We start from the raw sequence: 71917 nt of genomic DNA, 5'->3' as shown, positions 1-71917 counted from the left end.
ATACTGATGTCAGAGGCCTCTTCTACAGCAACAATAACTTACAAGCCTTATGATAGCATCTTCTTATATAAGGTTATAATTTTCAGGGCATTTAACAGACAGCCACAGCTCATGAGAGCATACAGTGGATAAAAATATATACTGCTTATGGCTCGGTAAGATAATTGATGCCTTTTGTGTTCCGAAACAGTGAGTTATGGTTATTGACCACAGTTATGATTATGAATATGAGATTGGATCGAAATGTAATCTGATCCCCTCATCGTCTGCTGCTAAGGGTGTTTACTGGTGGTAAATATTTGACTGTGATTTTGTGGTTTGTGTGTTTACTTTTGTAAACAGTGGGCCGAAGGTCCGCCTGTGTTTTCTTGTATGTTGTGATGGAGTGTGATGGTAAAGGTGAGAGCTCACTCCCAGAAATGACACCTCTCCACTCGACAGGGCGAGCACAGTCATCTGTAGCCTCAGTCACCATGACAACAAATATCTTCCTCCTTGAATAAGCTTTTTGTGTGTATGTGTGCGTGTGTGCGTGTGTGCGTGTGTGTGTGTGTGTGTGTGTGTGTGTGTGTGTGTGTGTGTGTGTTCAAATTATTTGTTTGTAGGAGTCAGTTTCTTATCTTTCAACAAACTGTGATTCAGAGGGGAAGAAAACCAACCAGGATTTTGGTTCAGTGCACAGCCTGGCTATAATGCTCTATAGCTGACAGGAAGATTTGGTTTTAACAGGAAGCGAATTAGAGAGGAGCACTATGGTAATAAGTGTGGCTATACTGTGACCGTTTCCATTTGTGTGCGATCTCTTATTGGCCACACATAATGTATTAGAGGTGGTTGATAATCTTTGGCACAGACAGTGCTGGTCAGTTGTGATACTGACTTTGTATTCGCGGATGGATGGGTATGACAGGAAGGCTTCAGATGGCTGCTCAGGATGTATAGGTCAGTGGTTTGCATACAGGCAGTTCCGCACATGTAGCAGTTTGCTCAGGGGGGCAGTGCGCTCTATATCTTAGCCCAGCTCTCTGACCAGTGTTGCTGACCTGGTTTTGTCTGCCTGCTTTTGACATTGTTCAGAAACATCTGAATTCAGAGCAATTTGTGCATCTGATGGTGCCATTGGTGAAGTCCAGTTGATTGACATCATGCATGTGTGGGTGTGTATGTATGTGTGTGCATGTGTATGGGTGTGCATGTGAGTGTGTGTGTGTGCTTGTGTATGCATGAGTGTGTGCATGTGTGTGCGTATGGGTGTGTGAAAGTGTGTGAGTGTGTGTGTATGCGTAAGTGCAGCTCTAAGTTAGCAGTCTGCTGCAGCGGTTGGCTGTGGAGTGGTGATAGGTGCTGCTCTCACTGGCCTGTCCTGCTAAAGTCTTATCTCATCCCCGCGCTTCAGGCACCGTTTCACCCGCGACCCTTTACTCTCACACACACACACACACACTTCACCACGCAGAGCGCCAGATTCCAGCCTTCCAACCACAGACGCAAGGGTTCCAACCACAGACGCAAGGGTTCCAACCACAGATGCAAGGGTTCGCAGAACTGTACAACATTCGAGGAAGATGTAAAACATTGCAGCTTATGGCAGTGATATCCCAGAGCGTTTGGCAGACCCTCGCATGGCAACAAAGCCAAGTTTTGCCCAGAGTTGGGTGGTCAAGTTCCTCATAGAAAGCTGCTTGAGCTGAATACTGCATAAAAATGAACTTCATTATGTTGGCTTATTGTTAATAGTCAGTAAAAAGGTCAATTGATTTGATTATGTTCATGAGTGTAAACCAGCTTTTTTCACTTCGTTGTGAGTTCATGTGATATTTAAATTTTCTCTCCCTTTGATAGTTTGTAAAAGTTGTATCGTCCAGCATTTTGAAGACAGCAATGAGTGTCCTAAATGCGGGATCCAAGTCCATGAAACAAATCCCCTGGAAATGTTAAGGTAAGAAAACTGTTGAATCATACACATATTACACATTTATCACAAAGAACGCACTGCCCAAAGAAACATTTGTGTGCTGTAACTTAAAGAGGTAAGTAAAACACCACGACATTTTGAAGTCATTGTACAGTAAACAGTAAACTAGCAGAACTTATTATATGAACACAGATGATTGTTCTACGAGTTTACTAATTCATTGTTAATTCATTAAAAATGTTTAATGCAGCCATGTATCTTTTGAAATTTATTAAATGCTATTGAATGCATATTGTTTGAGTGTGGTAATACGTGTGGTTGGTTGAATTTGTTGGCACAATTACTTCAAGTTGCATATCTCACATTTGTACAATGGAAACTCTAGTAACTGGCTGCAAATTTGACACAAGTTACCTGAGAACATTTAACATTGTACAATAAAAGGAATCGTTCCCCAGATCGGTGCTCTAACCCAATGTGTGTTCCACTGGCTGTAATCAAATTCATCATTAAACTGTGACTGACCCCAACAAATTAGCAATATATGATGATTGTGAAAACATGTGCATTGATTAAGATCCTTTTTAGGGAGTCCCAGGTGAAATTGATTAACCTTTTCCTGTATAGCGGGAAACATCATATTGAGCAGAGGCAGAGTCTCTGGAAGATAAATTTGACATTGGCAATACTGGTGCGGGAACGTTTTGTGTATATCTAAGATATCAGCTGGGTCTATTTCCTGACCCCGGCCACCCACTACCCAACAAATGCCCCCACACCCCGGCCTTGTGCACAGGTGCAGCCTCTCTGGCCAGCCCCGCCCCTGGCTATTGCAAAAACACGATAGCCGCCCCACCCAGCTTCTCCGTGTGCTTCCGCCTGGACATCAGTGATGGCGGCACAAATGCTCCTCCACTAGAGGAGCTTTATGGCTCATGTGTTTTCATTGCCTGGTTCACTCACTTTGGTTGTTTTTTTTCCTGTAATTTCTCTCTTGCTCTCATTTATAAAGGTTGGACAACACTTTAGAAGAAATCATATTCAAGCTTGTGCCTGGTCTCCGAGAAAGTAAGTGTGCTGGTTGAGCTCTTGCTAAAATGGTGTTTGAAATGTCCTTAACTCTTTTGGAAGTTGAAGACAGCAATTCACTGTGTCACTGATGGGGCTGAGTAGGCAGAGTACTGGACCATTTCCTCTATTCATAAAGTCCTTGACTCTCTCTTTCTCTCTCTCTCTCTCTCTCTCTCTCTCTCTCTCTCCCCCTTTCTTACTTTATTTCTCTCTCTCATTCTTTGCATCTCTGCTTCTCTGCTCAGAGGAACAGCAACAGGAGATTGAATTCTGGAAAAGGAACAAGTCAAAAGAAAATGGTGAGGGTAAGCATTTTTCTTCAAATGTCCAGCTGAAATGACAAAAGAATCACGACAAAAGAATTCAGATGGCCCCATCAGCATTGTTCAAAATACAGTGATGGTTTTCTCTTCCTTTCTCTTGAAAAGAAAACACAATATCACAAGACCTAATTGAAAGCATCTAGGTGGAGCCTTATGTGATTCACAGACTGAACGCCTGTTGCCTATAGCGTATGTGCAAAGGTTAAAGCATGAGGCCTGGGCCTGAGAGCCTGTTGTCGAGACGCACAGCTGCGCAGGTGCCAGTGGGGGTGTTAAATTTCGATTTTAAAGGTGACAGCAGACAGCTGGCGCTTGGCAGACCTCTCCGAGAAGCTCTGATTATATCTCTCTTCGTGTCAACACACCAAGGTGTGTGTGGAGGGAAGCAATCACTCAGACACAAATACCTAAGAGGATTATACTCTCAGGCGTCCCATTGAGAACATTCTTAAGCAAAAAATACAGGTCTGTATTTCAGAGGTTCCCTCAAAGAGGTTTACGGGGAGTAGATGTCTTCATTACACTGTTCCATGTCCACCCTGACTGGAAATCTACAGGCTAGAGCTCTTACAGGCTAAAGCCTTTACAGACTACAGTCTTTACAGACTACAATCTTTACAGGCTACAGCCTTTACAGGCTGAAGCTTTTACAGGTTAGAGCCTTTACAGGTGTGTCACGGTGTTGATCAAGCCTGGAGGCAGTATCAGTTTGTAGAGATGGGGAAAAAACAACCTCTGCAGTGCTTCATGCAGTTTGTGACCAGACGGGAACATCAGGTCAATGTCGGCTCGTGCGACATGGATCTCGCTGTTCTGAAACGTGCTGCCTCTTGGGTTTGAAATTCAAATATTGTCGACACAGAGAAGCGGTTTGGCTTTATTGAATGCCTCGCAGAAAGGGCGCTTTGTGTCGCTGCCGTCCTTTTAGCACTGAAAATCATCCAATCGCGTGTCAGCCGTGCAAATTTTACTGAGGGGCTTCAGTCTCCACGACAACTCGCAAGAGTGTGCAGCTGTAAGCAATTCTTAATGATCGCATAATTACTTTCCTCTTCATTTCCCCCAAGTGCATCTTCTTGAATATCTTCGCTCTTATGTGTAAGGAAGAATGGGGCAGGAGGCGGCCGCTCTTTTGAAACGCCGCGTCTGTTCCGTTCAGCTGCGTGATTGTTGGGCTTGTTTGCACTTTTGATCTGTTTGGTTGTTGGGGAATATTCACTCGGTGGCTGTAAAAACAAGGCTCCTCATGCCTTCTGCATGTTCTAGCTGTCTTCCCCGTGTATTCCCGCTTACACCTGCGGAGCGCGACAGGATTTCTGTTTCCGTCTGTCTGGTTCTGTGATCGTCTCCACGTATGCCTTCCTGCCTCGCCGGTGTTAGTCCAGAAGCAATGATTAGCGTCCTTGCTTTTCAGAAGATGGCCCCCTGTGTAAGAAGGCAAAGGTGTCTGAAGAGAACAGCGATGTAGGGGATGGCGACTACCACAGGGGCGACCCGCAGATAGCCATCTGCTTAGACTGCCTACGCAGCAATGGCCAGATGGGAGAGAACATTGTTAAGGTTAGCCATGTTGGGTCTCTGAATCCCCTTCATCATGGCCCTCTCTCTCTCTCTCTCTCTCTCTCTCTCTCTCTCTCTCTCTCTCTCTCTCTCTCTCCCTCTCTCTCTCTCTCTCTCTGATCAACACTTCCCTTCCACCCAGGAGCAGGACATGATCTTGAATTAGATTCTTTGCATACAGTCCCTACTGATTAAGACAAAAGACCAGGTAGATCGTCTGTGTTCTCAAGAACAAAAGAGACGTTGATCATTCCCCTTCACCTCCCGTGCTCCCTCACTACTCTGTTCATTCACCCCTCTCTCTCTCTCTCTCTCTCTCTCCCCTTTCTCTCTCTCCCTCTAATTCCCCCTAATTGAGTACTGAGGGTCTGACATGATGCGCTGATGAAGAAGCTCCTCTTGCCTCTGCCTCCCACTTTGAGTCCCGCTCATGTTCACTGACACTTTGGGTCATATATGATCAGATTGTGACTCTAATGCAGCCCCTGCTCAGCACATCAGTTTCTCCCTAATGACAAGGATGCAGTTTTTAAGCCTGTTATCTAATGTTCTTTTTGTTCAGGCTGACAGTGAAGTGTGAGTGTGGTAGTGTAGTTCATCTTGACTGGTTCACCTTGAAGCAGTGTTTGGAGAACATAGCACAGCTGTCGTAATGTGCTGTATATCCTCTGCAGGGCTTAATGAAGAAATTTATCCGCTGCTCAACTCGAGTCACTGTCGGAACAATCAAGAAGTTCTTAAGTCTCAAGCTAAAGCTTCCAAGCTCTTATGAGGTAATGCCTGTACTTTGTGCATTTGCGCGTGTGTGTGTGTGTGTGTGTGTGTGTGTGTGTGTGTGTGTGTGTGTGTGTGTGTATTAATGAGCACAAAGCTCAAAAATGTCTCAAAAGCATGTCAAGCCATAGTGAGTACACAGTAGATGCAATTAGTTGCATGTTGTTTCTGTGAACTATTATTATAATATTTTTTTTTCTGTGTGTGTCCGCATTGTCATGCAGTAGTAACTTAACCCTCCATGTGTCTCTCTGCAGCTAGATGTTCTATGCAATGGTGAGATCATGGGAAAAGATCACACCATGGAGTTCATCTACATGACAAGATGGAGGCTTCGTGGCGAAAATGTAAGACGTGCCAGTGTCTCGTGTTCTCTGCTCGTGAGCTCGTTCTGCAGCCTCTCACCTGCAGATAGAATGGGAGCGCCCTGTTCTGGTTCAGCCACGGGTTGCTGCTAGGCCAAGAACACCCAATCAAAAGGCAGCCGCTTGTTTGGCAATCTAAGGAAGAAACTTGACACTCATGGCTGTCACATGATGTTGTCATGCATATATTTTAAGCTTGTCACATTACACAAACCTTATGAAACATTAATGTAAAAAACGACAACTCTCAGAAGCCTGATTATACAGACATTCGGTGTAAGTAACTGGGCAGTGTGTAAGTAATTGGACAGTTACACAGTATTGGTGAGATATGAGACAGTGTCTGTGAAACTAAATTGTAGGCTGTTTTCATTAATGTGAGGCTATTTCCATGTTGATCATTCATTTCTTGACCAGCTGTGTTCACCTACATGACTCATTTGTGCTCAGGAGAGTTAACAGGAAGCCTTAGATGTTGACATTTGGTTCTGCAGAGTAAAGCTTTTGATTGTGAGGACCAAAGAATACCTATCACGATGCTGACGAATCAGAACAGATCAATTAGAAACAAAATACCGTTTCAAAAAAACACAGTTAAAAAGCAATTATGCCCTGGTAAACTTGCCAATATAGAACAACCTGGTTGACTATGGAAAACCATAGTGATGGACGACCAAAGAACATTTTCAATTAGGAAGAAAAAAACTTAGATTTGTCAACAACTACGTGGTCATTTTGTAGTCATTTTCTTCATAATGGTTTTCATCCACAGAAAGGACCATACAGGTACATTGTATGGCCAAAAAGATGTGCACACCCCTCTGAATTATTAAATACAAGTGTCTCAGGACATCCATTGCTAACAGGTATATGTAAGTCAAGTACATAGCTATTCTTTGGCAGTAGAATGGGTCATATTAAAGAGCTCTGTGACTTTAAATTTGGCACCGTCAAATGATGTCACCTTTGCCACAAGTCAGTTCGTGAAATGTCTGCCCTACTATTTTTGCCCCAGTTTAAATGCTCAGTCACAAAGCAGTAGGCCACACAGAGTGGGGTTACCAAGTGCTATGCACATACCACCAAAAAATTGGGAATCAGTCACTGCAGACTTCCAAACGTACGATGGAAGCAATGTCAACACAAGAATTATGAGATGTCAGATTAACTGAAATTGGTCATCATGGCCAAAAAACAGCTAGAAAGCCAATAAGATGACAATGTACAGTGCGCAGTGTCCGCTGTAGGGTGTTACGAACTTCACCACTGGAGCGGTGTGATGCACTTCACCACTGGAGCGGTGGAAACGTGCTCTCTGAAGTGCTGAAACCTGCTGTAAACCTGCTGTCTCCCAGTCTGATGGATGAATCTAGGTTTGGCAGATAACAGGAGAAACATACCGGCCTTTTTCATCAGTTCTTTGGGGCTGTTTTTTATGATTTGGGCTAGACCCCCAAGTTCCAGTGGGTGGTAATGTTAACACTTCAGGTTTCTACAGACTACAGAATACTACAGATATTTAGTTATATGCCTCCAGTCATGAGGCTCCAGTTTAGGGAAGGCCCTTAGTCGGTGGCCCTGTGCACAAAACACAGTTGCCTGTGCACAAAACAAGATGACCTTGGAATACAGTAATGCTCATGGTCCAGCCAACTAATAGAGGTGTAATGGTCAGGTGCCCACATACCTTTGGTCATACAGAGTATATACTTGAACTTAAGATAACAATTTTTGGGGTGTCGGTCATGTGAACTAGACCTTAACTTGTAACCATGGAGATGCCTGTACTCTAAATCTGGACCAGTGATGCGCTCTTAGATGAGGTAGTGCGTGCTCAGGCAGCTGCAGGGTCAGAGGTTAGGTCACAAGAATCTGAAGTGAAGCACACAGGAATGGGGTGAAGGCTCACGGCTGCTGTCCCTGTGCGAGGGTCTCTCATCTGGGCTCGCACTCCCTCCTGCTCAGCCCTCTGGGGAGTCGTTCTTTAGTGGTACTCCATGCTGACACCGTTAGGACCACAATCCTCTGTCCTCGTTCGTCATGTCAATTTGTTTGAAGCACTTTCCTGTCAGTCCCTGGTCAGGGTCTATTTCAGTCCTTTAAATGTAACACACGTTTTTTGTGTGTGTGTGTGTGTGGGGGGGGGGGGGGGGGGGGGGTGTTTGTTTGACTTCATATAAAGGTATTTTATAGGAGGAAGTGCTTAATTAATATTTAGTTATGTGCAAATCAGCAGAGTACAGTGTTCATGTTTAGGGCGGTATTGTAGGTAGCTTTAATGAGTCCAGGTTTTTTAAATGAGTCAATCATATATGTTTAAAATAACAGTTTACTTTACATACCTTAGCCACTGAGGCAGCGTATATACTGAGTCTAAGGAACGAGAGCACCTGTTGAAGCTCTGTGCTAGAATCACTGCAATATCGATCAGCATGTTGGAAAAAAGTGCACATTATTATTTGCCAAGCAATGTAGAGAGCCCATTTATCTCCCAGTAAAATAGGAAAAAGGCTGAGGGCATGCCTTATCACCAGCCCACGATCGTCACGTGATTCAGGAATCAATATTGGAGCGGTGCGATTGTTTCACATAATAAGCACTGAGGCAAACAAAAGAGTAGTGTCATGGAGGTGTCGCTTTCTTGGTACGTGGAGCGGGGAGAAGGCGTGCCAGCTACCTGAGGTTCTGCAGGAATTCCCACTGGGCGGCAGAGACGCGGAAGTGGGTCAGTGAGGGCCTACGCCTCATTTCCTCTTTCTCTGGCAATGCACAGAAACCTTCTTCTGCTCTCTCTCTCTAAAAATAGTCCCCTGCCAGGGTTATACGAATGAACTGTTTGTGTGTGTGTGTGTGTGTGTGTGTGTGTGCACACATGTGTAAGTGTATGTGTCTGTGTGCATGTGGACATTTGTGTGTATGTGTGTGTTTGTTTGTGTGTGTGTGTGTGAGGGAGTGACTCAACCACACTTAACTGCTATCCAGATTATCTCATTCTCTCTGCCACTGAGCCCACTATATGTCACCAGTGTTTACATGAGTAACCTTATTATTCAGTCTGGGCAAAGTTCTAGAAGATGCTTATTTAAGCTTTATGATCAGATATTTTAATTCTCAGGTGTAACATGCTGCTTCTCTTTCATTTCCCACGTGCATCTGGTGGTTGAAATTGAAAGTCTCTGTCACGGGTGTAGAACATGGAGGAAAACCCGAGGAAGCAAAGATGAGTCCCCAACTGAAGGGTTTAATGAAAGGAACTAAGCCAAAGCCTAAAAAAACAAAACACAAAAGTGCACTAACCAGAACCAAAGAAAGCTGACACAACAGTGTTATTAATGACCGACAGTCAGTCAAAGAAACAAAAAAGGGTTCTAAAGGGTAGAACATAGTAACGTTACAACCTCTGGGTGGTGTGGCAAATGAGGCCACACCACGTGAAGGACATGTGGCAAGAAACCAAAACCCAAAAAAAGCCTCATTGGGGAAGGTGGGGGTGTTGGTGGAGTTGACACACTGTCACAGTACAGTGGTGCAGCCTCAAGTCCATAGTCCATTACTCAGTTGTAACTAAAAACCATCTTGCAATTGTATTAATTCCTGCCTGACAGTGCCTTCTGCCTTCCTTTCACTAGGCCTACCCAATGGTACTTGAATATCGTCCCCGGATCGACTTTGGCTAAATGGACTACTGCACTCAGCCGATTACAGGTGGATCAAAGAACAGACATGCTTCGCAGGAGCAGCCCAAACACGCCTATCTTCTCCCCTAATCTCTCTTCATTTGAGGTCATGTGTCCTTAATTCCGTCCTCTTCTTGAACTGTCTTGGCCCTTAGTGGCACACAGCCGCAGCTACAGTCACAGCCACAGCTACAGCCATAGCAGGGACCCTGAGTGTTTGGATGCTCAGCGACTCCTGCCTCAGTCTGCTAGCAGGATGCGTGTTCGCTGCTGATCTCTGGTTCCATTTCATGGTCCACCAGCAGGACTGATGGTACGAGGCGTGGTCGGGTCGGCATGGTCCACCAGCAGGTGTGGTCAGGTCATGGGCCCGGGGACATTCACAGGCTATGTGAGAGCTTCTCCAAGTGCATTCAACTTCAGCTGTCCCTATAGTAGTGCCTTTTCCCACACATTCTGTGTCCGTGACGGTAATGTTTTTTGTACAGAAATGTAACATTTGAGCCTTGTTCATAGCTAGTAAGAAAATACAGTGTCTTATGAGCCCTTAACATTTTGTTTCTAATTCACATAAGCTAATTCTGTCAATATCATGCTTTTACCACATTGTCTAGTCAGCTGCTACTCCGGGTGACCCAAAGCCTCCAGTGTCTACTGGGTCTATTGGTCTAACAATACCTTTGGCCCAAAAGTTAGTGGTGAAGCTTCTGGTAAAGTAGAAGTAGTTTGGTTAAACATGTAATTTCTACTTAAGTTTTCATTGCCTTTAATATTTTTTTTAAGATACATTTTTACACATATGAACTTTAATATATATGTAATGCTTTCTCAAGCCCAGCAATGAATTCACTTCTGGAAAGGTGTGAAATTCCAAATAATTACACTCAACTATCAAATGATTTTGATTTTGACAAAATGATTTTGGGTTTCCCTTTCTATACAGTAAAATGCGAATATGCAAACTGACCAAAGCAATGAGGAATTATACAAATGTAGTATAAAACATCTCTTGAAATTGTAGAGGAGCAAAAGATTAGATATAATTTTGCTAAACTACTCGAGTTAAGTGTGCCAGTGGACATCTTGTAGTCCCTTTCTTTCTTCCAAAACCTGGAGGTGTAGCTCACATTAGGAGCAAATGTAGATTTTTGCTGCATTCCAACATGGACATAGTTGTTTAAATGAAGGAGAGAAAAAAAGAATGTATTTCTTCAGTGACAAAGATTGTGTTATACACAATATCTAATTTTCTTCCACATCTGAAGTCTTGCGTGTTGACTCCATGTATGCCCTCTAAACATACACGCGTTGGTCCCTCACAGTGAGTCACTGGGCTGACTTTTGAGGTCTCATATTCTTGGGCTAATTTCTCTTTAAGCTACATGTTTCCTGTATTTGTGTATTTGTTACACTGTAGGCCAGATTGTGATGGAGGTTCTGTACTCATAAATATTCTCATATTTTTTTTATTGAAAGTGATTAGCTAGGTGTCACTTGCTTCAAAGAGGAGATTCTAAGGTGATCTTAGTGAACATGTCTTTTTATGCATCATAGCTTTAAAATGAGACCTGCTTGCCTGTCTCACATCAAGTAATGTAAAAAATTTAAAAGTGCCCAAGCTGACAGAAATAATCAAAGAACATGTTCAAAAAGATTTATTCCTTTAGACCAGGTTGTTGCAATCTGAATCATCTGTGCAAAGAGATCACTACAGATTTCCCAACTATTAGACTTGTCATATTACACCAAAGACACAAAACATAAGCCCTTCACAAGCAAAATACTCACTAATACATCAGTGTAACAGGTGCCTTACAGATGCACCATTCACAGACGCTTGTAAAGCCACAGAACATCTAAACGTGGAGGCAATTGGTTCTGGACTGCAGACCATTCAGCAGAGTATACGTTCTGACAGTTTAACTTGAGGTCTGAAGTTTTGTTCAAGTTTCTTTTTGAAAGGTTTGTGAGAGCCTTAGGAAAATTTTACACCTGACAAATTCTGATTGATTCTCACATCTGAAGATCAAAATGGAAATGAAGCCCAGTACTCAAAGTTTTTGTTGTTGTTGTTTTAAGAGGAGCAGGTGGGTAGGATGGGTTGTGTGAATATGAATATTATACATTGACTCAAAAACGCTCAGAATATAGTAGTGGTTTAAAGTGGTAGCTCAGTCAGTGTTTAGACTGCATACTCCTTAAATTGTCATTGTGCTGCAATGAACTGTATGTATTTTTGTAAGAGGAAGCACTTAAAAAGTTGTATGTTTAACCAACAAGATGCTGCTTAGAATAATCTATTCTATTTTTCAATGTAAATTGCCTGATATCATTCCTATAGAGACTAGACATGTACATACTGTATGCAAGTTATTCTATGTGTAATCCATTGATAAATACATACAAGTCACAAGAATTGTTTATGTGGTGTGATTTGGATTCCAAGCTTTTTGAATAAAAAAATTAATTAAACCGTGCCGTTAGCTCTGTGTGAAACTGCAGCTGTTTTCCTGCTTTTACCAATCAGTGCAAGCCAGCAGCAAGAGCTGCAAACATAGTGCCTCTATCGCTTTCTTTAGCTTCGGGACCCTCACATAATGCCTGGGCATTTGGGAGGGGGAGATGTGAACAGGGGTCAGAAATCACAGCCCTGACCTTGGCCTGCGTTAGCCCCCAGCTGCATAATCCATGACTCTTCTATGACAATTGCATCTAAATCTGCAGCAGTGCAGAGTGCACAGAGCTGTGGGCCCATAGCTCGGCCTCATAGTTTCTCTGTGATTTCATCTGTGGTTCATCTGCCAAGGATAGAGTTTCTCCTCTGCAGAATTTACATTTCAAGTCTTCTGCTCTCTGCTTTTAGTGAGTAGGGTAAAGCTGCCAAAAAGTCATCTATTAGAAAGGCAGTTCACACACACACACACACACACAGATGCTTTTTTGGAAGTAAGTCGAAGGTGGGAATAAAGGTATATTGCTGTCTGTCTGCCTCTGTTGATGGGAAGGTCATGCAGATCACAGGTCACACAAAGGAAGGGCCTAACGAAATGAGGTTCTCACCGCTTGTGGTCAGCTTTGCCTTTTCTGCGTTAATCCTGCGAAAGCAGCATTGCTTTTGTAAACGAACCATGAAGTCAGACGTCCACCGCTGTCAGGACGGCAAAGACAATGGACATGCTTCTGACTTTCAGCCCGGCACCTCTGCCAAAGACAGTCACTTTTTCCAAAGGCGCTCACCGCTCTGTCTAGCTGCTGCAAAGTGCTGGGGAGAAAAGACGCCGTGCCAAATTTATTTTCCATCTGGATGAAAGGAGACTGGAGCCTTTCTTCATCGGTCATCTCTCTCTCTTTTCGTTTGTCTATCATCTTTTCTCTCTGCCATTGAAAGAACAGTAGCTTCAGGGCTGTGTTTGGGTGGAAGGAGCCTTACAGGCCCAGGAGGATAGGAGGGTAGGCCTGTGTGGCTGTGCAGATTGCTGACCTTGTTTGCGCAGCTGTTTTCTGTTCTACGGCTTCACAGACACTGCGGATGTTAAGCAAATCACTTCAACTGAAACTCTCTAAGCACTTGACTCCACTGCATGAACATAATTGCAGAGGGCCACACCTCAAACGCTGCACAATGGCAAAACATGTTGCACAAAATCGCGCATCTCTCAGGACGTCCTCTGAGTGGTCAGTTAGCGATCTTGCAAGGGTTCATTAATAACATGTCCTTGTGTGCATTTATGTTGTGTGTTTTGTTCCAGGAGGTTTGACATTTGCCGGATGGGGTGTTCAGCTCCCATAGGAGAGATGCGGTGGCTGTGTTTCTTTCCCAGTGATTTGGCGGCATCAGTTTAGCTTAAAGTGTGTTACTGTATGATGGCAGGAGAGATTTTTAAATGCTGAGCTAGACTGGCCAAACTATTGGCTGCTGAAGAGCAGTGTGCACACAGAGTGCTGCTTTCTGACCCTCAGCTGTGATCCTCGAACACAAAACACTCTCCACACACACAGTCATTTGGAAACGCTGGGATCAGAAATGAGGATGGTCATATTTCAGTATTGCCGACAAAGTCAGTATCTCACAGGATATGTTTTTCATTGAGAAATGAAAGATTTATGGAGACGTCATTTGCCTGATGTTTGACTTTGTCTGCACAACACTGCAGGTTCTCAGCTCTCTTTAATGATGTCTTGATGCTGCACTGTGCAGGCCTCTCATATGATGAGCAAAGCAGATACTGCACCATTTAGACTGGTCTCACAGACATGTCAGTGTGTACAAAATACATTGCACCTTCTGGCTTCTGACTGAACACGAATATGTAGACTCGGGGAAGGGAAATGTCTGATAGGGTGCTAGTGTTCTGTGCATACAATGAACTTCCCTGTACAGAGTGGTAGCTGTAACTCAACATGCATGCATTGTTTTAATCAATGGCAGAAGGCTCAAACCTTGGTGATGAGCTGAGGTTACAACCCCACACCCCCCCCCCCCCCCCCTTCTCCTCCTGCTTCCACAAACACTCAGATGATACCTAGTGTTAGAATTGATTTCCCTAAAGGCCTAAGGGTATAATTCTGAGAGACCATGCAAAGTTGGTGCAATATTATATATCAAGCATACAAAAAGGTGACCTGATGTTAAGTAGCTTATGTAAATGCATTGAGCAATATGATCTTTTGTGTCACCTGAAATCAAAAGCAAACATTTGTTTCTGGTACAGACTCTACTTCAAGACAGAAGTTGGTTGAACACAAGGATCTGTGTTCTGTACACTTATACTGAAGTTGTCTGCACTCTAACCTGACTCCACAAAACAAATCTTGCCACTGCAGAGAATTCATATTGTCTTCCTGTGTATTATGATGCATTTCTGAAAGGTACGGGTATTGGCAGTTGTCCAGGATCACACCCACATTCACTGCTATGCTTTTTGGAATGCAAATTACCTTCTGATGATCATTCTGAGACCCCAAAGATTCCACAGACCCACTACTACCACCATAGTTTAGCTGTGAGTCAGGCATGCTGTACCAAATGCATTGAAATGATAATGAAAATACCTAGAGAGCCCTGAGACATTAATGAATGGTGTCTGGTTAAAAGACTCTTCCTGGAGTTTCACGGGTCTTGTCTTGGTTCAGTATAGGTTTGTGTGAGATTTTAAGACAAAGGTCTATGACTTAATCAAGGGATGTAAATGTAACTGCATCTTCTGAAAACACATCCATTAATTGTGAAAATCTAATATTGAAAGTTAATACGCTGGCAAAGTTGAGACTGCTTAATGATTTTAAAATATTCAATGTCCTGAACTTAGGACAACTGCTGGACAGCAATATTCAGATGACGGAAAGAAACATTACTAAAGGAGGATGGTTCTACAGTGCATTCAGCTGTTCAGGCTGTGCGGGCTGGCCAAGGCAATGAAAAGTTCTGTAACAGGGTCCTCAACACACACACACACACACACACACACACACACACACACACACACACACACGCTGGCCAAGACTAAACTGACTGGAGAGCAGTCTGTCAAAGGACTCTTTATGCTGCACAAAGGATAAACAAGCAGCGTGTCCGGACTGACAGTTAGCAGGTTCTCTATGGTTTCAGGGTTTAATGGGGATTCTGGGGTGGGAAGCAACACAAAAGTACCTTTGAAAAAAAATTCAATCTAAACACTAAGCATCCATGCAATAGGAATGATTAACTTTTAGAAGTACGATTCAACTTTATATTAGGTGACCATGACTGATTTATCCATAGTGCTGATTATAACAAGGAAACTGTCTAAATCTTCAGTATTCCAAAACATGATTAGATTAATCCACCCATTCTGATTAGGTTAAACAGATCTCAGGACCAAGATCATGAATGGAAACTTTGAAAGAAGATTGGCTTCAAATAAGGTAAACAACATCTGGTCACCTTGTGCTCAGCAATGACATCACTACCTGTGGACAATTTGTAGCTGACAAAAATGCACATGGGTGGGCAACGTTCTGCTGGTCCCCACCAGCCAAGCCAAGTCCCAGCGTGTGCTTGAAATGGCATCAGGCCAATCTAAACACAAACACCCATCTCACTCAGAAAAGGCGTGACATTACTCACGTGATATGATTAACCTCGGGAAGTGATCGTAGCTTCTGATTGGTCACTCCTCCCGGAGACCTCAGGTCTCATTTTCTGGTGTGTAAGACTACGTGTGAGCTGCTGGTATGAAACAGATGGCCCATGTCCAAGCCAAGAATGTAGCTGAAATGCTGTCTGTTGACCTCGATCAGTTTTGGGTGCTTTTTTACAACTCAGATACTAAATTTTTCAGTGCTCTGCTTTGATCTTGCTGCCAAATGTAAGGATTCATAATGATACATTCAAACACCTCAAGTCAGACGTAATAATATGAAAGTCCCCCAAAAGGGAGCAGGGAGTTGGAGATGTGTCCTATTTATAGATCAAAAAGTAGCTACGCTGATATAAATCATAATTGACATCACAGTAACAAACTGGTTAAGAGAACCAGTCCTGAGTCGGCTGACCAGAGAGCGCCACACAAAGGCTTCTCCTTTAACAGTGCCAGATCAAGGCCAGGGTGATCTAACGTACTTGTGTTCCAAGATTCATTATCAAATGTATTCTGGAGCTGCTTAGCAATGGGAAGGAGCTTTTGTTGCTATGAGACAATGTGTCCAGCTGACATTATGTTTCAGAGCTGACGAGTTATTTATAGAACCTAGAGGGACAGAGAGGAGAGTTTAAACGAAGAGACTTACACATGGGTACAAGAGATTATCTGGCTATCTGGTTTTCCATGACCAATGAAAAAAGCTGAAGACAGCTGCCTATAGCATGGATTACTCCCATTACTGGATCTCCTCTGGAAAAGGGAAGAGAAATTACATTTGAAGCAGAAATCTTCATCCATTTCACTGGGTTCTTACTGAACTACACCGAATGTCATCTGTAAACTGTGTTATTACATCCTAATATTTCATAACCTCTGTAAGTTGTATTGTTATCTTCTCAGATGATGGAAGACCCCATGACCTTGAGGTAGAGAAAGTTATGAGGCATCTAAAACTTCCAGTGAGCAATATGAATACATCATTGCCTTCAAAACAAGCTTATGTATGGATATTACATTATAAGAATACAATGGCTGGGAGACGGTTGTCCCTGAGGTCATATTTGCCCAGAAATGAACAAAATGACCAGCATGATAACTAAGCCATTCAAATTCTTGCTGAAAACGATTCTTCATTAGAGGTACGGAAGGAAGCATGTGTGGAAGTTGCCTTGAGCCTTGTTGTCATTTCTGTATGGCATACGTGACCTTATGGCCAACTGTAAGAAAAAAGGGGAGACGTGTCCAGGCAACATGTGATAATTCACACATATTTACATACTTAAACCAAGTGAAATAAGTGACTGCCTTTGAAAAAATATTGCAATACTGCAGCAACAGAACTAAAAGCCGCTGATCATTATTGTTGTATTGGTCAGTATTATTCTATATTACATTATTTAATGAACTTATACATATATACTTAGATATATGTACATATATACAGTTAATATATACAGTGTTCTTTATGCTGGACCATATTGTTAGACATATTAAAAAAGTATTAACATGCATCTTATAATACCAATAAGACCACCCTGTGCTTCATCAGTCTTTAGCTTCAATTTGTATGTGGAAAGAAACAAGGATGAGATGCTGCCCAACAGGACATGAAATATCTCAACCTTCCCCTGTTTGAGTTCGCCCCAAACCCCCAGACGCCCATTGTCTCCCTCGGCTGATTCGTCGTCTGAATTTTGTTCCTCTCATTTGTCTTTCGTTTTCAGACGTTAATTCTCTCTTGGCACTCGTCAGCTCGGCCTACGACTGTCGCCTTTTCTCCCGCCTCATTCCAGTCTCGCGCTAGACAGACCCTCTCAAAGCGCTTGTCAGAACAAACACATCGTTTGCAAATCGCTGCAGCCAAGAACAGGGTAGCCTCGCTTGCTCGTAAAAAAAGTCAAGCAGTGCTAGCGGTGTCCCGATCCCGCTTGCAGCGTATCGTTTAGTTCCATTAAAACAAGACGACCGGGCAAGACCGGCTAAGGGCGGCCTTACATGGAAACAGGGGAAATCTTGTTTCGGCATCCAACTTCCAATTAGGTAGCAAAGCTAAACGTTATTCTCTGTAGGCAGACCTAGGCCATGTTGACAGAGGCACATATGTAGCAATGGAAAAGCAACTGCACAGTCTTGCCAACGCCATCTGAGCCATGGGCCTGGTGGAGGAAGTGTGGTGCAGGCTTGCAGTTGCTTAGGTTACCGGACCACTCTCGTCCCTATAGTGACAAATGAGTAAACAGCCGCAACGCAGCTGTACCAGATATACTAGTATGAAACACCCAACCCAATGCCCCATGTCAGCGTCACAGGTTTTCTGAGAATTTGGGTGTACGGGGCATGGACGTAGTTTTGATTTCATAAGTGGGGGGGACACAACCTGGGGTGGCGAACTGTTAAGCGGGGGGGGGGGGGGGGGGGGGGTGCTGCATGATCCTAGTGCTAGATTTGTCGCTATTTGAATATTGGTTTTTTTACCGTTAAAAAGTGGGGGGGACATGACTTCGTCACTACTTAAATATTTGGTTTTAACTGTAAAAACTGGGGGGGACCAAAACCGGCTTTTGAAAAAGTGGGGGGGACATGTCCCCCCCGTCCCCCCCCAAAACTACGTCCGTGGTACGGGGCCAAATAACAGTGGTCCTGTGGTCATAAAATAACAAATGGGTTACGTGACAAATCGTGAATGGGAAAATGATGAGCTATAGAGTATAATTGTATGTCTAAAACACACCTGTTATATAAGCCTGAGAAAAACTGAATCCCTGCTTGCTCAGTAGTCACCATATGCACTAATTGCTATTAATTACTCAGCATTCTAAACGTTAGTCTGTGCGTCTTTGTTGAGAAGAATGTGTGACTCTTCTGGTATGATGTCAGTCAAAGGACCTGAAATGATCCCCTGATAGGATGCTAGCTCACAGTCGCCATATACTTGCTGTGGTGCCTCTTAAAAAGGAAATAAAATAAGTCCACAAGACTGTGCATGCAATATGGCAGTGAAGTAAATTATTACACTAGTAATTTCCCACATTTACACTTTGCATTTGAGGCTGGAAAAATGTCCCTGATACCTTATTTTATTTTCTTAGCTAGTATTCTGTTACACACATAACCTGTAGTCAGATATTGTTTAATACAGATTAGTGGAAACAAACAAGCCTATAGGCACAAACACACACACACACACACACACACACACACACACACACACACACACACACACACACACACACACACAGAGGAATTTTTTACTATGCATGAAAGTGTAACATAACTATGACTATGATTATGTTTATTTATAAAAATATAAAAGGAAATATATTGCTTGAAAAGTCTGGTGTGAAAATGCATTTCTATTCCAAATATTTTTTCCCTACAATTTACAATAACATGTAAAATTTGGCAGACATCCTTGTACATGACTTACAGAAGTGCTTTCTCTATCAAAATCTACACCTTTGTTAAGAAGGTGTAAGATGTAAGATAAAGAGGCGTGAAATAAAGTTTATTTTTACCTTGTTTTTTTCTGTTCCTGTTTCCTTTATATTATGTACAATACACATTATCACACGTCTTTTCAAACTCACAGATGAATGTTTCTTCACCCTTCCTAATACCAGTACTGTGATCAAGACCTTTTCTTGATTTTATCTTTCAGTAAGACCTTTTTCCAATGTACTTGTATGGACTTTTTTCACATGCTAACAAACTCTAACCTATAATTTCTGTTCTTGAGGGTCATCAGTGGTTCAAAGCCATCTTGTGGAAATCTTGTGAAGTCATGCTAGTAAACATTTCTTTTCATGATAGCCTCTTACTATCTGTTTTTGTCCTTTTTTTCTTCGTGAGTGGACATGTTTTGTCTTTCCCACTGATCCCACAGTTTTGTGTGAACTGCTTTACTAGTGCTTTCACCTTTCAACGTGAAACATAATAATAGGCATCTACTATCAAGTCTTATGTTTTATTAATTGTATATGAACTAATATTGCAGTGATGAACAACTGACTGTCTAATGTCTTATGATCCATATAAATAGGAGACTATTAAAAATGACTGTCATGCTTTCACCAATTAATATGTTAATCCATGACAAATGTGCACATTTAGCCTAATTACTATTACTTTCATATACTTAATTTCCAAATAGCATATGTTGAATTACAGAATCAAAATCACAAAAACTAAATGCATCAGGTAAAAAAATACAGGTTATGAAACTCTTACTTTTACCTAACCTATAAATATCTGTGTTTGTGTAAAACTGTGTAAACTGTAACTACCATTTGTAACAGTGAGAAATAACCGAGGCCTTGAGTGATTTTTGCATTTATTAACTGCCTGCCCTCTGCCGGCTTACGTGTTTGACTAAAATAAGTCGAGTTAAGGGCTCTCTCGCCACCTGCTGGTTGACTTTATAAACCAGCTGTAGTGCATGGCATACGTCGCCTGGCATACGTCGCCTGCCACAAGTGCACCTGAACATGGAAAAAATAGCCTAGTGAAGGATATTTTGCATTTTTTTCACACCCTTATAACGTTTAACGCCCACAATAAAAAAAAAAACAGAAAGGTTAAAAAACAGAAAGGATGAATCATTAGAAAGACTAAATCTGCCGTAGACATATTGTGGATAGTACGGAATTTGGTGCAGGGATGTTTATATGTCATGTTTCAAAGTTTCAAAGTTTATTTGTATCGCGCTTTTCACAACACATGTTGTCACAAAGCGCTTTACAGGATTTAAAAGGTTTAACAATACTATGGGTCCAGATCCCTAATGAGCAAGCCAAGGCGACAGTGGCGAGGAAAAACTCCCTAGATGGTGGGGAATAGGAAGAAACCTCGGGAGAACCAAGACTCAAAAGGGAACCCATCCTCCATTGGGCGGCCCGTTATCACACAAATTACGCAAAATACAGACAAATACACAAGTCACACACAAATCACACAATCAGACTAAGTAAAGGTAAAAATGAAAGTTCTGGGTTTTGATATTGTCACTGTAAATGTCTGTTGATGAACGCCAGGCTTTCATTCCATGTCGGAGCAGCGATGCTGGTATTGTAGGCTCCGACTGCAGTGTTACTCTCCAGGTGAACCTTGGAGAAAAGATACGAGATGTAGTAAATATGTAACAAATTAATCAAAGGCCAAACTAAACAGATGAGTCTTTAATCGAGTTTTAAACATTGAGACTGTGTCTGAGTCCCGAATAGAGGCAGGAAGATTATTCCACAATTGTGGAGCTTTAGAAGAAAAGGCTCTTCCACCTGCTGTGATCTTTTTGATCCTAGGAACAGTTAATAACCCTGCGTCCTGTGAGCGAAGTGAACGCGCTGGGTTATATTGTTCAATAAGTTCACTAAGATAGTCTGGAGCTAAGCCATGCAGCGTTTTATATGTTAATAAAAGTATTTTATAGTCAATACGGAATCTAATTGGCAGCCAGTGTAATGACGATAGTACGGGACTAATGTGATCAAACTTTTTAGTTTTTGTTAAAACTGTTGCTGAGTTTGATTTTCATATACACAGAGCTTTTAAATTTTAAGCACCGCCTCCTCCAAGAGTGCGTGTTGGCTCGTGCTTTGAGAGTCTGGAACCGCGGTCAAGCTATCCGCGCTTTTGCGATTCATCCGTGCTTTAAATTTGATTGCGCCTATATGCTTGATTTTACGGTATTTTGCTGCTCACCGCATACTAAGGCTGTCTAAGCGCAGAGAAACTCTTTGCTATTATTTAAAGCGCTTTCTCTACATTCATAAATACTTTACTTGATTTAACTAATTTACTTGCAACATTAAACACAATTAGAAATGTATTTCAATTGCTTAATAAACACTGAACAAAATAGTTTTAATGTTTGTATTTAGTCTATTGTAGGGCTCGACTACCAGCAATAATGGAGTATTGCAATGCTGCAAATGTTCAGGGCAGGGATAACTCCATGACTATACATGTTTTTTATAAATCTAGTCCTTATATTTGTAATGATGTTTAAATGTTTGTTTAATTCTGAGACTGTGGTTTCCTATTTGTCTGAATTTTCCCATAATGCCCAAAAAATCCTACTACCACCCAAGAGTGGGTAGCCTTTGCTTATCCCCGGTGCAAATATAGACATATTCTGCTGTACCATTTTTCAAAAATCCACATTGAAGTCTTAAATGTTGTTAGGGCTTGGAGATAAACTTAAATGACATGATTTAAAGCACTCATGTCAAATAGGCTCAATTTCTCAGAAATATCCCATAATGCCAAAACAATTCCACTGCTGCATAAGAGTATACACCCTTACCTGTCATCACAGTAAGTATGAACAGGTTTCACAGTACCATTTCTTCATAAATCCATTTTATCTTCATACCACATTTAGGCGAATTGAAGCACTCATGTCAAATAGGCTGAATTAGGACATCAATTTCTCAGAAATCACCCATAATGCCAACACAATTCCACTGCTGCATGAGAGTATACTCCCTTATCTATCATCACAGTAAGTATGAACAGGTTTCACTGTACCATTTCTTCATAAATCAATTTTATCTTCATACCATATTTAGGCGAATTGAAGCACTCATGTAAAATAGGCTGAATTAGGACATCAATTTCTCAGAAATCACCCATAATGCCAATACAATTCCACTGCTGCATGAGAGTATACACCCTTATCTATCATCACAGTAAGTATAAACAGGTTTCACTGTACCATTTCTTCATAAATCCATTTTAGGTTCATAATGCATTTAGGCAAATTAAAGCACTCATGTAAAATAGGCTGAATTAGGACATCAATTTCTCAGAAATCACCCATAATGCCAACACAATTCCACTGCTGCATGAGAGTATACACCCTTATCCATCATCACAGTAAGTATGAACAGGTTTCACTGTATCATTTCTTCATAAATCCATTTTATCTTCATACCACATTTAGGCGAATTGAAGCACTCATGTCAAATAGGCTGAATTAGGACATCAATTTCTCAGAAATCACCCATAATGCCAACACAATTCCACTGCTGCATGAGAGTATACTCCCTTATCTATCATCACAGTAAGTATGAACAGGTTTCACTGTACCATTTCTTCATAAATCAATTTTATCTTCATACCATATTTAGGCGAATTGAAGCACTCATGTAAAATAGGCTGAATTAGGACATCAATTTCTCAGAAATCACCCATAATGCCAATACAATTCCACTGCTGCATGAGAGTATACACCCTTATCTATCATCACAGTAAGTATAAACAGGTTTCACTGTACCATTTCTTCATAAATCCATTTTAGGTTCATAATGCATTTAGGCAAATTAAAGCACTCATGTAAAATAGGCTGAATTAGGACATCAATTTCTCAGAAATCACCCATAATGCCAACACAATTCCACTGCTGCATGAGAGTATACACCCTTATCCATCATCACAGTAAGTATGAACAGGTTTCACTGTATCATTTCTTCATAAATCCATTTTATCTTCATACCACATTTAGGCGAATTGAAGCACTCATGTCAAATAGGCTGAATTAGGACATCAATTTCTCAGAAATCTCCCATAATGCCAACACAATTCCACTGCTCCATAAGAGTATACACCCTTATCTATCATCACAGTAAGTATAAACAGGTTTCACTGTACCATTTCTTCATAAATCCATTTTATCTTCATACCACATTTAGGCGAATTGAAGCACTCATGTCAAATAGGCTGAATTAGGACATCAATTTCTCAGAAATCTGCCATAATGCCAAAACAATTCCACTGCTGCATGAGAGTATACACCCTTAACTATCATCACAGTAAGTATGAACAGGTTTCACTGTACAATTTCTTCATAAATCCATTTTAGGTTCATACCACATTTAGGCGAATTTAAGCACTCATGTCAAATAAGCTGAATTAGGACATAAATTTCTCAGAAATCATCCATAATGCCAACACAATTCCACTGCTGCATGAGAGTATACACCCTTATCTATCATCACAGTAAGTATGAACAGGTTTCACTGTACCATTTCTTCATAAATCAATTTTATCTTCATACCATATTTAGGCGAATTGAAGCACTCATGTCAAATAGGCTGAATTAGGACATAAATTTCTCAGAAATCACCCATAATGCCAACACAATTCCACTGCTGCATGAGAGTATACACCCTTATCTATCATCACAGTAAGTATGAACAGGTTTCACTGTACCATTTCTTCATAAATCCATTTTAGGTTCATAATGCATTTAGGCAAATTTAAGCACTCATGTAAAATAGGCTGAATTAGGACATCAATTTCTCAGAAATCACCCATAATGCCAACACAATTCCACTGCTGCATGAGAGAATACACCCTTAACTAACATCACAGTAAGTATGAACAGGTTTCACTGTACCATTTCCTCATAAATCTATTTTATCTTCATACCACATTTAGGCGAATTAAAGCACTCATGTTACATAGGCTGAATTAGGACATCAATTTCTCAGAAATCTCCCATAATGCCAAAACAATTCTAGTACTGCATGAGAGTATGCATCCTTAACTATCACCACAATAAGTTTGAACAGGTTTCACTGTACCATATCCTCATAAATCCACTGCATTTAGGCTAATTAAAGCACTCATGTCAAATAGGCTGATCAATTTCTCAGACTTTTCCCATAATGCCAAAACAATTCCACTGCTGCATGAGAGTATGAATCCTTAACTATCATCACAGTAAGTATGAACAGGTTTCACTGTACCATTTCTTCATAAATCCATTTTAGGTTCATAATGCATTTAGGCAAATTAAAGCACTCGTGTAAAATAGGCTGAATTAGGACATCAATTTCTCAGAAATCTGCCATAATGCCAAAACAATTCCACTGCTGGGTGAGAGTATGAACCCTTAACTATCATCACAGTGAGGATGAACAGGTTTCACTGTATCATTTCCTCATAAATCCATTTTAGGTTTACAAAGCATTTAGGCGAATTAAAACACTCATGTCACATAGGCTGAATTAGGACATCAATTTCTCAGAAATCTGCCATAATGCCAAAACAATTCCACTGCTGTATGAGAGTATGAACCCTTACCTGTCATCACAGTAAGTATGAATAGGTTTCACTGTACCATTTCTTGATACATCCATTTTATCTTCATACCACATTTAGGCGAATTAAAGCACTCATGTCAAATAGGCTGAATTGGGGCATGAATTTCTCAGACATTTCTCAGACATCCCAACACAATTCCACTGCTGCATGATAGTATGAATCTTTAACTATCATCACAGTAAGTTTGGACAGATTTCACTGTACCATTACCTCATAAATCCATTTTAGGTTCATTCTGCATTTAGGCGAATTAAAGCACTCATGTCAGATAGGCTGAATTAGGAAATCAATTTCTCAAAAATCTCCCATAATGCCAAAAACAATTCCACTGGGGTGGAATGGTCAGGGGTAATTTCTTGACTTCTTGTAATTTTAACTTTTTCTTCTTCTTCTTCTTCGTCTTTCGGCCATTCCTGTTTAGGGGTCGCCACAGCGGGTCAAACTCCTCCATCTGGCCCTGTCTTGAGTGTCCTCCACTGACACACCAGCCACTCTCATATCCTCTACCACTGCATCCATAAACCTCCTCTTAGTTCTACCTCTCCTCCTCTTGCCTGGAAGTTCCATCCTCAAGACCCTCCTACCAATATACCTCTCCTCCCTCCTCTGTACATGTTCAAACCATCTCAATCTCGCTTCTCTAACTTTATCTTCAAAGCATGCTACATGTGCTGATCCTCTAATTTCTGATCCTATCCTTCCTCGTCACTCCAAATGAGAATCTCAACATCTTCATCTCAGACACCTCCATCTCCCTCACCTGTCTCTTTGTCAGTGCCACTGTCTCCAGTCCATACAACATAGGAGGTCTCACTACTGTCCTATAGATCTTTCCTTTCATTCTAGCCGACACCCTTCTATCACAGATCACCCCAGACACTCTACACTACCCTGCCTGCACTCTCCTCTTTACCTCTCTTTCACTTCCTCCATTACTCTGTACCCTTGACCCTAAATAGGTAAACACGTCAACCTTCACCAAATCAACTCCTTGTAACTGGACCTGTCCACCGTCTGCCCTCTCATTCACACACATGTACTCTGTTTTACTCCTGCTCACTTTCATTCCCCTGCTCTCCAAAGCATATCTCCATCTTTCCAAGCTCACCTCCACCTGCTCCCTACTCTCACTACAGATCACAATGTCATCAGCAAACGTCATAGTCCAAGGGGACTCCTGCCTAACCTCGTCCGTCAGTCTGTCCATGACAATTGCGAACAGAAAGGGACTCAGGGCTGATCTCTGATGTAGTCCTACCCCACTTTAAACCCGTCTGTCATTCCTACTGCACATCTCACTGCTGTCACACTGTTCTCATACATATCCTGCACCACCCTCACATACTTTTCTTCTACTCCTGACTTCCTCATACAATACCACAGTTCCTGTCTCGGTACTCTATCAACAAACACACAATGTAACTCCTTCTGTCCTTCCCTATACTTCTCCATTAACACTCTCAAAACAAACATAGCATCTGTGGTGCACTTAGCTGGCATGAAACCATACTGCTGCTCACAGATCTCTACCTCTCCTCTAAGCCTAGCTTCCAATACTCTTTCCCACTGTTGACTGATCAACTTTATTCCCCTGCAATTACTAGAGCTCTGAACGTCGCCCTTATTCTTGAAAATCGGCACCATTATGCTTCGTCTCCACTCCTCAGGCATCTTCTGAACTTCCAAGATTCTGTTAAATAACCCAGTCAAAAACTCCACTGCTGTCTCTCCCAAACATTTCCATACCTCCACTGGAATATCATCCGGTCCAACTGCCTTACCACACTTCATTCTCCGAATTGTAGCCCTTACTTCCTCCTTGCTCATCTGGGGCACTTCCTAATTCACAACCTCTACCTCTTCTAACCTTCTTTCCCTTTCATTCTCTTGATTCATCAGTTCCTCAAAATATTCCTTCCACCTTCCCAAGACACTCTCCTCACCACACAACACATTTCCACCTTTATCCTTTATCATCATAACCTGCTGCACATCCTGCCCATCACGGTTTCTCTGTCTGGCCAATCTGTACAGACCCTTTGCCCCTTCCTTAGTGTCCAACTTCTCATACAGCTTGCTATATGCCTTCTCTTTAGCTTCTGCCACTGCTCTCTTTGCCTTACGACACATCTCCTTGTACCTCTGTCTACTTTCCTCATCTCGCTGAAAATCCCAATTCTTTTTAGCCAACCGCTTTCCTCTCAAACTTTCCTGAACTTCCTCATTCCACCACCACAACTCCTTGTCTATCTTCCTCTGACTTGAGGTCACACCAAGTACCTTCCTAGCCACATCCCTCACTGCATTTGAAGTCTCATCCCAGGTATCCAGAACACCACCACCATTACCCAGTACCTGCCTCACCCCCTCCCTGAATTTTACACCACAGTCCTCATCCTTTAACTTCCACCACCTGATTTTAGGTTCCACTCTCACTCTCTTCCTCTTCTTCACCTCCAAAACCATCCTACATATCACCATCCTATGCTGTTTAGCTACACTCTCCCCTGGTAACACCTTGCAATCACTAACTTCTTTCAGGTTTTGTCTCCTACAGAGGATATAGTCGACCTGTGTGCATCTTCCCCCACTCCTATACGTTACCCTGTGCTCTTCCTTTTTCTTAAAGTAAGTGTTAACTACAGCCATCTTTATCCTTTTAGCAAAATCTACCACCATCTGTCCTTCCATATTCCTTTCATTAACACCATATCCAGTGATGCCGGTAACGCGTTACTTAGTAACGCGTTACTGTAGTCGGACTACTTTTTTCAGTAACGAGTAGTCTAACGCAACTACTATTTAAAAACTAGTAGTCAGATTAAAGTTACTTATCTAAAACATCGTGCGTTACTATTTCTCCATTTCGGGGGAACGTAGGTTATATTTATTCATTCTTATTTTTTGGCTACACGTTTCTTACGCGGTTACGTCATCTCTGCTCTGCTGCGCCAAAGTCAGATGTGAACAATATGGAAGTTGAGGTTCGCCTTTAGCAGCTGGAAATACAGGCATTATTTTGATTTTATTTCGGCTAAGGAAGACAACATTAAGGTCCGTTGTACACTCTGTGCTGGCAACAGAGTGCTGTCTACTTTCAAAAACACAACGTCAAACCTGAAAAAAAAAACCGGGGCTTGGCGGCGAACGTAAATTGTTACCGGGCGGGGTGTAAAATGGACTAAATTCAGTGTTATATCGCGATCGATCGATCGCCGGTGGTTGGCGCCAGATCGAACTAGTAACTCATTGAATCATAGATGTGGATCAGAGGTAAATAAACTAGATTTATTTTTTTTCGGCGTGAGATATCGGAAGTGTGGCGTGTAAGCGTGTGAAGACAGTCAAATGCGTGTGTCTCAATGCGTGAGAGTTGGCAACCCTGTAAGTGGGCGGAGTTGAACAGAAAGACTGTCTTATTTATTTATTTAAAAAACATGTAAGCCTATTTCAAGAAAAAGTTTACAAATGCCAGTGTCATTTTTGATGTTCCGGTTAAAATACATGTCAATAAAGTGAGTATTGGCAGAACTGGTAGTCATTTTCATGTTATAGGGGCCGGGGATCAGCCTCTGCTGAAAGTAACTAAAAGTAATCTAACTTAGTTACTTTTAAAAGCAAGTAGTCAGTAACTTAACTGAGTTACTTTTTAAAGAAGTAGTCAGTAGTCAGTAGTCGGATTACTGTTTCAAAGTAACTATGGCAACACTGACCATATCTACCCAACACCTCCTCATCACCACTGTTCCCTCCACCATGTCCATTTAAATCTGCTCCAATACCCACTCTCTCTTCTTTAGGAACCTGCAAAACAACTTAATCTAACTCTCTCCAGGAGAATTTTTCTCCTCCACATCACAACCTACCTGAGGAGCATAACCACTGATGACATTCATCATCACCCAATCAATCGCTAACTTTACACAGATCACCCTGTCACTTACTCTCTTTACCTCCACTCTTACTAAACTCATCCTTCAGGATTACCCCTACTCCATTTCTCTTCCTGTCTACACCATGATAGAAGAGTTTGAAGCCAACACCAATGCTCCTGGCCTTGCTCCCCTTCCACTTGGTCTCCTGTACACACAGTATATCTATCTTCCTTCTGTCCATCGCATCAGCTATCTCTCTCCCTTTGTCATAGAGCCCAAATTCAACGTACCAATTCTAACCTCCACCTTCCTGCTCTGCCTCCTCTCCTTCAGCTTCAGGACCCTCTTCCCCCCTCTCCTCCTCCTCCTTGTCCAAACAGTAGTCCAATTTGCCCTTTTGGACAACAGCACCAGTGGTGGTCGTTGTTAAACCGGGCCTCGACCGATCCAGTATGGAATATCTATTTTTGATCCGCATCATTTGATTTGCTGCAGTTTTTACACCGGAAGCCCTTCCTGGCGCAACCCTCCCTATTTATCCGGGCTTGGGACCGGCACTAAAATACACTGGTGTGTGCACCCTAGTGGCTAGGTTATTAGCTATATAGTTAGTGGCTATTTGACATGAGTGCTTTAATTCACCTAAATGCATTATGAACCTAAAATGGATTTATGAAAATATGGTACAGTGAAATCTGTCCAAACTTAATGTGATGATAGGTAAGGGTACATACTCTCATCCAGCAGTGGAATTGTTTTGGCATTATGGGAGATTTCTGAAAAACTGATGTCCAAATTCAACATATTTTACATGAGCGCTTTAATTAGCCTAAATGCATTGTGAACCTAAAATGGATTTATGAGGAAATGGTACAGTGAAACCTGTTCAAACATACTGTGATGATGGCTAAGGGTTCATACTCTTATACAGCAGTGGAATTGTGTTGGCATTATGGGAGATTTCTGAGAAATTGATGTCCTAATTCAGCCTATTTGACATGAGTGCTTTAATTCGCCTAAATGCATTGTGAACCTAAAATGGATTTATGAAGAAATGGTACAGTGAAACCTGTTCATACTTACTGTGGTCATAGTAAAGGGTTCATACTCTCATGCAGCAGTGGAATTGTTTTGGCATTATGGGAAATTGATGTCCTAATTCAGCCTATGTGACATGAGTGTTTTAATTCGCCTAAATGCTTTGTGAACCTAAAATGGATTTATGAGGAAATGGTACAGTGAAACCTGTTCAAACATACTGTGATGATGGCTAAGGGTTAATACTCTTATACAGCAGTGGAATTGTTTTGGCATTATGGAAGATTTCTGAGAAATTGATGTCCTAATTCAGCCTATTTGACATGAGTGCTTTAATTCGCCTAAATGCATTGTGAACCTAAAATGGATTTATGAAGAAATGGTACAGTGAAACCTGTTCATACTTACTGTGGTCATAGTAAAGGGTTCATACTCTCATGCAGCAGTGGAATTGTTTTGGCATTATGGGAGATTTCTGAGAAATTGATGTCCTAATTCTACCTATTTGACATGAGTGCTTAAATTCGCCTAAATGTGGTATGAAGATAAAATGGATTTATGAAGAAATGGTACAGTGAAACCTGTCCATACTTACTGTGATGATAGATAAGGGTGTATACTCTCATGCAGCAGTGGAATTGTGTTGGCATTATGGGTGATTTCTGAGAAATTGATGTCCTATTTCAGACAATTTTACATGAGTGCTTCAATTCGCCTAAATATGGTATGAAGATAAAATGGATTTATGAAGAAATGGTACAGTGAAACCTGTCCATACTTACTGTGATGATAGATAAGGGTGTATACTCTCATGCAGCAGTGGAATTGTGTTGGCATTATGGGTGATTTCTGAGAAATTGATGTCCTATTTCAGACAATTTGACATGAGTGCTTCAATTCGCCTAAATATGGTATGAAGATAAAATTGATTTATGAAGAAATGGTACAGTGAAACCTGTTCAAAATTACTGTGATGATAGTTGAGGGTTCATACTCTCATGCAGCAGTGGAAATGTTTTGGCATTATGGGAAATGTCTGAGAAATTGATGTCCTAATTCAGCCTATGTGACATGAGTGTTTTAATTCGCCTAAATGCTTTGTGAACCTAAAATGGATTTATGAGGAAATGATACAGTGAAACCTGTTCATCCTTACTGTGATGATAGTTAAGGGTTCATACTCTCATGCAGCAGTGGAATTGTTTTGGCATTATGGGAAAAGTCTGAGAAATTGATCAGCCTATTTGACATGAGTGCTTCAATTCGCCTAAATATGGTATGAAGATAAAATGGATTTATGAAGAAATGGTACAGTGAAACCTGTTCATACTTACTGTGATGATAGATAAGGGTGTATACTCTCATGCAGCAGTGGAATTGTTTTGGCATTATGGCAGATTTCTGAGAAATTGATGTCCTAATTCAGCATATTTTACATGAGTGCTTTAATTCGCCTAAATGCATTATGAACCTAAAATGGATTTATGAAGAAATGGTACAGTGAAACCTGTTCATACTTACTGTGATGACAGTTAAGGGTGTATACTCTTATGCAGCAGTGGAATTGTTTTGGCATTATGGGATATTTCTGAGAAATTGAGCCTATTTGACATGAGTGCTTAAAATCATGTCATTTAGGTTTATATCCAAGCCCTAACAACATTTAAGACTTCAATGTGGATTTTTGAAAAATGGTACAGCAGAATATGTCTATATTTGCACCGGGGATAAGCAAAGGCTACCCACTCTTGGGTGGTAGTAGGATTTTTTTGGCATTATGGGAAAATTCAGACAAATAGGAAACCACAGTCTCAGAATTAAACACACATTTAAACATCATTACAAATATAAGGACTAGATTTATTAAAAACATGTATAGTCTTGGAGTAACCCCCTGCCCTGAACATTTGCAGCATTGCAATACTCCATTATTGCTGGTAGTCGAGCCCTACAATAGACTAAATACAAACATTAAAACTATTTTGTTTAGTGTTTATTAAGCAATTGAAATACATTTCTAATTGTTTTTAATGTTGCAAGTAAATTAGTTAAATCAACTAAAGTATTTATGAATGTAGAGAAAGCTCTTTAAATAATAGCAAAGAGTTTCTCGGCGCTTAGACAGCCTTAGTATGCGGTGAGCAGCGAAATACCGTAAAATCAAGCATATAGGCGCAATAAAATTTAAAGCACGGATGAATCGCAAAAGCGCGGATAGCTTGACCGCGGTAGACTGAGGAGGGTCAGAGTGCAGCTCACGCGCAAAGCCTTGAATATTTACTCTAGCTCACGGCTCAGTCTGTTTATTGCTGGTGTTATGTACGTGTGTGTTTGAAGTAGCTGAGGTTATAATGGTAGCAATTGAATTGAAATTCATCCTTTGTTATTTTGTGAATGATGTGGATTTAGTTTAATTAAGTCAAACATTATTAGTACATTAGGTATTAGTACATAATATCTCTGATCTTTCAGCATGGATTGGCGTGTAAGGATACCTATGTTATACTGCTAAAAGTTACTGAAACATAATTTTGCTTCAATGCTTTCATTATGTCAATTCTTGAAATACTAGGTTGTTCTTATTTGGTTCATAAACAGAAGGCCTAAGTATGTCTTTTGTCCCCAGAATATGGTTGTTCCCTCTCTCTCACACTCTCTGAAAAAAATTTACAATAACATTACAATGCATAATATAATGCCTATAATCCGTTAAAATCATCCCAGTTTCAGCGAAGATCTTATTACGGGTGCGCAATAAATGTGACTCAGCGCGTGGCACACGACCCAGCCCACGCGCTTACGTAGTGTCAGCGGCCGTTTCCAAGTTCGTAACTACCAACCTCATCCTCAACAACATGGCGCTAGCATGCAGCTGGATTGCAGACAGACGCCAGGGCAGTTCTTCACTAACTTAGTGAAGTGAGTGATCTAACGCAGCTTTGCGCAGTTTTTGTTCGTCCTTTCTGTTGACGTTTGTTTCGTTACATGTAGATTGATATTCATCTTTGTCGGCTAACGCGTCTTTTTTGTTATCGTGGCAACTGCAAAACTCACCTGCTTACCAGAAGGAACAGAGCGTACTGGATTCATACTGCCAAGACCGTTATATTTGTTTACTGTATTCTTAAAGTGAAACTTCAAGTAAAGAAGACGGAGCTTCTGCGTAACTTTGAAATTTATTTTTTCATCAACTAAACAAGCCATGTGACTGTGTTCGAAAGCGTTCTTGATAAAGGAGAACATGCATCTAAATATGAGCGAGAATAATTCGCCAGAAGAGAGGGATAGAGACAGACTTCCTCCAATCCTAAATCACGTAAGAGGTTTCTTGCTTTCTCCTGAATTACAGTTGAAACTGTATTTATTTGTTTGTTTGTTTTATCATTATTTTTTACTGTTTTGTTTTTTCTTTAAAAAGCCAAATTATGTATTTTATAAACTAATTACATTGGTTTAATATTCTAAGTTGCCTAATATTCCATCTAGCCTATGTAAATATGTAAATCCCTGCGTCCTCCAGACCTGGCAGTTATTAAACCAGTCATTTATATCTCTGAAGCTTGTTTTCTTTGGTGTAATAACTCTAGGTAATATAAAGACATTGTAAGAACTAGAGCAAACTTTGAATGACGTTGTTCGTAGTATAGGTTCTTGTATATACATATGCATTTATTTATTTCACTTCATTTATTATATATTTATTTGATAAATTAAGCTCATATCATTATACAATTTAAATAATGTACCTGACAAGGGTATATAATATATAATGTTGTTGTTTTTGTTGCTTAAAATGTAACATAACTGATTAAACCAAGGGTGGGCCCATCTGGCTAACACTTGATTTATTCTGTTATGTAAGGCACCCTCCAGATATTTGCTTTTGATGAAGGCAAATCAGAGAAATGGTTTTACATTTTAACATTTCACTGTGTCTGCCTCAAGGCTGGCGTTGTTTGTCTGACTCGATGAATCGTGATAGTGAGATTAGGGGCCTTTGAACTGATTAAACCACTGCCGGTCACGCTCCACATCCTGCTCACAGCAGTGCACCATTCTCAGGCTTAGAGGTGGTCCTCTGTTGCAGCGTGTGCTTTACATCCCAGCAAATCACGTTCAAGTTCATAGTTTGGGGCCCATGTATTTCTATCCTAATTCGGGTGCCTCAGTTTGTCAATGTACTCAATGTATATGGGTCTTGTTCCCTTTAACAGAGTTTGGAGCGTGGACCAAAGCTACCTCTCTCCTCATATGGGAGCTTTCTCTCTACTCTGAACCACAAGAGAGAGTCAGGCAGTCAAGGCCTGTCCACACAGCTTCTCTTACCGGCACTCCGACCAGGTTAGGCCACACCTCACCACACCTTTTCTGCTAGATGTCTCAGCATTGGATGCTCATAAACGAACAGCAGGTCTGGGAGATGTTGAGTTTCAGTACGTAGCACAGTTTGGCCTTTTGCATGCTCAAAGTGAAAGGTAGAAATTCTCAGCTCATTGATAGGGTGCAATTTTTTAAATCAAATAAAAACAAAACAAAACCCACTCACCTGAAAGAACACCTTGCCCTTAAATAATACCCACACGCAGCTTAAAGGTGAAGTATCAGGCAAGGAAAATTTTTTATTCTAAAATTACATTTGCATTTCAAAGTGATCCCTTCAGCTGCTTTGAATTAATGAACAATTTGGTACTCCAGGCAGACGTGTTTCGCTTTCTTTGTCCCTGAGATCAAAGATGTTGTGGGAGATTTAGGGATTGATGCATCATGCAGACAGAGAAGTAATCAGGTGTTGTCTGCTCCTCTGGGCCTGAGGATGGAGGACAGCCAGAGGAGAGAAGCTACTGCAGGCACTGGTGGCTAAGGTGGCCCGATTTGCTATCCATGCATTCCTACTTATTCTTTGAAGACTCTGGGTTTGTAGCAAACCCTTTTCATATAGTTCTTCCCACTTATTGGTGTACAATATCTGGTGGAATCTAAAGTCCTTTGTGTGGTTTTTGATGGCGCAGCCAGCAGAGAGAATCCAAAAAGTTCCTTCATTTGATTGGATACTTTTATTTCACAGCAGCATTTCAAGGTGATGTTGATTGGATGCTGCTTCACAGTGACGTGGGCAGTTATTTGGTTAGCCATGATTGAAGACAGTGATGAAAATCATTTAGTGTACTCTGAGTTTTTTTCGGCTTGTTTCAAAAATCTGTATTGTTCTTTAATAATATGTTTAAAGCATATTTTGTCGTTTGTTTTTGGAAGGCCTTAAAATGTTTACTAAAATGTTTAGTTTTAACTAAAACACATACAAAATACACAGATGAAATACTTTTATTTTATAACAAAACACAAAAGTGTAATTTATTAAAAATATGCATAGAAATGCATTTCCCCTCACAGGCTCTAGTTTTATGCAGTAGGATATCTGCCTCCAGACGCAGTCCCAAAGTCTCTGTTTGCAGGCCAGTCTGCTCTCATTAATGTGAGCATACACTCTACTTGCAGTGAACGCCCTCATACCCTCTCTCATACTCTTATTTCCACTGGCCTCAGTTCATGCTGTGGGATTATGTCACAGTGACCAAATGAGATGACTTCTTTTGGCACTGAGGTTTGTGGCAGACCCGTGTCCTAGCTGAACACGATTGTCCAGTTTTCCCCTCTGCTAGTGCAGAAGCTTGAGGATCTGCTAAAGCAGGAGAAATGTTGAGCGAATCAGGAAAGCACATAGCTGGTAATCACCAGGGGAGCAGGTCCTGATAGAAGCTGTGTCCCCCACACACACTCAGAGCCCTCACACTTACTCAGCCTTGCTTCCACTTTATGAGATGGAAACATTTTGTCTGGCATGAAATTCAAGTTGATATAAAAGATGTCAGGCCTCCGTGAAATTTCTGAGGCTGGGTTTTCTTGTGTGTTGAAATAAGTGGGTGTGGGTGTCCATATGTGTGTGTGCTGGACGCCTGTCTTTGTCTTTTTGTCTACAGTGCGTGAGCTTCCCCCAATCTGTCCAGACGTGAGACAGAAGCAGCGAATCTCTATCGACATTTTGCCTCCGGAGGTTAGAGCTCGCTTCGCTTCAGACCCTGTCATTCCCATCCGGACCAAAACCGCCAAAGAGTTTCAGTACGGACTCCACACACCCAATGACACTTGGTCTCATTCTCTCAGACCACTGGTTGCTCCGATGGAAGCCTGCTTCACTGTGTTTGTTTGTGTGAATGCAGGGAGGATGTGGAGAAGGCCACTCTCTCAGGTGACTGGAAGCAAGTCCATGAATTCTACTTGAGCACGTTCGACTCCTTTTTGGAACTCAACGCTGCCTTTAAGGTCTGTTAAAGTGAAGTCAAGTTGTTTCGGTAGTTTTGAGATTATGAATTTTGGCAGATTCAACTTACAGTGGATTTGTTTCACATTGCTTGTTTCACATTGCCAGCATACACTAATTAGAGAGTATTTACATAAGTGAACAGTTACAAAGTCTTAGCAGCATGTAGTCTCAGGACTAAGACCAGTGCGTGCCCTTTGAATTATTCCAGTGTTTTTTTAATGAGAGCTGCTAGAATTTGGGCCCATGTGAAACAGTATAACAGTGAACATTTGGAAAAGGGGAAACCCCAAAGTTGCTTTTTTGGTCTCCAGGTGAATGAATGAGCTCATTCAGAAAGTGGTAAAAAAACACCTGCTCATGCTTTCTGTAGAGAGTCTAGCTCATATGAGAGGTGGTCTTCTTATCCTCCGATCAATATGTTTATGATGGCATTTGAAAATACTGAGCAAAATTTCATGCAGTATGTAATTGAACAGTTTTTGTGCTCCGATTTTAGGCAATAATCTCTTGTTTGTTTTTTTTAACACCTAATGCGATTCATGAGATTGTAATGGTGTTGCTTTCCTCAGAAAGAAGCAAATGCTCCATTCAACACCACTGAAGACTCAGGAATAAACACCAAATTTGTCAATGCTGTTTATGATGCCTTACTTCACACGGTGCGTAACAAATCAGAAAGCATTTTAAAAGAGTAAAGGTTTGCGCGACTTGGACATACAAAGCATCATTGTGTGTTTTTTCATTGTTATTTACTTCTTTGCTTCCTTGTGAATTTTGTTCTTCCCGATTCATAGCCCCCCGACACCCAGAAATCTGTCCTGAAGGGAATCATTAATAGCTTATTAAGGGAGTGGAAAGGGTGAGTGATGTTATGTTTTCACTCACTGAACCTTTAAAGAGGACGTTAAACCTGCTGAGCTCTGGGTTTTCATGGGCAGGGTTTCAGCCGCACATTTATGTCTTTCAGGCCCAGGACGAAGGATGACCTGAGGGCATATTTCATTCTCGTGCAGGTAAGGCATTTATTTATTTATTACACAATTGTCGCATTTTCTTATGCATAATGAAAAGTTGTTATGAACAAAAAGCATAATGCTATCCTTTGTTTAGAAACCTACCCCATGGGGGTTCTTCACATTGAGCCAAAGGCCAGAAGCATGCAATGAGTAGAAAACTACCTCCATTATATAAGCTGAAGACATGTGGTGCTTTTGGGTAATAGCTGTAATTTCCTCCAAGACGGCTATCTGCACACACTTATAGAGATGCCTATGCGCAGTACAGTGGAGCCGGTTTGGCCTAAACCCGGCCCGTGTGGTGGTGGCCACGTCAAGCTGCACACAGGCCTAGCACGGGGCGAGGCGCAGAGAGGCAGGAAACTCCTGATCTCCTCTCTCACCACATGGACCATTGACTCCAGCCATAGCTGCAGTCAGAGCGGCTGGGCTCGGCTGCCGATATATTGTGAGCTAAGTGTTTACTTCACACATGACCAGCATAGACTGGTTCTGAGCTGTCCAAATAAGGCCACAGCCATCAACTTGAAGTCTGGGAAAGACTGGCAAGAGGAACAGAGAGGGTGGGAGAGAGAGAGAGAGGGTGGGAGAGAGAGAGAGAGAGAGAGAGAGAGAGAGAATGAATATGTTTAAAGAGTTGTTGATTTGCAAGATCTTGGAACAGTTTTGGGACATTTTGTTTTCATTCTTCCATTTATTAATTTTTTTGAGGGGGGATTTATAGTCATGGGAGTTAATCATTTTCATATCCTGAGGTTGATCTGGTCTAAAATAAGCTTCTGATGATAGCAATTCTCAGGCTGCTGATGGGTATCCTGACCTACATATCTCTTAAAGACACAGTGAAATTGAAAGGCAGGAGCAATTACTGGCCCGATCCGTCTGCCGCCGCCGCGATTCAGCCTCTGGCATTATTTGCTTTTGCGCTGTGCCGGAGGAACCGATGAGGTCATGTTGGAGTGGGAACCGCTGGTTTCCGCTGAAATGCCACTCTTTATTAAAAGCCAGACTTCTTCCTCAGCTCCCAGACGAGAAGCTCCGTTTCCCTTTTGAAGTGTGCTGAAAGAGCCTCTTCTTTGTTGCAGAACCCTCAGTATGCCAGCACTGCCACCTATGTCATCTATGCACACTTACTGAGGCAAATAGCAGCGCTGGCTGAAGCAGACCACCATTTCCTGATGCACTGGTTTAAGAAGTGAGTCTGAAACGTTCCCTTCTGTCACTGACATTTGCAGTCTGGGCTGCTTAAGGGAGCCATTCACAAAGCACAACCATAACTACAAAAAGGAATCTTTATAGGCGTGTTTACAATCATGTGTATGATCAATTCCAGATGCTATTTACATAATTAAAAATAATTATCTGTGATAATGTCCATACAGGCAAACATTCACTTTTTAAATTTGGGTTTTTTTCATGGTATAAATGTGTCAGAGTTTCGGGTAATTCGAGGTTTGTTAAGGTGTGGTCAGAGATCCAGTGCTCTGGAAGCCTGCTGAATGTACAATAACAGCAACTGAATGTTTTAAGGCCACACACATTAAGTCCTAGGCTTTTGGCTTGTGTGTGTGTGTGTGTGTGTGTGTGTGTGTGTGTGTGTGTGTGTGTGTGTGTGTGTGATCTCACAGACTGTCTCCGAAGCGTTTCAAGCAGCTGGTGGAGCGTCTGCAGCTCTTCATCACCACGCGGCTGTTCCCAGCCAAACCGGAGGAGCTGCCTCCCTTGGCCAAGTGCTCGTGGTGGATCCCGTCTGCCACCAAGGTCCTCTCCCTCCTCAGTGAGTACCAGCACCTTTGGAAATCCGCCGCAGTGCCGAAGATCCAAGCAAAGCTCCAAGCGGCCAGGCGGCCTGATCCGCCCTGCCGTGGTTCAACGCCATCGGCCCTCATGCATCTCTCCTCATTCTTGACAGATGCCGCAAACAGCATTTCTTCTCCTCCCATCATCCCCTTTTCAGACTTCTACAATCTCACACTGGACCACATCGACTTCATGGAGGACTACCAGACATGGCAAGCTAATGGAAATTCCAACAGGTGTGGCAGGAAAACGTCGTTCTGCACGGGCACCATTCTTGTTTCCTCTATGCGCACAGGCACTGAAGCACTGTGCAGTGCAGGTGTTTTCTTATTCTTGAGTCTAAAACGTATGAAAATGGACAAGAATACTTACAGGTGCTGGAAATCCTTGCCAAACCAAATAGTTTATTTGCCAACATACACCAATCGTAGACACATGTTGATGACTAGTGTAGGCAGTGGTGACCTTTGAACCAGTGAGGTCCAATCTCACCTCCTCTCATTTGCTCAGGTTCACGTTCTGCCAGTTCCCCTTCATCCTGTCCACGGTCGTGAAGAAGGCCATCATTCAGAGGGACTCGGAGCAACAGATGATCAACATGGCCAGGGTAAGCGTAGTCACTATCGTCTCCTACAGAAGCAGAGGTGCTGTCAGGCTGTCAGAATGTGCTAGAAGCGTTGCCATGGACACTATTACTATACTGTTGCTATAGAACTATCTTCAGATACGAGCTGCTTATCTAAGAACTTCAGTTCCTTGGAGACTCCTCCGTGAGGTCATGTGATGCTCAAAACCACACGTCTTCATCCACGCACAAAACAATGTCCAAAGGCGTCAGGCCTAATGAAGGCAAGACTGTCTGTTAGGAAGCCGAAATCCATTCCTCTCAAATGAGACAAACCACTGCATCTTTCTTGAAAAACAAACGCTGGGTGTTGTTTTTTCCTATATGGACGGTCTCCTGATAACAGTCTAGTGAAGGGTGGGGCTGAATCAGTGAGCTGCAATTTTTTCGGGTGGAACTCTAAACCTCCCCCCAAACAGATGTGCGACCAGAGCACAGGCTAAACAGACACGTGGCCGTCTGTGGCCCAGCCTAGCGGGAGTGTCCCCAGCTGTGTCCTTAAGAGCACCGCGGGAGACCCCCGCTCTCACGGCCGCCCGTCACGAAACAGCCAACACAATAACGCAGACCAAAACATCTCCCCGCTTGTCAGGAGCCAATGTCAATTAATTAAAAAGAAAGTGAAGAGGCAGAACAGGCTGTCGTGTAAACAGGCTTCCCGACTGAAACATGTGGCTTTCTGTTTCTGCTGCAGCAAACCCTGGTGGACAAGGTTTCTCGCAGACAGAGGGTGGACATGAGCCTGCTTTTCCTCAATATAAAAGTGAGGCGTCAGCAACTGGTCACTGACTCACTGGATGAGGTAATCGCACTTACTCCAGCTATGCGAACCCAGAACACGGGCAGAATCCGCCGGTTGCTTCCGCCATTACAGCTAGTCCTGAGCCGCTGAGAGAAATAGCGCAGAGCTATAGAAATAACGTAAAGACTCCTCTGTATGTTATGGGTGCAAAGTAGCAGCGTGTTCTACTTTATATTTTCTCAAAACCAAGAGAGAGGGTACTTTTGGCCAACATAAAGTATAGTCTGGACTGGAAAGTTCTAAGTCTGGCTGTGGCTTAATTTGGAAAAATTGCCCTACCATAAATGTGTTCTTTTTTTCTTTGTTCTAAATAGCTTTCGAGAAAGAGAGCAGACTTGAAGAAAAAGCTGAAAGTGACGTTTGTTGGGGAAGCAGGCTTGGACATGGGAGGGCTCACAAAGGAGTGGTTCCTTCTTCTGATACGACAGATTTTTCACACTGACTACGGTGAGACGGGCCGGACAAACAGGGTCGCTCTCGGCAACCATCTGCCATGGCACGCGAAATCCTCCACCGCTGTCCATGTGCTTAGCCATGATTTGTGATCATTTAGCAAGCCAAGATCTAGAGTTCACTCTCAGAGGCAATACTACTTTCATATACAGCAGGCGTACTCAACTATAGTACAGTATAACAGATTTCCCCATTATAAAGTCCAGAGGGATTCAATTTGCTATAGTTTTGCCACATTGTATGCTTGCTGGGGGAACATGTGATTCAGGCCGCATAACTGACTCTGGTTTGGACTGGGAGCACCTATGACTCTTGCCTTGACTTAGACTTGAAGGCGATGACAAGAAAATTCTAAACAGACATCATGTTTAGGATTTTCTTGTGTATGCATGTATATGTGTGTGAATCATTCTTTTTCTGCAGAATCAAGCATTCATCTTACTTTAAACTCAGAACAGCTTGATTCAAATATGTATTTCTAAGGCATTTCTAATTTAGAAATGAATTAGTAACAAACTAGATGTGGGACTGATTAAACTGATGCAGCTTGCCAAAGGGCTATGAAATGCCCATAAATAACATTGACTGTAATTTCAATAAAATTGTTGTTCACTGAAAGAGAAAAAAATATATATTTTAATACTTGTGATGTATTTCATGTAGTGTGGAATTAAGGAACGGTTGAGAGTGCTAATTAAATAAGAGTGTATTGAAGCCTTTTTTTAGTAGTGACATGACACTTGTCAGTTTAAAACAGTGACTTGTAACCTGACCGTTATGAATTGGGATTTAAGAAATGTACTGATATCTTGCCTGCTTGGACTTCTGATCAAGCCGCTTTTGGATTAATTTGTTGGCCTCTTAAAAGACGTTAATATGCCATTCACCATTGAAGATTTCATCTAATTTTTATATTTACAGGTACCTTATTAAAACTTGCCATTAACTATGATGTCTTTATCTATCAATGTTGTGCATTATTAAGCATTTCTGATTTCTTGCCACTGTGTGTGTCGCTTGCAGGCCTGTTCACGTACGTGAAGGACTTACACTGTCACTGGTTCAGCATTTGGAAGTGTGACAACTGCTCTGAGTTCCGCCTCGTGGGAGCTGTATCCTTTCATTCGCTGAACACGTGACCCTGCCAACGTCACTGGGAGCCTTAGCACTGCCTCATTAATGTATGGTCCACCTCTGCTTGACAGCAGGCATACCAGGGTTGCAGGTCAGGTCACACTGGGGATGAGTGCAAGGAAGCAGCACACGCCGCCGCCTGCACAAGAGGCAGGAGAGGAATGGAGGTAGAAGCTAAGGCCTACCATATCCCACCATCAGCCCTCTAATTGTCCTGTCCAAGCCTAAGCAATCACACACACACATTCACACACACACACAAATGGGACCAAAGCCTAGAAGTGCCGTGTCACATCAGGTCACTGTGATGAAAGAAGCTTCTATTGTCTTTTTGTTTTGTCTCACTCAGAGGCCCCGGGGGCTGGCCTTGCGTTGCCTTGATGCTCAGGCCATCATGGAAAAAATTTCAACTCCTTCTGCTAAAATCCTGCCTTTTTTCTGTTGTCCTCCTCCTTCTCCCTCTCTCTCTCACTCTCTCCCTCACTTACTCTCTTTCTCTCTATATGTCACTCTCTCTCTCTCTTTTTCCACTCTTTTTCTCTCTTTTTTCATTGTGTCCATGTGGGAAGCACATGGTTCAGGCTGTCAGCTGCAGCTGGAAACACTTAGAACCTCTTCACATTCCCCCCTAAATGTATTCTACACCTGTTGGGCGTTCTCTCCTCACTTCTGAGAGCACTGATAAAGTGTAAGCTCACGTAATCAGCTTAGTAACTGATGTCTGGAACAGCACACAGGGTGTTCCAGTTATCACGCGTTCACAGAGTAAATCCAAAAGTCAGTCAATTATAATAGTGATTTTCTTTTTTTTTACCTTTCACAGCCAAAGATGAATTGGCAATAGTTTTAGTGCGTAGTCTCAATAGATGTTTTAGAGGTGCCGTGACCAATCAGAATAGAGTTTGCAAGCTGTGCATATGTGCCTGGATAGATATAGAGGCTTGTACCTTACCTCAGCAGTGCTCCCTTAACCCTGCCTGCCACAGCTAATGGGCCTGGCCGTGTACAACAGCATCACCCTGGACATCCGGTTCCCTCCCTGCGTCTACAAGAAGCTGCTGACCCCTCCTGTTGTCCCGTGTGACCCTGACACCCCTGTTGGCATGGCAACCCTTGCCCTGGACGACCTGCAGCAGATCATGCCTGTATGTACGCAAGCTGTGACACGCTGCTTCAATGCCTTCCCCCGCGCCGTGCTCGTTAAGGACATATCAGTGCTGGGGCCCAACCTGTCCCTGTTGTTCACACATTACCCCGACAGCCACAACCCAGAGACGGAGATCTTCTAGCTCCCCAAACACTTACTCCCACCCTCCAGGGAGAACATGTTAACCTAAAGGCATCAGGGCATAGGTGCTAACTTTGAGCAGAAATGTACAGCACACTCCTTTACTGTGTATTGTGTATGTGAGTAAGAGAAAGATCTTGAAACAGATTTGAAACAGCACCTCCACCACCCCCACCTGTGTGGCTCTGTCACTAGGCAGAGCAGCAGCGTCTGCTCTCCCTCTTCAGATTAATAAGCGTCGGCTCCAGATGGTGCATTGTTTCCGTGGCCCTCAGTACAGCAGTGAGAAAGGGTCTCTCCTTAAGATGGCCACGGACAAATAACAGCCTGTTTGGACTCTTTCAGCCACAAATTCACCTCATTTCCTCAGTTTGACATAGTTTAAAGACACAATAGCTTATAGTATTATGTGCTCTATAATATGTCTTATTAATAATTATTAGTAATAAGACTTTAATCATTTATGCAGCACCTTTGAATACGAGTGACCTACTCTCTGTGTGGGTGTAACTCCTGTCCCTTTCTAAAATAAATATCGCTGTGATTTGTTGTTGTCCACTAGAGGGCGGTGTAAGATTTCCTATACTAAGGCCCTGCTCTGTTAAATATGGTTATGCAAGTGATCTAGTGGATACAACGCATCTATTTTCTTCATATTGGTGTACATATAATCCAGCTCCACATGGAGCCTTTTACACAGTTGATATTTTCTCTTCGTTTCCACTGGTTTCAGCTTCAGGCTTAAGTGTACCAGATGTTCCATTTTAAAAGACTTCTGGTTTTCTCGGCACTTGTATAAGAGCTTACCTCTGGGCAGTTTGCACTCCCCGGGTTCAGATTGTTTTTCCACCAGTAACGCAGAGTTGGAACCACTGGAATAACTGAAGGCTGGTTAATGAGAGAGAGGGAGAAGCAGGCAGGCCACTCGCAGTTAAGTTTTTTCTGCACTTTGAGGAAGGGACTTTATTGTTGAAAGGTTTCGTTTAAAAGGCCCACAGTCCCAGCTGTTTGAACTGTAGCCCTTTGTTCTAAAACAGTGGATAAGGTTATTATTCAGACAAGGCATGTTTTAGCTTCACCTAGCCATTCTCATGTTTTTCTAATGATATGATACTTAATCTGAAACACAGGAATTAACCCTTTTCCCTAACAAACCATGTGGTTAATAACAAGATATTTAGTTGATTTTAATCAGTTATCAGTTTCTCATTCAGGCATATTGTCTGAACGGTGAGTGACTGGTTTTTTCAGTTGCTTGTGGACCATTTTTTAATTTTTATTTTTACATTCACTTGATGCCCTGCTGGTTTGTGTTTCAGGATCTTGCTCATGGTCTTGGGGAGCTACTCAGCTATGAGGGAAATGTTGAAGAGGACTTTTATACAACCTTTCAGGTGTGCGACTCACACACAGAACAGGTTCTGTGCGGTAACACTCTGTCAGAGACCACACGGCTTTGTAGACCACACTGCTCGATGCCAGTGATCACTGATAAGCATTGTTTGTTTTTGTGTGTGTGTGTGTGTGTGTGTGTGTGTGTGTGTGTGTGTGTGTGTGTGTGTGTGTGTTTGGGGGTGGGTGTAAACTGAGTAATAATGATCACTGAGAGCTAAAATTAATGTTGGTGATCATCATTCTAGGTTTTCCAAGAGGAACTTGGAGTAGTCAAGTCATATAACCTTAAACCAGGGGGGGATAAGATCCCTGTTACTAACCAGAACAGGAAAGGTGACTGACCTCCTACCTATGACCTGGCTTCCAGCCAAACACCACACTAACCAAGACATACAACCAATATACTCAGCAACTATTATGCCATTGCACTGGAATCTAACATTATCTACATGTCACTTTGCAGAGTATGTCCAGCTGTACATCGATTTCCTGCTGAATAAGTCCATCTACAGGCAGTTTGCATCATTCTATCATGGGTTTCACAGTGTATGTGCCTCCAATGCCTTGATGGTGAGTTGGACATGTCCTTTAATTTAAAGTCTGTTCCCAAACAAACGTCTCTTAAGGTTTTTGTTCTTTCAAACCCCATTTTAACACACTGGTTCCTTACATTGCCCCTTTGGGCAAGCTGTTGCTAGGACAACACAGTTAAGCACTGAGGTCAGTGCACTTTAGAAGTTTCTACCAGTTGCATCAAAACACTAGTGGGGGATGTGTGTGTGTGTGTGTGTGTGTGTGTGTGTGTGTGTGTGTGTGTGTGTGTGTGTGTGTGTGTGTGTGTGTGTGTGTGTGTGTGTGTGTTGTGTGATTGCGTATGCGTGAGAAGGCTGGCCCATCTGCCCTCCCCCGCTCCTGGCATTGGAGCTGGGGGGGTGTGTGTGTGTGTGTGTGTGTGTGTGTTGTGTGGCTGGCGTTGGAGCTGGGGGTGTGGTGTGTGTGTGTGTGTGTGTGTGTGTGTGTGTGTGTGTGTGTGTGTGTGTGTGTGTGTGTGTGTGTGTGTTGTGTGGCTGGTGTTGGAGCTGGGGGTGTGGTATGTGTTCAGTCTGCAGTATCCAGGCCCCTGTGCCAGCAGAGCCGAGTCTGCCATGGCAGTCAGGCGAATACGTGCAGAAGCGCAGAGAACGATCAACCTAGCAGCCCCCGCTCGCATTTCAATTACAGTCTTCACAAAGCAGCCTTTTACATGCAGATTCCCCACAGCTTGAAACTTGCATGGCTCTGAACATGCAGGCTTTAGATTGCTGACATTCCGGTTTGGTGTAATAGACTGCCGGATCGAAATTTAGAATAGCAGACTGATAGGCAGCCAGTGCTGATTCACTACTGTAAGGACTTCAGCAGTAGCCCTCCACCAGAGGTGGGCACTCCAGGTTCAGCAAGTAAAAGTCCTCACCAAGATTTTACTCAGGCTTCCTGGATTGTGTTGATTCCACTAATTTTACTTGGTTTGCACTAATTAGAAAATCCAGCAAGTTTGAGTAAAATCCTGGGGAGGAGTTTTACTTTCTGAACCTGGAATGCCCACATCTGCCCTCCACTGTGGACAAGAGCTGGAAAGTTCCCTTTGTTGCCCTATCACCACCTGTTCAAGGACACAGGAAAAAAAATAGCCTGCACTAACGGGTTGGTAGTGTCATGAAACAAAACACTGCATGAAATGCGTGTTCCATGTGCCATTGTTGTTGGTTCCAGCCAAACTGGTTCCTAATTTTTTATTTTCCTTTTTTGTAGTCTTTTTATTAATAGCATTTGTGCTTTAACATCATTTTCAATAATAGGAAAGAACTTGATGCTGAAGGTTGCTCTTTGTTGCTCTGCTGTCATGAGCTTTAAGGGGTGGAGAAAAGCTAAAATTGCCAGTGTTTATCTTGGATGAAAATCACACTTCCCAATATGGTAGAGTGTCTGAACAAGGTTTTCAAATGTTTTGCTATCCAAAGAGAGAGAGGGGGGAGAGAGATAAGGAAAGCGATAACTAGCTCTAACCAAGCTGAGGAAATTTCTGGCCTTTTCTAGATCATTCTGAGCCAGTGTTTTTCTGTCAGTTCGGTGACATGTAATATCACAAACAGGCTGTGTGTGTGTGGTGGTGGTGGTGGTGGTGGGGGTGGGGGTTCTGATATGTGCACAGCTGCTCAGCCAATAGTTGAAAGGCAAAAGCAAGTACACTGAATACAACCTACTAACAGTGAACTCAGCCCATTTTAAGCCCCTGCTTTCTGCAGTTTGGGTTATGCAACAGTTGTCTGCGTCGCTGGGCGTTTATGTAAGAGATGCAGGGATGGTAATGGCTCCCTCTCTGGTGTTGGGGGAGTGTGTGTGACAAAGAGGGAGGAGCATAACAGATGCGATAGCACCATTGTAGCGACCTTTACCACGCTTTCTCCCTTATCATATTACCAAGCCCACAGCATGGTCTTCAATCAGATCAAAGGCTGTTGAATGGAAAAGTGCCCCACCCTATGGGTTGGTTAGGTTTTAGAACTTTTAACAATACCTTTGCACCAAAGTAATAATATTTGCATGGTAGGACCGGTCAGCACAAACCTCCAGCCATTTGCAAATGTGTCAATAGGGTAATAGTTTTGAACATTTTGGCCAATATGAAGTATGACAAAACAACAGCAAAGCAGAGCAGGACTTAGCCGAGCATTGAGTTGATGTTAGATCTTCTTTATGGTGGTTCATTTTATCACAGTTGCTGAGACCGGAGGAAGTTGAGATCCTGGTTTGTGGGAGTCCAAACCTGGACATGAGCTCTCTGCAGAGGGTGGCACAGTATGAAGGCTACAGCAAGGCAGATGTCACCATCCGGTGAGAACCACTGCTGACATACAACAGATGCACATAAAACATACTTGACTGCGACAGGTTTGGCCTGCTCCAAGTCATTTGCAAAGCAACGTTTTGATTATTATTTTTTTTAAAGTTATGTGTATTCTATTTTTATTTCACTGCTCTATATTCGCTATATTTGCATAAACTGCTATGTGTTTAGTTAAACAAACCAGATGTGTAGTTTAATGAATGTTTTGTTTGGTGTTGCAGTGCATTCTGGGATGTGGTACTGGCCTTCCCTCTGGAACTGCAAAAGAAGCTGCTGCATTTCACCACGGGAAGTGACCGCCTTCCTGTGGGAGGAATGGCCGACCTCAACTTCAAGATCTCCAAGATCGACGTCTCCACGGACTGGTAATGAAGCCTCTTGAAGGAGCTGCTTGGGCACTGTGTGTGTTTGATTGATTGGCATAAATTCTGTCATTTCAACTGTTTGTTTCTTCTGTTCAGGTTGCCGGTGTCACACACGTGCTTTAACCAGATCTGCCTACCACCCTACAAGTCCAAGAAAGAACTGAGGCAAAAACTGACAATTGCTATCTCAAATGCCGAGGGCTTTGGCTTAGAGTAAACCATAAGAGACCAGTGAAGAAAGAAACTCCACTCATCTGTACAATACCAGTCTTTGGGAAGATGAGCTTTTTCTGGGAGAGAATATTAAGCTACATTAGACTCGTGAGTTCTGAAAAGCCAGATCTTAAGTTTCACTAGCTTTTAGCCATTAGATATGGCTGAGGTGTGTTAAGTTGTGCTGTGTATGCTAGTGGTGATAGTTAATACTCTGTCATGAACCAGGATTCTGGGAGGAATCCAGTTAAGCTGTACCGTAAGGTCAGAGGTCTTCAGGTTTTGTACTTATATTTGCATTATGTGCATCAAGGACCAAGCCTTGTTAGAATGAAATGTTTTTATTTTATATGGATGAAAGTGAAAATCAGCATTTAAAATGTCTGAGAATTTAGAAAAGCACCAGCATTTGTGTGGCTACAGAGGAGAATTATTTAAACTGTCGCCATATAAAAACTATAAAAACTCGCCAGCATGGAGACTTTGAGAGTGTCTGGTTTCTAGGGGTGTGGTTTTATGTAATCCAACAGTCCTGCAGTGAAGTGGCCTGAAAATAGGCCAGAGAGAGGCTCACTCTGTTAAAATAGCTTGGCAAACAGTCTGTCACTTGCACCGCCTCTGGTCCGAATATTTAAAGTGACAGTAGTGTGCTCACAGGCTACATATATGATTGGTAATATAAAGCTTTTCAGACTGCGAATGACTCTGTGCATTCCTCCTATTTTCCAGTGATGGGCTTTTATTTTTATTAATAATTTCTAAATTTAATTAGAAGATTGTTTTCACACTCAGATGGATTTTGTTATGTATATAATTCTGAAAATATTGACGACCCCTTTCTTACTCTGCATGAAAGGAAGGGAACTATGCTAACAAGTCTGTTTTTGTGTAGCGGTGCCTAGCAATAATGAGGACTGTGTATTTCTGCACTAGATATCTTTCGTGATAGCTATACTGGCTCTTTTAGTAGAGAGCAGACAAGAGGAAAATCAAACAATGTTGATATTAACTTATTCTATAACTGATTGCCAGTGTCCAGTTTGCAATAGTTTTTCCCTTGTCAATTAGTAACTTCAAAAATAAATGAAATGTGTGAAAGTGGCTTTAGGTATTGCCATTTCCACGCACATCATAACAGAATGGTTTGATGTTGAAATTAAGTGACCTTCGTAATTTCTACAGAATCACTCATGAGCCTTCTTTCGTTAATCATTGGTCCTGCCCATCAACTGAACCGTCAGGTCTGGTTTTGCCCTAGATAGACGTTACATAAACTATTTTTTATCTCGGTTGTCTCCTTGAATTTTGCAAATGTTCACTTTATTGCTTAATGACTTGTATGACTGAATACAAATGTATTTACCACATATTTATTTCTGCTCTGCCCATTCTTTGATTAAAGTTATTCAGCAGTATCGTCTGATATGTGCTGATTAATCTTTCATCATAATGTTTGGTATTCTTTTTCATCTTTTCTTTTTTTTTTTTTTTTACCTGCAACCCGAGCCTCACGCGCTGAAGTTGTGCTGTTACGCAAAGAATCTGAAGGTCAGATGGCCTCGCCTCACTGAGACCGCTGACATTTATTTGAAGGTCCTGTCATTTTCTATACAGTTTGACACTCACTGTGCGGTTGCGTGTCAGTAAAATGGTGCAGAGGCAGACAGTCGTGACTACATGTTTATGAATGTGGTGCTCTTCACTGGAGGATTTCTACATTGCAAATAAATCATCATTCTCTGTTTATGTCCTTACTGCCTTCATTACTGGGAGTCATTCAGTGCCCATACCTGCCAGATCAGTACAACCTGACAATTATATGAACTCTATTCTAATGTTAATTAGGTATGATTAGAACTCAGAAAGGAATGTGGCGTTAGCAAAACGGTGGGTGTGAGGCCGAAGTCACTGTGTGAAATAACGTTATACCAATTTACAATCTGTGAAAACGCCTGGAAAGAAGAAGCAGAACATTTGTGTTGCAAAGTTAATGTAAAAAATGGCTGACTGTAGGCTGTTCTAGTGCTCAGAGTCTACTGACTCACTGGTGTTAGTTATGTAAAGCGTTGTCACCCATTCTGAGTTAAGTGATTAATTCACACCTGCTGACTCGATCCACTTCTATAGAGGTTCTGTTAATGGCCATGGTGCTGCTGCTCAGTGCATCTGAAGAAGTTGATGGTCTGGCTACAGGACTTCGTAAGCGTCACCTATATTTACCCGAGGCTCAAATCTCGATCTGGGAGGTGACTGCAGTTAGTGGAGCCTGAGCAACAGACTGGGCCCCACTGTAATCACACTGGCCTTTTCAGCGTCGCCCCTATGGTAGCCCCTCTTATCACACTCACCTGTCCTCACCTTCGTGTGGAAACAGTCCAAAAAAAGGAGAACGGTTGGAGAATCTCGGTTGTGGTGTTCTGGTCAAGGGCGACTGCATTGTTTGGCATGCCATGTGTGAACAGTTGACAGTCATGAATTTTCAGCCCGTCACATTAGCAGGCGCTGGGCTGGATGAGCAGGGAGGCAGGGAGGGTTTGGGGACATTCACTCCAGCCAGGCGCACATCCCATAGCCACGGCGAGACAGAGAGACAGCCAGGCAGTGGGGAGGACCTTTGCCAAAACTTTGTAGGCGATGAGCTTTGACAACAGGTGCTCTGTGTGTCTTGGCTGTGCATCAAGCTTTTAATAAGAGAGCTGTCATATATCAATCATTACAGTGGCCAGTCACGGTATTTGTGCTCTATTTATCTGCCCGGGTCTCAATAACATCACTCAGCTTTGAGTGCAGCAGGCTTTCAACAAAAGGTCAGTCAGCTGAGTTACAACAAACCAACTTGAAGTTCCCAACCAAAATGTGTTAGATGCTACAAGCATTATGGTGTCAGTACTGTCATTACAGCCTCTCTTATGTATGCAGTTATGTAATGCTAGCACAATGGAAGACGTCCAGTAAATGTAGAAAACAGGGATTTAATTGAAACCAACCATTTGCTTACAACAGCTAACATGTCTTACTATGTCCACCATGAACATAAAAATATAGCACCCCAAAAACTTTTACAGGCTCAGGATCTTTTTTGCCAAATGCACCTAATCTGAGCACAATCCACAGAGCTGCATGAGGTTTGTGTTTTCATTTCACACAGGCCATTAGTGAAGGAACAATAGTAAGAAACATTTGGCATTATGTTAGTGCTTCCATAGCTCAGTACTCCCATGGCAGTTCCCATCGGTTGCACGAAAGACACATGAAATACAATCAATATTTCAATTGAAGTACAGTGAGAACGTTATGAATTCATCCAACAATGTTAAGTGAGTTTCAGTCTGTTAGTAGGTCCTTCCCCAGTATGTCCTTTCCCAGTTTTGTACTGGGTTAATCCCCCTCAGCAACTTGCCAAGAAGCACAGCTAGGCCTGCACCAGATATCCCGGGCCTCTTTTGTTACAGCAGAGGCTCAGGACATTGCTGTTCTGCAAGGCTCATTAGACATCCTAACATCCAGTGCTGTGTGGCCTGGTTATGTCTTCCTTGCACAGTTTTACAAGAGAGTGCTGACCTCAGGCTGCTCACTCTGTAATGCGCTGCGGTGCCGGGGTGGGGAGGGGGGAGATCCTTTTAGAACAGAGAATAGATTAAGGTCATCAAAAGAGGTTGTGCTATTCTTTATCTCTGAATGTAGGCAGGAGGGTTAGTTAAAAGCTATCTGTTATTTAAACTGAAGAATCGCCCCAAGTTCAGATGTAGCAGGCTTTCAGCTGTGGCCCCATATGATGGCTGGCTTGGAGGCTGTGTTCATTTCCGTCCTCATTGTAAGCACACCATTAAAAATATCCCCGCGTGCTGCACACAGACCAGTACAGCACAGCACAAGAGTCCTGTGAAACGTATCCTAAAACTTAACACAAACGATCCACGCTGCAAGACAAGTTTCAAAGTAACTTTGCCCGAGAGACACGCTACCCCTACTCCAACAGGTCCCACCATAGCAGACAGTCAAACCCCCCTCCACCGTTATCTGTAGCACTATATTTAGGGTGTACCTCAACAACCCTTTCCTGATGGATGACAGAAAGGTCAGGGGCACTGGATGCACGTGAGCGTGTGCTATAGGCAGCCTTAGCAAGGTGTGTGGTGCACATGACAGACAAATGCCTCCATACCTCACACTCATACGCCCTTCTACGAACTTTTTCCAAAGTTCATTTTACATGAATTAGTGTTGACAGGAACTGACCATGAATAGGAACTTAAACTCATGTCTCATTATGAGTTTGAGAAATAGGAAAGACATGGGAGGGGTACAGAACTATTAGTGTCCTCTAATGTAACAAGGTCTGGGTTGGTTGTTTGCTTGGTTATATTGTAGAACATTTAATTTCAGAATTAATACATTTCTGTCAGGAATAAATATGCAAGCAAACAAAAACTTCTAAATTAAGTTATAAGCAACTTATAAGCATTTAAGACAGAGATGTGTTCAGCGTTTACACATATCTGAAGTAGTAAGATATTTTTGTTATTTTGTAACTTTCTCTCAATTGAGTGAAATCAGAATTAAAGAAACAGGAAGAGACATCCAGGAAGGAAATACTTTTGCCAAAATACTTGTTAAATTCGCTAGCAGTCCAATAGCAGTTAAGTAAGGCTTGTCTTTATTAATGTGTGCAGTGTTCAGCATACAGTACATGGTCAATAGGTTCTTGTGACATCAGTCTTATCAGACACATTTAGTAGATAGTGTTCAACACACAGTACATGATCAATATGGTTGTTGTGGCATCAGTCTTAGCAGATACCCTTAGCAGATACAGTGTTCAACACACAGTAGGCTATATGATCAATACAGTTGATGTGGCATCAGTCTTAGCTGGCCATATTTGGCACTTTTGTTTAAGAAGGCTTCTAAATCAGTACAGTATGAACAAAATGAGTATGTACAGTATGAACACTATGGCCCAGGTCAGATATAATGTGCTAGTTATGGATGGATGTAACTATAATACATATAGACAACTGACTGCCGTCTCTTGTATGCTTATACAAAATGTTATGCTAGCATTAGCCTAGCATATGGGTCACAGTTCACAGCACTTCTGCATGTCACTTGGGACCAAGGGAATGTGCCAAATGCTGTATATATAAATCAAGCTCGGCAAATAGGTGTGTGAGTTTTTCTATACAGCTCCTGAATAGAAACCTGACATTGCACATACAATGTTTATAACACCGGGACATTTCAGGCTGCACAAGCTTGTTGCCACAAGCGACCGCAGCCTCGGTAACTGTTGGTCTGCCAACTAGCTCATGCAGCTTGCTGATAGCTTTTGAGGGATTGACACTGTCTTCTTCTACGGGAGGCTTAATTTACAAGCGTCCAACAGGTCGTCGTCTTACGGTGATGTAATGGCCCATGTGAACATGGACACGTAGTCGTGCCACAGAATCGCAAACTCCTCTCTTCTATGACCAAGTCATTACAGGGCTGATAAATGCAGCATTGCAGCTCTCCACGAACCAAGGCAATGCAAAAGCAGAGGGCAGCGAGTAGCCAAGCAGTGTGTGTGTGTGTGTGTGTGTGTGTGTGTGTGTGTGTGTGTGTGTGTGTGTGTAAAGCCTTCTTTGTCTCTCCAGGGAACTGCTGTGTCACTCCTCCTTCATCAGGGGTGCTGGGTGTGGAACAGGTCTGGCCCGGGAGGCCTGGGACATGGATGGTTTATGGGCAGCAGTCCGGGCTGGGTTCACGTGCTGGATTTTCACGTGTTGGGTTCACGTGCTGTGTTTACATGGATCAGCAGAGCCACGGGGAATAAAACAGCCTCCTGGCCCTTCAGCAATCGCTCTCCACAGGCCAGGAGAGCAGAGGGCTGGGCGCCTGTCAGAGCCAATCAGTCCTCGGCGTGTATGCGGTGTCGAGCACAGAGCCTCCCTTTACTGTCATGAATTTTTGAAAAGGCAGATTGGTCACATGTGGTGTGTAAAGTGTGCGTGTTTGTGGCTGTGTGGGTGTGTGTCTGGGTGTTTACATCGTTGGGATCAGGAAATAACAATGTGCCTGTTGATTAGTAAGAGAATGATATTGTGGAATTTTGTGTTACTCAGATTTCATGTCATTCCTTGCTTTCAGGTTAGCTGGTTCAGATCACTGCAGTTTTATTTCCCCAATTACTTAGAGGAGGCTTAGAGTTTCTGTATCCAGGCCGACATCCTTCAATTTTGTAAATGTGACTGAAATAATTTTTCACATTGGTCCTAAATGAATGTTTTTCGCAGTGGATTTGGTTGTGTGCATGTGCATGTGTGTGTGAGACTAACCACATGAGCCAAAGCTGTACTGGCTTTGCATAGAGGCTTTTTGTTTGGTGAACCAACAGTCAGATAGGAAGACGCGGAAGCTACGAGTGCCCTGATGATCTACCAGGAACCTGAAAGACATGAAAACATTAACCAACCATATTGCCCTATGCATTGTTATGCCATATAAATATTTTCTTGAAAAAAATTGCAACCATCTTAGCTGCACTTAATTGAGCATGACCTTACTAGCTACAGGATATTTTAGGCACATTCCTAGACAAATTTAATTAAACCCTGTGTCTTATGGACACAAGTGACCAAGTATTAAGTTAATATTGCATGATAATACTAACATTATCTTATATTTAACCACCTCAGCTAAAAAAGTTCCATTCCCAGCTCTGACGCAGGCTGTGTTCCATCATGGCTGTATGTGGTGGGGCAGTGGAGTGCTTGCTGTTGGCTTCTGGCCCAATGAACAATAAACAGCCTGTACAGTTCCTGACCTTCCCCACAGAGAGAGAGTCCCGCCCTTCCAGCTGTGGCACAGTTCGGCATCCATGGATTGCACGTCCACACAACAGGCTGGCTCGGCCTGCGCAGTCTACTTGAGTCTCCTAAGGAAACAGGAAGATATTTGTCAAACCGCCATGTAAGAGCAAGGTTTTTGGGGAGGCTGTACACAGCGTCTCACAATGCCAGCCTGGTAAAAAATATATATATAATAATAATTCTGTCTGTTTCCATAATGGATAAAAACTGGGTAAACTGGAAGGAAACATTTGAAGAGTGTTCCTGCAATGGTGCCTAGCTTACGTGGCCTCCAACACAGTCCTTTGGTCATTGTCATTGTAAGAATGTTAGCAGACTGTAAGGATAAGCCCTTTATATGTTGCCTCTATGGCTAATGCTAGCTCCATCATCATGCCTTCATAGATTCCTGACTTTAAAATGTTGCCTAGCATGCTACCACAGATAGAAGCAAGGGAAGCACCTGCCTCACGTTCTGAAGATTAGCCTGGCTCACGCTGGCTTTCGTTTTTGAGCTAGGCAGTCGAGTCCACAGTAAGTAGTTTAGTGCCGCTGCTCTTAACCCTGCAAGAAGGTCTTCACCCCAGCTAAGAGGATGAAATCAGATTAGAGCGTCTTGCGCAGATCTCCCAGCGTTGTCATGATTTGGAGTATAAGAAGTCCCATTTAAGGGTTTTGACCTTCATGGTGACCTTTAATGTTGTTGTATGCACTTGAAGCTCATTTGTTTTCTAAAGTAAACAAACAGACTTGGCACCCGATGGAGTTCATCTCAGTGGGATTGTTTTTGTAAGCAAGACTGGTCCCATGTGTTCATTAGTACTGACTGAGATCAGCTGAATTCTAGCCACATATGGAACACCATGCATACACTGTAACTCAGAAATGAGAGCTTGTCTAACTGTGCTAGAAAACAGCCAAAACAGAAGGTCTGCAAACGCCATGATTATTTTGACAGCACCTTCTGAGGTAAGTTTAAATAACTGTGATGTAAGACTAATCTCTTATATCTAATACCATACATGAGTTACCTCACTGTAGCATAAACAATCTGAAATCTCTGTGTATAGCCTCTATGAAAACACAGAAGGCCAGCAGTGCCAGATTGATTTTGACTAATCCATATCCGAGGCCTGGGACTGTGACGCACTGAGCCTATAGCCACCACACTATAATGACAGCGTCACAAGGGCGTTATTCCAGGAGGGCTCTGTTAATCCCACAGAGTGTCCCACTTTGCTCCCCTCCCCCTTTGTAACAGTAATCCATCATAACCTGCAGCGGCTGACAACAGAGTGGAGGACGCCCTGCAGGACTTGTGCACTAATAACGCTACAAGCAATCAAATCTGCAGAAGAGCAGGGAAGCTTGTGTTGTGGTTATGGTCCTGACAATGGTCGTGAAGGTGATTTACAACAGTGTATTGCAGTTTTAAGATCGGCGCCCTCATCTAGCCCTTCCAGACTGAGAAATGGCGTGCGCGTAATTGGGCATGTTCGCCTGCCTTTCGTTGCCACGCAGTTAGGGATCACTGTGAGCACTGTGACAGCAAGGCAAGCCCTCACAGATCAATGCTGCATAATGGTTGGCCCTGGCTGATTGAGTTAGGTGCAAACCGGGTTGTGTTCGGAGGGTGTGTGCGCACGCTCCAGTGAACGTGTGCTGCAGGCACACAGAAATGGCTGACTCATTGCACGAGCATGTCTGGCAGTCTCACTGTAGTAAGAGGGATAGAGCTGCTCACCTCAGCTGACCGTCATGCCCTGATAAATAACACTTACAACATGGCACACTTATGACATATTCTCGTTAATGCATTACACAAAGCATTCACACAGCATTCACAAAGCATTCAAGGGCAATTACTTAACGGTTACTTCACTTTTAAAGCTAGTCACTTTCCTGCAAGTCCAAAAGCCTTCATACTATTCATCTGGTGTTTACACTGGGCTGAGTGACTGTCTGACTCATATGTGTGTTTTGAGCAGGACATCTCTCTAGCACAAGTATGCAAGACAAGGCAGTATACCCTTAAAATCCTGCAGCATAATCATTCAGTTCAGTGTGTTTAAATCACCACAACCACCCACCTCCCTCCCACCCCATTGACATACCTTTCTGATATTGTTTCATGTCCATCCTTAGATATTTTTACTTAATTGTACTTTGCTGGAAAAGTCTTTCTCACCATTCACAGAATGTAGGAAGTGGTAACTGAATTCAGAGATGGGGAAAGTTGAGTAGGATCTTTCTAGAACTGTACTGCTGGTGTGGTATGACACCCCCCATCCAGTGGCAGCCTAGCTGTTTAGACTGGAGTGCCCAAGCTTAAGAGCTTGACGCTGCAGTTGACGCCATGTGAGGCACTTCCATCACGAGCCAAGGAATGAAACCGCATCTGAGGCCATCAAATGCGTGACGTGCCTGCATGGCTGAGGCGGAGCTGAATCCAGCCTCACGCACCACGGGCTACACAGGCATGGGGATGCTGGCCTTTGTAGTTCCCACTGAGCGCAGAGACTGCAGCATCAACTACGACTTGCGAGGTCAGAAAGGACTGGAGTTATGTGGTGGTTAGTGGAGGTCACAGAGTCAGAGCCCAACTGGCATGGCACATCTGATGATGGCAATAGTGTGTGTCCTCAAGCTTTACAACCCTGTGGATTAGTAGGGAATGCTGGTAGAATACTATAAATGGCACTCGGAGAAGCTGGGAATGTCTGTTTGTTACTGTGGTAATAAAGGGTAATGTGTGTTCACACTGCAATAAAATATGTAAAATACATAAAAAACACTTATATCATAAGAATTGATGAATAAACAAAGCCTACTTTCTCCAAAGTGTTATCAAACACATCAAAGATTGTTAAATTAAGACAGGGTGTAACTAAAAATGGCCAGCAGCAGTATAATAGCAGGAATTTTAATCAGTGTTATATGCGCCAATGTGCCATGTCTAATCAGACAGAAAAGGTGATAAAGCAGGGAGATTTTTAATAAATTATTTAATAGGAAAGAGTGGCCAAGCTTGTTTGCTTGGACTGGTCAAATTGAGATGCTGTTTTCAGGATTGCCCTATTTACATGTTTTATTTTGTTTGATTGCAGCAGTGACAGTAGCATTGAAACTAGTTCAGAAATATTTATGATGGGTATTGTGTTCAAATGGCAAAATCAGCCTTGCCAATGTCAAATTGCTCTGATGTTACCAAACTCACCTAATTTTTATATAATATTATTGAAGGTATATATTTTTGGGAAAGGAATTGTCATTACAAGCAAACAAATAATCGTCCATGTCAGTAAGAGCAGGAGTTAAAAGCAGAGTAGAAGTGTCTAAACACACTTCCTGTTTCCCAATAGGCAACACAGAAAACTAATCAGCCAGTGTGTTGTGCCTTGGATAAAGCTAGTCTTAAGTAAATACATCATTGTAGCCACTACCTTCTGATCACAGTCATTGCGGTGTGGCTACTTTATTTGGACGATTAGTTTAAAACATGATCAGTACTGCTATCTAATCAATGACATGCAAAGACTCAGGTCCCAGACAGAGAAGTGGTTTTACCAGCTCCATTTTAAGTCACTAGAACACTACTGGTTAGTCCTATTGGATAGCCTAAAATGTAACACATACAGCTCTACCATGGAGGTCACATACACACACAAAATGAAAAAAGCTAGTCTAAAAGACAACTAAACCTAATGACCGTGTAGATGACATCATGGCTTGAGAAATAGACAAAATACAATGCTATTGCACATGAGCTTTAACAGGGCCAGGCCAAGGAAGAACGTTACATGGTGCAACCAGCAAAAACTGAAGTGATGGTGCAGTGCACGTTCATATTATAGATCAGAACTCACTTCTGTTGTGCAGTTTAATATTCAACTCCGGTTGCCCAGATACAGTAACAGACAGGAGCACTTTACAGTAGAAATATTAGGTTTTATTTTTAAAAGGAACACAATACAGTGAATAAATCTTTCAAAAATACCCTTCCTTGCATTAGGAAAAACTAGGCACACCATAGTTTGCGTAGCCTTTTTATACATTCAACATACTTGCTCCATCTTTCAAATTAACAGCGGACAACATTTCCATCTAAATAAAAATCACCCATATTCAAGGCTGACCACATCAGGTGTAGCCCCCCATAGGAGAACAGGGAAGCAAGGACAAGCAAGAGAAGTGTAGCAATTAATCTCATTCAACACCCTGCCCAAATCCACAGGCTTAAGTCAGGCTTACCACACTTACTAACACACATTAAATTACATTCAACATCCCTATCCAGCTCCCAGGGGTCAGCAGGCCTTCATACCACAGGCCTGTGAAACATGGGACAGAAAAACACTGGTATGAACAAAACCACAGCAGCAAACATCCAAAACGGGAGGCATGGTGAAAACAGAAGGCGCATGTACAATGAAAATTGATGGAGAAAAACAAAAACCAACCCCAAACGTAGGAAAACATGCATGAAAAAGAATAACATTTCATGGCCTGCAGAATCTTACATGGGACTTTGATGAATTGGTTCTTTGATTTTTTTTGCCAGAGAGTGGCCAATAAAATGGTACCACAAAATATATAAGCTTCAATATGAAGCAACGTTATGTTGTACCAGATTATTCCACTTTCACATTCAGCAGTTTAAAGGCATTCTATGCTGTGCAAACTCATCTGTACTTCTCATTGGAAAACCTCCATAAAAACAGTCACATTGTGAAATCTGGGGATGAATAGCCCTAGTTAACTGCATTTTTTAAACTAGGTGTGGTTCCTAATCTTTCAATATTGTACACTGATCAGGTCTACAAAATAACCATTAAAAATACAGAAAAATATTCAGAAGAAAGTGTGTTCAGCAGGTATAATTCACCTTTGAATATTTCAAGTGTTAACATGAATTTGACCAACAATTGCAGAGGAAGGTAATCTAGGTCATGACAACTATTGGTTTAGAACATCTAGAAGATACCTTAGTGCACAGCAAAATTAGAAAAAGAAAAAAAATAAAACAAAACCATTAACTCAGTTTGAGCACCTACCTAAATTAACAATAGTGATTGTACTGTGTTAAAAAAGATTACTGAACTCACTGACTAAAGCAACAATTTCTTAAATGTGCCAAAATACCAGTAATCAACTTGGGATAGTTTCCTTTTGAACAAATACTGCCAATAAAAAGGATTTTTTGATTCAGTGTAAAATTTAGGAATTTCATTTCTGATTTTCCACATTTATTTACCAGCACAGTCTTATATACATCCATGAACTTCAAGCTGGAAAAAAGTAGGGAACTCCATTTTCAGTGTTCTTACCCATAGTACTTCTTTTGTCTGGAGGTGCACTGCACCACATTGCTTCACCAGTAGGGGGTGCAGTTCTCAACATGCCCCCAGCTCTGCCACTCTGGAAAGAAGCCGCTGGACGTCCTCGGGCTCCCGAACTGATCAAATTCCAAGTCTGACTTTTTGCCAGGGCTCTTGATTTCAGACGCCATTTTTTGCGTGCCATGGCTGGTGTGGTCACCATCATCATCTTGTACCAACCTGTAGTTCTTGCCATCGTTGTTATCCCAGTGCGTCTGGTCATGCGTGTTGTAGGATATGCAGAACTCCACGTGATTTTCTTGAGACACCGAACTTGGAAGATCAATGGCAAAGGAGAAGGTGTCCGTCTCAGTGCAACCATAAACATTATTCATGTAGGTACAAGGAACATCAATGCAGCTTTTCCATGAATCAAATGTTATCCGGACATGAACAGACTTCTCAAAGCTCACGTTGCTCACTTTCACCGTGCCTGTAAGAGACCTGTCCTGGATTATACAGTTCTCCAAACAGACATGATTCTTCTTCAGACGGTTCCGGAAGTCCAAGTAATCTGCTGCAGGCTGAGGGAAGTCCAAGATCAAACTCTTCTGCTTCTCCACCTTCAGGCCTACAATGGCATCTTCCAATTCAGATAACTCGAATTGCAAGTCTGACAGGGGGTCCTCTTCAAACTCCTTGAACAGATGGATCACAGTCAGGGACATACCCTTGGAGTCAGCAAAAACCACCCTCTTTTTGCCTTTGCCTTTTGGGTTCTTCCATCCTCGGCTTGTGGCCTCCACCTTGGGCTTCGAGCTGATGCAGGGCCTCAAGGGTTTGTATCGGTTAATCAGGTTTCTGGAATTGTAGTCGTCATATGGACCCAGGAAGCTGCGAAGGGGAGGGGAGTGTGCCAAGCAGATCCTCACGGCCACATCCATAGGCATGATGGGAGATGGCATCGGCCTGGGGTTCAGGATGTGCAAAACGCTGTTAGGAAGCAAAGAAAGTAAATTCAACAAAAACCAAGACCAATCTATAATAAAGGTGCAGGTAAAAGCCTATATTCTTATTTATACCCGATATATTCAAGGTTATACTGTATGCAAGCATTATGCAATGTGGGAAAGGGTGTGAAAAAGGAGTGTGACGTTAAATTTGCTACAACTGAACAATGACGAATTTATTTATTTTAGGAGATGCATCGTAGGTCTCAAAAACTGAATTTAGTTTGCACGAGAACTTGTTTCTGAAAGCGAAAGCATCATGAGTGAGTCAATTCAGACGTAGGCTTTTCGACACAATAACAATGGACGAGCCCATTTTAACCCTACAATTGCCCATTCACTGCCACCCTAATGTCAATATAAAGAATAAATGCTGAAGTTTGTTACTTTTGAGCAATATACCTTATTTTTCGGAAACATTAGTTTTTCGAAAGGCCACCGACATAAGATATTCAGTCCAAAGAATTTTATAGTTTATATTCTCCATAAGAATCGTTGTATCATATCTGCGCATGTAATCAGTCGGTCTTAAGAAAGCACGCAAATTAAATGTACGTCAAGTTAAAAGCAACCAAAAAGTTATTAAATCATCAAGTGTCGACGTGTGTGTTTATAAACGTCCCAGTAAGCCTAATTGAGTTGTGTAGTTCTAAGCTACACGTGGCTACTCGCTGCTTAAAATGAATTGTGCGAATCCAGTTTTTCCCTGCAAATGTTGAACTTAAATGCCAATACCCATGTCTCGTTGTTCTCCGATGTCCTATCCAACGTCGAAAGTTATAAGTGCGTGTTCATTTGTAAAAGTTGGGCTTTTCAAGAACTGTAAGATGGCCACGCCAGTAAACGACCGACAACGCGGTGTCCGATAATAGGGTGTTGTGGGCAAAGTGATCAATACTCTCAACACAATCTTTCGCGTTTACTTTTAGGAGATCGTGACGCTATCGCACTGATCTTACCTGGTGCAGTTCATTCGTAAACGCAGTAGGCCAAACCGAAAATGAACCGATATTCCGCTTCATAAAACAAGTAAATTTCAAAGAAATATACTTTCACAACGGTTTTAAACCATCGCGAACGAACGAACACACCAGCGTTTTCGGCACGCCTCCCTTGCAGTCCAGCTGCGTTGTAAATGCCGAACGGCTTTCAGCTGGTCCTCGAGTCCTTTTGGGCGCTTGTCGAGGTAATCCCATCACGACGACCAATGAGAACACAGAGAAGTGAAGCACTCGAGCAATCACAGACCAGAACGGAATCATTCGTGGTGCACATGCAAGGGATATGAGACAGCAAGTGAGAGGCGGAGAAACGGCGTGAGCGACCATTACTGAGGAGATAGGCTAGTAGATAATAGATACTGGGCCTTTCAAACTATCCACTACCGAAAAAAGGTCAAACAAACATGTTAGTCATTTTAAACAAGTCTATTAAAATATGAACAGGGAGCAAAAAGCAGACACGTTATTATACCACAAATTAGGTAGCTTTGTTTTTCCCTTAGGCTACTGAAAAGCTGCCAACGCGAATGACACGACATCGTCACGTAGCTATACCCTACATAAATACATGCTCATGGCTGTTTTCTAGACCATTTTGTGTTGCCAACTCTGACACACCCATTTTAAAGATGGAAGGGCTCACCGATGAGTTGGTTCAGGTGTGAACAGCAAGTGTGTGGTAGGTCTGCACCTGGACTGGAAAATACTGCAGTAAGCTAAAACTACTGAGATCTGATTCTGTTGGACTGTTGAAAAAATAAGTTCCACTAAAAATGGAAGAAGGCAAACTGGGTAATTGAAGGGAAGCAGAACTTTATACTTTGTTACTTGACTCTGGTATGCTTTATAACATTATCTGTGATTTGCAAATTCTGCTTTTTGACTTCTCTAAATTCAGCTGTCCATGTGGTCATACACATGCCAGTACATTCCAACCTCTTACTTTCAACCACTGGTATTTATGGTGAATTAAAAAAGATTGAAACTCCTGGACACATTACAGAGTTCTTGCCATATAAGATTTAAGGAATATACTTAAAAAAAGATCTCAAATAGGAAGGGGGCGTAACATATTGCATACAAATAAACTCAAACTGACACAGGCTTTGTTTATATCACTACTATGTCTGGACTTCAGTGTCCTTGGAAGAACTTGTATGACTGGACTTGCAAGACCATGCCATGGGCGATGCATTAATATCACATTCTCTTCACTGCATGCCTCAGGAGGCAGACATGCTTCATGCTTCGGAAAATATGTTCTGGTCAGGTCACAGCGCTTAAAGATATGGCTCGTTTATCACCAGGCCACAAAAAGGGAAGACGGTGGTGAAATGAATGCCAATTGATAATTTTTCACATGGGCTTGCACCAGTACTGCCTTGAAAAAACAAAGCAATAGGCTAGTTCTACAAATCAGTACACATGGAGCTGCATAAGAAGACATGGTTATAAACTTGAAGGCACATGGGTATAAAAGCAAGATTTTAACAGTAGTTTGAACAAATTACAGATCCTGTTGCAGTTCATTAGATGTCCAGAGGGCACATGTGCACACCCTGATTGGCTGAGATTGTTTATTATTTCAGCCTCGCATTACAAACATTACCAGGCTTTTGGCTGAAAGTTAGAATTTAGGATATTTATATGGTTTTCACAGGGGAAAGTAAAAATCTTGTCAAATAAATATTGGAAAATTTGTCTATATTTGATTCTGAAACTATTCCTTTTATGAGCACAACAAACAAAGAAATATGATGAAGCTGTACATTTACTAAAATAAAAATATAGGATGAAATGTGACTTAAATCATGCATAAATGTATTTAGAATAGCATAAATTAACAAAATCCATCTTTCCTTTTTGCATGTATGCTTTTTGCAGAGCATATTTACTTCTAATAGTACTTCTGCTCCTGATATCATGTTGGCAAACCAACAGATTCCAGGTGCTTAAGGTGCATCAACCTGCATTAGGCTTGTCAACCTCTAACCCTTACCTGACACTTGGGGTTTCAGTGTCTGTCACCTCTGCGTTGAGGCCATACATGCTCTGTACTCGGGAGGCTGTATACGAATGTGTTTTTCAGTGGAGATGTTTAAAGACCTCAGTGACTCAATTACTAACACTGAATATAAGCTGTTACATTAAGGTCACATTTGTGGAATATTTAAAAGTCTCCAATATGCTGTAGGCAGTTTTGCAAGGCATGAACAGAAATTGGTTCCTCATGTTCCCAGGACACTAGCTAGCACTTAGAATTAGAGCAGAGTACAAAAAACCAACATTCTTAACAGCAATAGTTAAATAAAGGTGCTAAAGGCAAATTAAACATTTAGTTTAAGAATGCTTAAAATCTACTCACCAAATGATTTTCACTAGATGATGGTTCAGCTGTGTCTCGAACAGTGTGCAGTGCACGTCGCACTCTGACACAGCAATGGAAATCACAGCTGTGCAGCCCAGATTCAAAACAGGAAGTTTACAGGCAGAGAGCCTGCTACGAGAGTTTTCCTAAAACACTGCTTGCAGTTGCAGCTAAGATCACTACCCACTTCATTAAAAACAGATACTTAGGAACACCTCACAACTGTCCAGTTAAAGACTTCAACCAGTAGACACTAATCTGTTAGATTCAACCATTCTCCAACTGTTTGCCAGTGGTCATCTTATGACCATAGGACTGCAGTTGGCTGATTAGAGGGTTAGGATGACTGTGCATGACAGCAGTCTAAAATGGTAAGATACAATAAGTGGACCTATAAGATAGGTGCACGTAATAAAGTGTCTCTTGATTATGTATTGTGATGACCTTTGACAAAAACCAAAGGAGAAATTCTGTTTGCACTGCTGAGGGTGCTAGTAGTATGGGTGTTGACGCCTTACAACATATGTGTTATAGTAATGGGCCTACAAATGGTTAAATAGTCATCTTGCAGCATACTGTTATGTATTGTGGTGTGGCGTTCAGCTATGAAGACACGCTGGCTTCACGCTGTTGTGTTATTTAGTCTTTTCCTGTGTGAACAAGAGAACAATCCAGGGAGGGAGTTGGTGTCACCTCAGATCAGTGTAGCTACTCACCTGAGAAGCAAACTGGTAGATGCAAGCTAGAACGTGCCACAACGTGTCTGGATTTTGGCACATAAAATACCCTCTTTTACAATGGCCTGGGGTATTGACATATCAGCCTCATAATGTTCGGATAAAACAAGGGGTAGGGGTGGGGTGTGTGGGGGAGTCACACCAGTGTTTAAAAGCCACATTTGGAAGCTGCTGAAACAGCCAAGCAGCAAACCAGCGGTGAGTCCCATTGCTGCTATTAAACAGCTCATATATTTGTTTTCTTATTATTCCATTACGTTTCAATGGAAAATCTACCATAGCCTCATGTGCTGACATGAAAAAGCACAGAGCTTGCAAAATACGAGGAGTGACCAATAAAATGAGCATTAAAGCTGAAAATATTTACAGTTAAGCTTAATGCAGTTACTTTTGATTTCATTTCATTTATATTAATTATAGGCTATTCTTTTCCAGATAATACTGAACATAATCTTGCCTGTTGCCCAATGAGCCAAAAACATGCAAGCCAGCCTTTTTGCACCATTTTACTGCCTGTCTCACGGCAAATGAGAACTCTTCATTACATAGCAGAGAAGTCTTCTCCTTTAAGTAGAAGAACGAGGTCTCGTCCCCTCCACTGGCAAATGAATGCCTACGCATGGGCAGATTGGAAGGCCTTTTTTTTACATGCTCTCCTCTCATTATTTGGGCATTACAATGAGTCATGACTATGGCAATAAATTTTTAAAACTTCAGTAGGACACTTTGGTCATTTCTAGAACATTCTCATGATAAAATGTGAAGAGAATGGCTGCACACCTCCAGCAAGAGGTATGTCTCTAACACCTTCAGCAGAGGTCCCTCTGAGGTAATTATCACAAGAGGCAGATCTCTTCAGTACTTTTTCATATTCTGTAATTAAACAGCAAACTAAATTGTTGTCTTATGAACAAATTTGTGGATATATATATATACCTTGATTCAGCCACACCTGAACATACACTATATTGCGCATTTGTGAGGTCACATAGGGCCTACTGATGTTGGACGAGAAGGCCTGGCTCTCAGTCTCCGCTCTGCCATTATGGACCTTGCTTTGTGCACTGGTGCACAGTCATGTTGGAAGAGGAACGTACTTTGTTGACCGGGGGCGGGGCGAACGTAATTTGTTGACCGGGTGGGGGAGGGGGGTGGCGAAAGTACTTTGTTGACCGGGGGCGGGGCGAACGTAATTTGTTGACCGGGTGGGGGAGGGGGGGTGGCGAACGTACTTTGTTGACCGGGGGCGGGGCGAACGTAATTTGTTGACCGGGTGGTGGGGGGGGTGGCGAACCTACTTTGTTGACCGGGGGCGGGGCGAACGTAATTTGTTGACCGGGTGGTGGGGGGGGGGGGGGGTGGTGGCGAACGTACTTTGTTGACCGGGGGGGTCTTAGAGGGGAACCAGCTCTCGTCGTTCACTTAAAAGAGCCGGCTCTTTGAACCGGTTCGTTCGCGACCGACACATCACTAGTCCGCAGTATGATCAGAGACCGTTTCTAAGTATGATAAGTTAGCAATTTTACTGTCGGCCCATTATAATTTAAAGTTAAAGTTCAGTTAAAGCGTTACACCTCGGCTGTCCAATCACAAATTAAAATCTGTAAACTTACTTGTGAAGAGAGCGCAAATACCGTAATATATTAGGAGAAATTAAAAGATGTATGACACCAGAACGACATCTAGCTAGCTGGCTAACTAGTCGCATCAGCATATTCTGGTGAGCAAAGCGAAGCTGAAGAAATTGTCACTCAGTAGGCTACCTAATTGTGCATATTTTGCCAACACTCGAGCCGTTGCTAGCTTAACCACATACCCACAGCCGCGTTTCAACAATAAAGTGACCGAGTGATTACCAAGCATAACAAAATTATGAAATTTCTTTCACGATTTATATATGTGTGCATTCATTACATTTTGTGTTGTAGCTACAAAGTTTTTTGTGATCGTCACAAGTTGATTCTAACGATAGAGGGGCTCTACAATTAAGCTCGAAGCCTAAAATAAAACGGACAAACCGTTGTCACACTGATGCATAAAATAGTTTGATAGCAACCTTAAGTGACTCACTTTAAAAGTAACAGAGTAAATGTGTATGTGTTCAACCACTTTGGATCCAAAGTTTACCAAACGATAATCAAATGTCCTTAGTGCTGCTCTTGCTCAGGGATTTTTATCTAAAAATGTCAGTAATAGATTTGTGCCACCAGTGTATGTTGGTAAACTCCCGTCTATGTACTATTAAAACATATTGTCATCAAACAAACAAGAGGTTCCTGGTCTCATTCCCAGGGTTCTTATACTTTTCACAGTCTTGTTTTCCATTTTAACACACTTGACCAGAGCCAGAGTGGCTAATAGGCTGGCTCGTGTCAATCTCTAGTTTGGGAGGGAAAAATAATTTTGGGCCGGATTTGGGCATGAAACTCCCGGGCTGAAAATTGGCCCACTCTGGCCCTGCACTTTTCCCAGCACATGCCACAAACTAAATTATTTAGTTAAATATGGTGCTAGATAAGAACACACCAAAATGTGAGATGTGTGATCCCCAGGATTGGTGTAGGGAATCCCTGAATTAGGTGAAGTCATTACCGATTTTGCTTATCCCTTCCGGCTTTATGATCTGTGCTGACTCACACATGCTGTTCATGAATGGCAGGCATTGCCCAAAGCAACCATATAGTTTTGCTTTTCCAAACTGCTCACTACTCCGAGCTCAGTGTGCCATTCCCCCAGTGCATAGCTGCACTGAAACTAACCAAAACTGGCATAAACCTTGGCCAAGTTTATACTTGTGTACTTGTATACTTGTGATTTTTAAGATGTCTTTTATTGCATGGTCTATACTTGGATTCACAGTCACTTTTCTATTTTATTAGGGAGTAACACCGGGGGGGTTTTTCAAAAGTCCCCCCCAGTTTTTATGGTTAAAACCAAATTTTTAAATAGCGACGATCCATGTCCCCCCCCCACTTTTTATTACAAAATTACGTCCATGGGCCCATCAACATGATTATTGAGTGCATTAGGGATCCAAGCACCACAGATGCTGGAACCCTATTGTAATTGTTCTGATTATCTATATTTAATTTTGGTAGGACTGGACTCAACCGGGGAATGGTGGGCCCTTTACTGGATCCATGCATGTTTAGAGTGGCAGAGGCTTATGAAAAATTCAGCCTTGAAGACAAGCCACGGGTGACTACCATGGGTATGGCACTCGACAAGCCTGCAGTGAGGTGTGTATTTGTTGTGCTGCAGGAGGGCAGTGTTTTGTCATATCAACAACCTGTTTTAGCATCACAGTGCATCGTGCTGCATCCAGATGCTCCACCAGCCCCACTTCTGCCTCTGGAAGACTTAGCCACCTGCTTTTGTGTGCATTTACATTTACATTTAGGGCATTTAGCAGAGATTCTTGTCCATAGTGACTTACAAAGTGCTTTGCATCTGTTCACAGAATGCATCCTAGACAGTAGTGCAGATAGGTCAGAATTCAAGACACCCTTGAGCCAGACTACTACTAAACTACAGGAATCAATGCCAACACCTAGTATTGCAAATAAACAGACTCAAACTTAAACAACAGGAATTAAAACAGATACCAAGTTCTCGAGGTATGGATTGAGCTTTGACCAAGGACATCATGTAGGGAGGGGCTAGTCCATTTTTGGCTTCATAGGAAAGCACCAAGGTTTTATATCTGAGGAGTGCAGGTACTGTAAGCCAGTGAAGAGAGCACAGCAGTGGAGTGACCTGTGAACTTGGGGAGATTGAAGACCAGTTGTGCTACATCTGTCTGTGTTATCAATGCTTGTATGTGCTATGATTTTTTGCATGCACAAAGACTGTTGTCCTGTTGTGAGAATAATCTGTGGTCATATTTTTTTGTCTCCTCCTAGTGTTATCTCACTATGTTTCTCCCCCTCCCTGAGGAGCTAGCGGCACGTCTTAGATGCAGCGGCTGCTCTGGGCTCCTGGTGCTTTAACACTGGGCCCCAGGGAACTTCATCTCATGCCTTGTACTTGTACGATGTGTGACTATAAAAAATCTCTTGTACTCTTGTACATCATTCTGAATCAGCTGTAGAGGTCTGATGACCCGTAGAGGAAGACCCGCAAGTAGGGACTGTTTCACTACATTCCAGAAATCTTAACAAAAACTGAAAACAAAAGAAACAAAAAATTGTTTGTTTGTTTATTTAATGAAATTGTGTTTTTATTGTACAGAGACTGGAAATATTTATATATACACACATATAGACAGAAGTTAGAACGACTGCTTTATTTAACCCATGTTTTAACTAGTGCCTTGTTTTGATAGTTTGAAAACAGGCTTGCCACTGTAAACATCTGGCTAATGTTTACTTGTAGGAAAGGGGGATGAAACCATCAAACAACTTGTTTTGTTTGATTCAACTAATTACACATTCCACGTGTACTCTCAACCGTGCTATGGACTGTGTACCCTGGTATACAGGCATCTGATTTTGTTTTGACAGAAATTATGGGCAGTGGACCTTACATTTAATGCAATCAGTAATGAGGAAGCCCTTGTCAAAGATTACTGCCATTTCTTCTGTGAGCAACCTAGCCAGCCCTGACTGAATAATTCTTTGTCACTCAGTGGCCCAGCATAAAGTAAGGAGACAAATGTCACTACACCATGTGGGGCTATGCCAACCAGGCACTTCATGGCGCAGAGATTTGTATGTGGAGTAAATCTCACTTTGTAGCAGTGGTGGTAATAGCGTCTGACACCTGAGCTCAATGTAGTCCAAGATTACTTGAGTGTCAGTAAAACCTTGAACTTCTTTAGGGAGGATGGCTTTCATTTTCTTTGGTGACAGCCAAATACACACAGATCCATGAAGTGTGTAGAGGTAGTTTGTCCAAGTCAAAATAATTTTGACTTACTGTGGAAGAAAAGCGGTGTCCCATGTACCCTTCAAACTAGCAGAAAGGTAAATGAGGAAAAGAAACTGGCTGAGCACCTGCCTCTGTGGTAATAGGTAATAATGTAGAAAGATTTACACTTATGACAAGGCCAAAGTACCTCCATTAAATTATATTGAAGGTATATTAAAGCAGTGGAAGACGTACGTAATCTCACACTGCACTGATCTCAAGTGTCAAAAACCACCATCACTCCTACAAATTGAGGCTCTATACCATATTGCAGCTAATACAGCATTTATAGCATCTGGTCATTTATTCCAACTATTAAAATGTCAACCTGTAGAGCAGGAGTCCTCATTTCCAGTCTCCGAGGTCTAGTGTCCAGTGCAGCTACTGATCGCTCAGTTGTGTGTTTGACCAAGAAAACCAGTAACTGCTGGAAACTCTTCAGACACCCAAGACTGGAACTTATGACCAGTTTTTCAGTGAATAAAATTTGACCTACCACTGACAACCATGAATGGGTCACCTCTTTGTATTATTTCTTTGATGCGACTTTGGATCTTGAGACCCGAACCATTTTGTGGATGGATGACCCTATTAGCCACCAAAATTACATTAAGTGGTCATAGCTTCAGAATCTGTTGGTAAACATATAATGTTCCTTATATTAAACATATATTAACATTATAAAAGCAAATGGAAGTGTCAGTAGGAGTTTGCTACACCTTACGTGGTGTTTGCACATTACTTGCTACACATTGGTAAAATCGAATATCCTCGTCAGTTCGGGGAAACCGATGTACTCTGTTGGAAAAGCAATGGCATTGCACCTTTAATCAATCTTCTCTGAGCCTCTGTGGTTTATGGTTCAACTATGTGGTCTGTTATGAAATGTGTGTTACAGACCTTCATATGTGGTGAAACGGTAAAGTGGTCCAGACGGATGTTTATTAACCACTGTTTTCTTAGCTCACTGAGCTGGAAAGCTATGGAAACGGAAACTTCGCAGATGCCGAGCAGTGAGGTACACAACAGTGCTGTGAATATCATTTAAGTTATTTCAGAAGATATTGTCATTAAAACTTTACAACGAACCCTCATTTTGATTAAACAATAGCAAAAAATTTTATAGTTTTGAGTATTAAGATGAATGTTAAAAAATAATACAGGAAACTCAGGTAATACATACAAATATTCAGAAGGAGGAAGGCAAATATCTTGAGGGACTCAGTATCAAGTGATGAACAAACCAGACATCATTATGGTAGATAAAAGTGGTAATAGATGTGGTAGAAAGGAATATGAGAAGCTGGAAAAACAACAGGGAATGAAAGAAGAAAGACAGAATGCAGAGGGTTGGCGCCAAGGTTGTCCCAGTGGTGTCCATGTGTCCCAGAAGGTCACCAAAGGCTGTGACTTCCTAAGATGGGAGTGGCTCTAATAGATACCAACAATGACAACATCAATCTAAGCCCAATCTTAGGAACAGTGAAAATACTGTGCCACGCCCTCAAACTCAGGCCTCTGGTAGAAGAGTGAGGAAACTCACCCAATGGAAGGGTGAGACAAACAATAAATGGTATGCCCATTCAAATAATTCTCTTTTGCTTACAGAGTTGTAAATAG

At 42.1% G+C, this 71917-nt stretch overlaps 3 protein-coding genes and 2 long non-coding RNA genes across 11 annotated transcripts in view; 3 read left to right on the top strand and 2 right to left on the bottom strand.

Moving 5' to 3' along the window:
- Window positions 1-12157, top strand: part of pcgf5b (polycomb group ring finger 5b) — a 13822-nt gene extending 1665 nt beyond the window's left edge. Inside the window, exons 3-9 of one of the 4 annotated variants that reach the window (XM_077000203.1) lie at window positions 1843-1939; window positions 2928-2983; window positions 3232-3291; window positions 4727-4869; window positions 5544-5642; window positions 5901-5990; window positions 9638-12157. In XM_077000203.1, coding sequence (XP_076856318.1) covers window positions 1843-1939; window positions 2928-2983; window positions 3232-3291; window positions 4727-4869; window positions 5544-5642; window positions 5901-5990; window positions 9638-9685 — 593 coding nt within the window. In that variant the 3' untranslated portion in view covers window positions 9686-12157. Of the gene's footprint in view, window positions 1-1842; window positions 1940-2927; window positions 2984-3231; window positions 3292-4723; window positions 4870-5543; window positions 5643-5900; window positions 5991-9637 lie in introns of all 4 variants that reach the window. The other 3 variants (XM_077000205.1, XM_077000202.1, XM_077000204.1) reach the window with 3 other exon arrangements.
- A 20484-nt stretch (window positions 12158-32641) lies between these two features.
- On the top strand, window positions 32642-49540 carry hectd2 (HECT domain containing 2). Its single transcript, XM_077000201.1, has 21 exons — window positions 32642-33141; window positions 34040-34166; window positions 35804-35942; window positions 36044-36146; window positions 36717-36806; window positions 36942-37006; window positions 37115-37160; window positions 38249-38358; window positions 38792-38940; window positions 39076-39199; window positions 39474-39570; window positions 40283-40390; window positions 40705-40837; window positions 41867-41955; window positions 42964-43122; window positions 44585-44659; window positions 44906-44993; window positions 45124-45230; window positions 47419-47534; window positions 47769-47912; window positions 48009-49540. Exons 1-21 carry the CDS (start codon window positions 33067-33069, stop codon window positions 48127-48129), a joined length of 2265 nt encoding a protein of 754 aa, XP_076856316.1. The 5' UTR covers window positions 32642-33066; the 3' UTR covers window positions 48130-49540.
- A 3221-nt stretch (window positions 49541-52761) lies between these two features.
- Window positions 52762-57333, bottom strand: LOC143510628 (uncharacterized). Its single transcript, XR_013130036.1, has 2 exons — window positions 57070-57333; window positions 52762-55041 (listed from the first exon to the last, which is right to left on the bottom strand). It is a non-coding gene; the product is annotated as an uncharacterized LOC143510628 (long non-coding RNA).
- Window positions 57334-58882: 1549 nt separating this feature from the next.
- On the bottom strand, window positions 58883-64779 carry ppp1r3cb (protein phosphatase 1, regulatory subunit 3Cb). Of its 4 annotated transcripts, none has more exons than XM_077000198.1 (2): window positions 64650-64779; window positions 58883-61266 (listed from the first exon to the last, which is right to left on the bottom strand). In XM_077000198.1, exon 2 carries the CDS (start codon window positions 61236-61238, stop codon window positions 60327-60329), a length of 912 nt encoding a protein of 303 aa, XP_076856313.1. In that variant the 5' UTR covers window positions 61239-61266; window positions 64650-64779; the 3' UTR covers window positions 58883-60326. The 4 variants fall into 4 exon arrangements, with proteins under 4 accessions (XP_076856313.1, XP_076856312.1, XP_076856311.1 ...); XM_077000197.1 differs by lacking the exon at window positions 64650-64779 and adding an exon at window positions 62375-62879; XM_077000196.1 differs by lacking the exon at window positions 64650-64779 and adding an exon at window positions 62243-62877.
- A 769-nt stretch (window positions 64780-65548) lies between these two features.
- Window positions 65549-70729, top strand: LOC143510629 (uncharacterized). The gene is made up of 3 exons (XR_013130037.1): window positions 65549-65587; window positions 68488-68628; window positions 69292-70729. It is a non-coding gene; the product is annotated as an uncharacterized LOC143510629 (long non-coding RNA).
- The last annotated feature ends 1188 nt before the right edge of the window (window positions 70730-71917 follow it).

Source organism: Brachyhypopomus gauderio, chromosome 3, assembly GCF_052324685.1.
Source record: "Brachyhypopomus gauderio isolate BG-103 chromosome 3, BGAUD_0.2, whole genome shotgun sequence".
Classification (NCBI taxonomy): domain Eukaryota; kingdom Metazoa; phylum Chordata; class Actinopteri; order Gymnotiformes; family Hypopomidae; genus Brachyhypopomus; species Brachyhypopomus gauderio.
This window is presented reverse-complemented; position numbering and strand designations above follow the sequence as displayed.

What these genes read in the sequence shown, in the direction of transcription:
- hectd2 (XM_077000201.1), top strand. Translation starts at nt 33,067, where the DNA reads ATGCATCTAAATATGAGCGAGAATAATTCGCCAGAAGAGAGGGATAGA. An exon ending in TCACTGACTCACTGGATGAG is followed by an intron (nt 40,391 to 40,704) that starts GTAATCGCACTT and finishes TGTTCTAAATAG; the next exon opens with CTTTCGAGAAAGAGAGCAGA. An exon ending in GTGCCTCCAATGCCTTGATG is followed by an intron (nt 45,231 to 47,418) that starts GTGAGTTGGACA and finishes ATTTTATCACAG; the next exon opens with TTGCTGAGACCGGAGGAAGT.